Source organism: Cryptomeria japonica, chromosome 10, assembly GCF_030272615.1.
Source record: "Cryptomeria japonica chromosome 10, Sugi_1.0, whole genome shotgun sequence".
NCBI lineage: Eukaryota > Viridiplantae > Streptophyta > Pinopsida > Cupressales > Cupressaceae > Cryptomeria > Cryptomeria japonica.
In genome coordinates, this window is record NC_081414.1 from 342,640,700 (window position 1) to 342,712,788 (window position 72,089).

The 72,089-nt window shown below is 34.1% G+C and overlaps 1 pseudogene; it reads left to right on the plus strand.

Annotated features, from left to right (window-relative positions):
• The first annotated feature begins 11,388 nt into the window (after window positions 1-11,388).
• LOC131071486 (NAD(P)H-quinone oxidoreductase chain 4, chloroplastic-like) lies at window positions 11,389-52,121 on the plus strand (annotated as a pseudogene).
• Window positions 52,122-72,089: the final 19,968 nt, after the last annotated feature.

The following is a 72,089-nucleotide window of genomic DNA, read 5'->3' on the forward strand; positions in this document are numbered from 1 at the left end:
ATGATCTAGGGAGATTTGGTCAGCCCAAAAGGGATGAAATACTGAAGAACAAGATCAAACATGTAAAACCAATAGGTCGGCCTCTGCCAAAGAGAATCCTTTGGAAAATCCAAAGGATGAAGTGTGGATCAAAGGGAAGGTCGGCCACATTCCAAGGAACATTGGAATCAATGCGTTGAGGCTCCACAAGGTATATAAGGGTCCACAAGATTTGCCAATGCAAATAGGTCCAAGTTATTCCGATGCCAATAAACTATCTCGGAATCTAAAATCAATAACTTGTCAAAAAATGATCCAAATTATCTGCAGTTTAGGAAAAAGGAAGATGATCATGTCCTCAAGAAAAATCCAACTCCGTAAGATCTGGTGAGCGAATGCAATAAAAATACAGAAAGAAATGTTGAAACTACAAAACAAAAACAAACTAGAAAGGAAATGTTTTTGGTTGATGCAAGATTGCCAAGAACCAGGGATGCTCCTACATCAATATTCAAGGTCTTCATGGATAAGTGATCAAAATATTAAATATGGAAGATACATATGGATAGTGGGGGATATGTTGGTACCAATATTTTAAGTATTAAATTATACTAATTATTACATACATATTTAATATTGGGTTGCCTACACCTCTCTATAAAACATGATGTCATTAAAGGTAATAACAAATCACTAATGGATATGTCAAATTATATTCTTCTATCATAGTTTATGACTCCATTCATTTGGGTTGGAGTAGTCAATTATAGAAACTATATTCACAACTACACTCCACACAAGATAGTTTAGAATATCCCTCTAAGTGAGACTTTGTCCAATATCAGGCTTGATATTGCCTTCTTTAGTATACGTGGTAATGAGATTTGGGCATGCATACTAGTTGGTTGACACAAGAAAATAGAGAAGAAGAAATAACAATTAATTTTTATTGTCTATTGTGAGGATGTGAAGGCTTGTCAATTATCAAATCAAACCACTATATATTTCTACTTTCATACAAATGTCCAATTTGATGGTTCTTTCACATAGGTGGATCCTCCATACACTTTTTATTCCTTACTACCTACTTTTCCTCCTTCATGAAATGAAGATACATTTATACTTGAGGATACATTAAATGATGGTTCTATTCTTCCACCACCAAAACCATCTTCTCATATAAACACATTTTTCATAGATGTGCTCATAGTACTATTGAGGAGGTTAGATCTTTAGTTGGAAATCCTTTGAGTTCTTGTCATGTGTGATAAAAAAATTCCCACTTTATTATATTTATCTTATAAATGTATCTCTAAAAACTAAATTTTACCTTTCCAAGGAACCCCCTTAAGGCTTACATAATAAAACTTGTTTATTTCATAAAATAAATACACATTTTTTAGAAGATATTTGTTTGAAGAAATAAATCTTGACTTAGGTGGAACTGGACATCGGCCTGTCTCATAACCCTCATAATGGTGTACCTCTAAGATAAATTGTCAATTTCATAGACAAGGTCATCACCTTGAATTCTTGAACCACAGACACTGAATTATTTGACCAAAATCCATACTAAGATTTGCATACATAAGACTCTATCAAGTTGTCTTTGGACCCTCATAAAGGCATAATTCTTAATCATAATTTTGTGAACTCTCTAGGAAACAATCCATATTGAGTTTAACACCAAATCCCTTACCTATTCTTGGAAAAAATATTTCACAACATATGTAACCTTAAAATCCATTAGTAATAAACTAGGAAAGGAAAAAGAATGCAAAAGATACTTCTCATGCAAAGAACCATCTCAAAGTGAGAAGCTAGCATTAGATGATGGAAATTATCCATCCTTTAGTGCCACCAACCTCCAAAGGTGAAGGATCATAATACAAATACATTATTAGGACCAAAAGAGAATAATTAACAAAAGCATCATCCTTAGGTGAATACTCATCCTCAAGGAAAACTAAGTTACCTTCATTTGATTGATCTTTGATTTTTCCTTTAAGAAGATCACTGGCTCGAATTGTACAAGACCAAGTTGCATGTGACTCTTTTTATTATAGTAAAAGAATGCATTTTATCTCTTATTTGTCCCTAATATTTTATTATTGCTTTGTAAATATAATACATTCTCCTTGACTAAGAATTAACTTCTATATCTTCTATATCTTCTAATACTTGTCCCTAATATTTTTCCATCTTATCCACCAAGGTGCTCATTGTAGTAGCAGAATTGTGAAAAATTGTGCTACTACAATGAGCACCTTGGTGGATAAACTAGAAAAAACCCAACAGGGGACCCTGTTTATCGACTTGGAAGCTGACAAAGACAAAAGCTAGAAAGAGGATTTTGGCCCCTCGAAGAGGACTAGAGCCAACCTGAAGAGAAAAGAAAAGTTTGTGCCTAAGGAGAAGAAGAAGGTGACTCAGGACATAAATAGCCTTGAAGTTGAGCTTGGTGATACCTTAAAGTCCTTAGGTTAGATTTATCTATCTAGTGTTGGATTTTTGCTGACTTTTAGCTCATTGTTGCTCTCCTTTTTTGTCTGTTATGTAGCTTTCCTTTCTTAGTGAACTTTGAATATTTTATGTAGCTTGTTAACTCTGTGGTTTCAGGTCCCTATAAAACCTATTTTTCCCTAATCAAAAACTTCTATATATTCTTCATCTATTCTCTTTTCTTCTATTAAAAGGGTTGAAATCATATCTTCTAAGTTTTAACAAGTTATTTGACTAAGTATAAATATAATATATTATTGTACTTTGAAGGAAATTTTCTTAACACTATAACTCTAGTATCACTGTCATCTACTAGAGCCTTGACTTATTCTAGTTTCCTAATGAGATACATCTAATTACTTATGTGATTTGACATTATTATTTGATCTTCTATTATGAATTTAATAATTGAAGTTTTAAGGCAAACTATTCATTAAGTGCCTTTGCTCCAAACAATTTCTTTAGATCATCCCAAATTTTTATTGATGATTTGTCTAAATCTCTATGATGTAATTCGGAGTCAGATGGAGCAAGACCAATGATAGTCATAGCTTTTATCCTCTCTTCTATTCCAATCTAATAAACTATTTTGATCTATGGGTTATTTTACTTTTTCACTTGGTAGTCCCCATAATTTTTATTCATTAACTGTATTTGAATTTTCTTTCTCCAAGTATTAAAATTGAGTCCAAAAAATTTCCTAATAGAATATCTATTTAAAAAGTACAAACTAATACCCACCTTATCACTCCAAAAAAAACAAAAAAAAATGAAATTATTTTTATTTATAACATATGAAAAATCTCCAATAGCTCCACATTATAGTGTCTTTCACATATGATTTCATTTTATACTTGATTAAATATTCCAAATGATACTTTTCAAAATGAAAGTAAAATAATATTTTAGGAAAAATAAACACAAGTCCTTTTGAATTTTGTTGCCTACAATAAAAATGTTCTATGCCCTTAGAATGAAATTGCACATAGATCTTCATATGGATCTGTTGGAGTAAAAGGTATTAGTTTACTTGATTAATTAAATCATATTGATTTAATAATTAAGTCACCTTTTCTTTATTTCACTTAAGGTAAATTTAGGACGATAAACTTAGGAATATTAATATTTAATTCATTATTAATTATTAATTGTTTTTTAGGGTTTATGTTTTTAGGTTTTGATATCTTTTTATAAGAATTGATCCCTTTGTAATTTCCTTACAATTTGATTATTATTATTGCATATTCTTGCTCTAGTTTTATAAAGAAATATTTGTGTTTTGTGTGAATCTTCCATTGTTGTGACATGTTATTTGCATACAGGTGTTCATTGGGTTCTATGAGGTTGTATTTCTCAACTTTAACATGGTATCAAAGCTTCAGACCTGAGGCTTTTTTGTTCGTTTGATTAGGAGATTCTACCTCTAGCAGATCTTCTATGGAATTTGGGTTGATTTAGACCTCACTATTGAATTCAACATGTGCAAAATAGTCAGGCTTGACCTTTTGTTTGTCAATTTTGATTCATGGGGCTAGATCTGTGAGGGTTTGAAGATTCAACTTTTTTTGTGATCCAGGGGGCACCTATTTTTTGGAGCAATTTGGACCCAATTCCATGAATTTTGATACATAATTCGACTACTTTAGGCATCGTTGACCTCTAAGGTAAATTTTTTTGTTTGTACAATCGTACAGTAAACGTGGACACACTTCAGAAAAAAAATTGGTATTTTTTTTATTTAGTCCTTCTGGTTTATTTTCCTAAAAAAAAAAAAATTTTTTTTATTACAAAACATGCAATTAAACAAACTTTATTTTTAAAGTTCATTTTATATACCCCAAAAAGGGGAGTGGTCAGCGGCCCTTGCAAGTCCGGATGGACTACAGGTTTGCATGGATTGCAGGTTGTACGACTTGTTGCATGGCTGGCTTTTCTTCCCAGGTCCCCCCCTCCGCTGACCCAACGTCGATGGTCCATTATTGGCCCCCACCAGCCACTTTCTGGTGCCGCTGTTATTTTCAAGCCACTGCCAGGGTATTTTTTCTGGCTCCTCGCCCTTGCCAAAAAAATTTCCAGTCGCCGCCTAGTTTTTTCTGGTGCAAATGTTTTTTCAGCCAGAGAGATATGTTTTTCTTTAGGTAGATGTAAATATTCTCAAAATATTATGTTGAAGTTAGCATGACATCATGCTGACGTCAATAGTATGGTTGACCTTACATGCCCCCTGTGACCCTCTTTGCTATCTAAAAGAGAGTTTTTTTTTCTTTTGGCCATAATTTCGGCATACGATATCATTTTTGGCAAACAAGATATTGTTGGAAAGGTGGTTTTGTCTACTTTCCAGATATGTTTGTCTCATTACCTATTTTTTCTACTAGTGCATTCTACAACCATTTGAAGTCAGAGGTGTTGTTTTCAGTCCCAAGCTCATAACGTTTTGCCACTTTTTTTTGTTTTCACGATTCCAACAGTATTGGGATGGTGTTTCAAATCTCTTCAAATCCATCCATATACCTTTTTCCCAAATTTTACTCTAAGTACATTTTATATAATTTTTTATGTTTTCACACTCTGGTGAATTACTTGGACATATGACATTGTGGAAAGTTCTCGTTTACATAGAATGACTTGTTTTTAGTTGTTCTTCATGTATTTCCAATCTTGTCTTTTTTGTTGACATTTTGAGCTTTCATTATAAGCACTTATGATTCTATAAACTCACTGAGATAAAGTGCCTTTGTACTGCACATGTATTATGGGATCTTGAACATCATTTTTGTGCCTTATTGTACTCGTACTATGATATAAAGTTCCATAGGGGTTTGATGTTTACCTTTGTTTTCCTTTATATATTTCTCATGTTTGTGTGCCTTGGTTTTCACACCCTTTGTATTTTCTTATTTTTTCATGTTTGCACGGTTAGATGTTCTTGGTTCTTCTTCATGCACTACATTATGGATTTTAGATTCAATGTACTTGTCATACCTCTCCCTTGTCAGCATTATGGAGGGGTTTCTCTTGTTGGTGCTAATGCTTCCTTGGTTCCACATTGGAGTGAGCTATGTATTCAGTATTTGTTCCTATGTACTAGGCATATGCAACAATTGGTTACCCATGCATTTTGGTGAGATGGAATACTTATCATATGGATACTCTTGCATTCCTATTTTCTGGAGGCGACCTTACATTTTTCATTTGATCAGTTCTTCAAATTGTTGGTAGTCATGCCATTTGTATCTTCGGATTTGAGATGTTTTGCATGTGTTTGTCATCTGATTTGGATTCGAGTAGTGTCATTGAGGGAACACATGAAAATTCATGTCTTCTTGATCATGATCATCTTTTATTTTAGAGGAGGTTCTTATTTTAGCATCTTAGCAGTCATTCTATGACAAAGTTTGTAGCTTCTTCATGCTTTAGTGATTCTTCATGCTCGTCTCTTGTTCCTATCTTTTGGAACATTCTTGTTTGGAGGCTTCTTAGTCCTTCACTTGAGCTTTCATCTCTTGTTAGAGAGAAGTTTTGTTCCCATATGGTTTTCTCCTTTTTCTCCATTTTACAGAGATTTCATTGTACTTGGGTACCATATCCATCCTTGTTGTCGAGACCCATTTTAGCTTTCTAGCATCTAGTCCTTAGTTTTTTTAGCTTCTCCCTAACTTCATCTTAAGGGGGGATGTTAGAGTAAAAGGTATTAGTTTACTTAATTAATTTTAATCATATTATTTAATAATTAAGTCATCTTTTCTCTATTTCACTTAAGCTAAATTTAGGAAGCTAAACATAGGAATATTAATAATTAATTAATTATTAATTCCTTTCTAGGGCTTATGTTTTTAGGTTTTGATCTCCTTTTATAAGGATTGATCCCTTTCTAATTCCCTTACAATCTAATTATTATTATTGCATATTCTTTCTCTAGTTTTTCAAAGCAATCTTTGTGTTTTGTAAGAATTCCATTGTTGTGATAGGTTATTTGCATATAGGTGTTCATTGGGCTTTGTGAGGTTGTATTTCACAACTTTAATAGGATCTTCACTACCAATATACTCATCCCCACACAAACAAAATCATGAAATTAGGGGTTTCTCTCATGAGATAGGATTATAAAATCTAATTTTAAATTATGTTACCTTGACAAAAGAAGAAATGTGTTAAATAGTAACTTTGTAAATTTAACTTCAACTGAAATTATTGATAATTAAAATGTCGCATAGAAGTGATTACCAATTTTTTTTAAACAAAGATTGTGTGAAAGGTGAATTGAGCCAAGCTAATCAATGACTTACAATAGGAGATGGAAAAATGCCTCAAAAGAACACCCAAATAAATCTTTAAGGCTATACACACAAATAAATAGAAATTTTTATTACACTATTGGTTAATTTATGACACATCAAGAAGTAGTGGAGCCTATCCCAAAAATAAAATACCTTCAAGATATATTATAACTAGCGCTTGCACCAAATGGAGGTGCAAGGGTAATGTTGATAGTAATATATGCTAAAAGGTTTGGAGTTTTAAGTATTGTATAAGATATTTGTACAATGCAAGATGTGAATCACTCTGTTCTTCAAGTTGGGTATGATAAATACATTTGCCTCTAGAGCTTGTATTGTCTTTTCTAATCTTGATGTCATTTGTTTGAGGATACCATTGCATGGTATCTACAAAGATATGAATAACTATAAGTTTTATGTTCTTGTTGGCATTGAGTTGTCATTGATGTCAACCGGTATAAAAGGGCTATCAGTATAGGAGATGTATGGCCAACATTGTCATGCATGCATAGAGGATGAGATATCTTCGATATCACCTTGTGTTGTAGTAAATCGGTAAGGTAAGGGAGAGAATGTCATTTGGTAGAATGACCTTTGGAGTCATCAGTATATAGGTCAATGTTTGACTTGTGTGGAAGAGATGTACAGGTTACTGGTATGCTGTGTGAATGCAGAACAACAGGACTACCACCAGATAAAGATACACTCACCATGTGAAGAGATGACTAACAATGAATGTGCCCACAATAGATCACATGTGCATGTTTGAAGATATGATGCACAAATAGGGAAGCCACGTGAGTACATTGCAGGATGCATATGACAAGGATTCACTACCACCAGTAAGTGGAGTTTATCTCCTATTATGCAAAGTATGCATCTTAGTTCTATGAGATAAGGAAGATGAGGTAAAGGCAGGTGTTTCAAGGATCACACTAGATCTACTAGTAAATCAAGATGTGCCTTAAGTGCATGAAATCAAGGATATGCACTAGACCGACATAGAAGGCATGATAAGCCACCGAGATAGAGAAGGAAGAATAAAGAAGTGATGGGTTTGTGATCTTGACAAACTGGATGAGATTATGTTTGGTCTGATGATGAAGAAGGTAAAGTGGAGTAGTTGCAGATAGAGAGCACAACTAGTATGCAAATGCCTGAGATGGAAACTGCTGAAGGTTGATGACATGGTGTCATCAAGGTGCCTATCGATAAGTGTGAGAATCGGTAAGAGAGAAAAGAGGCTAAGTGATGTGCTCCTACCTGATGAGAATGAGCATGCTATGGATAGGTATGTCTGGCGACCGGCTATGGTATTCCACCGGTAGATCAACAAAGTGCAAACACAATGGTTAATTGGTAAAGTGTGAGATATCGGCAGGATTAGAGAACCGATAGAAAAGAAGAACTGGTTGAGTGTTTGGTCGGTGATCCTGTCTGAATCGACATAGAGGTCCAAGCTAAGGTGGATGTTGATAAAGGTGCCATGTGGAGTCAAGGTGGCAGACATGCATATAGCGATAGATGGAGTGTACATCGACCAAGTTGTTATAGAGTTAGTCGACATTAATTATAGACCACATAAATCATGGGAGGTGTTGAAGAGTTGTGCGGCTCAAGGAAGGTTGAATAGACATGATCAATGGGAAGCATCAATCGATGTAGAGTGTCTAGGTACAAAATGAGGTTGCTGATGAAATCTATAGAACCATTTATGGTGATTGATCTTGTGTCTCACCAACTGACTGTCCGTGTTTTCTAAGTTTAGCAAATGTGCCCTAGAAGGAAGAAGATATGGTAGGTAATGCTTGATTGCTTGCAGGATGCCTATCTTTGTGCAGAATGAGATCAGATCAGATCTGATTTGCCTCACGATCAGTGGAAGAAACCCTAATGGGGCCAAGTTGAAACTCATGTCTTGGCGGGAAAGTCTAAATACAAATATGGGGGCCAAAGACAGATTATATGATGCCTCTGAGAGAGATGTTACCAAGTGATGCAAAAGGTTCAATAGAGAAGTAGATGAAGTGTGATATCTATAGAGGATCATAGAGATCGAGTAGTAGGGAGACAAATAGTAATAGGTTTTGGTGAAGGTTTAACCGGTGAGGTTAAAGCAACCGTCAAGTTGTTGAATAAGAGAGTGTTGTTGAATGCCAGAAGGAATCAGTCAAGTAATCAATGAGTAATAGAAGAGAGACTGAGTGTGAAAGAGACTAGGGTTGAAGAGTTCAACCAGCAACATTGAGGTAACTAGTGGTGACCAAACTAACAGTGAAGAGTTGTAGAAGAGTGCAGAGTAGACAAGCAAAGAATAGACAAAATCCAGTATCAATGGAGAGATGCAAAGCAGTTGAGGAGAAGAGACAACCAAGAGAGAGAACTAATAGAGAGAGAATCAACAAATAAGGAGAAGAGGCTTAACCGATAAGATTGTAGTAGGAGATATTATTGCATCAATGAGAGGGTGAGGTGATAACTAAATGATGAAAAGTGAGTACCAAACTGGTACTGAGAGGGGGGGTGAATCGGTACAAGCACAAAAACTTTTTTTGAACCAGTTTGATTGTAGACTGTAAACTACTGGCAATCCCTAACATCTGTCCAAACCAAACTACTATCGGTTAAACACAGTGCAACTGTGAAAGACATGAAGCAGTCAATCTTCTTAACTTTTCATATGACCTACTCCCTCGTTTCCACTTTATCCTTATGCATAAACAGATAATCTATCATCTGAGATATAATAACTTGCTAGATCAACATGATTCACTACTTGACAAAAAACAACAAAGCATCACATGAAAAGGACATCACACATGACACACATATTTTTCATGTGGAAACCCAACTGGGAAAAACCATGATGGGGATGAATACACACAAGTTGTTTTGAACTCATTAGAAGTCTGCTCTATTAGAAGCCTAGTTCGGTTAAAAACTATTACAACAGGTTTTGTTAGGAACCAATCCTGTTAGGGATCACCCAGTTAAGGGATGGCTAGAATACCCAGTTAAGGGTTAAACCCTATTAGAGGTTACCTTGTTAAAGGATTTTATGAACTCAATGGCTTTGAGTCACCCTGTTAAAGGATTTATGGCAAGTTGGTTAAAGCTACCCTATTGAGGGATTTTCCAACTATTGAAGTGATTAGAGATCAACACGAATTACAATGATCTAGTAATAGCACTCAATTCCAATGTAGATCTGCTTTAGTTCCTTCCTTGTGCATACACACTATGCAGGTATCAATCCTCTCAACTGGTCTGGCAAGAATCACGTATCTCTACACATAGATACACACAACATTTGCCAACAACCGCAGCATGAAACATCACATCGACCTTATAGGAAATAGATAAGTCGATAGCATAAACCCTAAACCCTAAACACTTACATTGAGAAATTTAGTCGGTTGAATCCTGACCATTGAACACTATGCATTTGAATACAATGGTCTTGAATAGATCTCAAGACATTCTCCATTGTTTGTTCTTCGCCGCTCCTTGGAGGTGATAACCCATCACACATTCTCCACCATCTATAGAGACTTCACACATTCCTGAGGTAGATAGGATCAATCTCCTTCATGCAAGATCCTTCACGTGCATGAGGCTGACGTGGCAACACAATCTGATCTCTATTACAATGCCAACTCATCACATAATGCCATCGGTTGAAACACACAGGCTTGAAACACTTCAACCGAAAACCCTAAAGATGAGACTACCAACTGGTAGTTATATCATATAAACCCTAGATACAAAACATTCATTATATCGGTTTTCATTCCAACATACCAGTTTTGGTTCACAATGTCATACCTGTTCACTTTGTCAGTTGCATACCTTCAATAATCCTATTCACTCTTCATCATGTTATCGGTTCACTCTTTAGCATATTACCGGTTCTCTTTCAGCATATTGACATCAATGACAACATAATATCATCATGTCAACATATTCTACACATATGCCAATAGTGAGGTAGAGAACTGATAGTGAGCTGGACAAGAGATCTAGCAGAGAGATTTGCAGAAGTGTTACAAAATCCATTTGTAACAAGGTTATTAATTTGTTGATAATTATGTTTTGTATTCACTGAGTTGTAGCTTGGTGTAGGGGTTGTTGCTCCTTGGGTTGGTGCCCTAAATCAGGGTCGGTGCCCTAAAATCAGTGCTTGGTGCTCCTTGGGTTGGTTCCCTAAACATTGTAATCAAAGATTCATTGTGATGCTGGATTGGAATAGTAGTCTCTAGTAGCATTTCTCAGCGAGGTTTTTCCCATCTTGGGTTTTCTTCATATATGTTGGTGTTATGTGATGTTCCTTTATGTGTCAATGCATTTGTGATTAGTCTCCCCATTAATTAGTAAGTCTGCATTGAGTTAGATCTGATAACTGGTATAAACACACATGATAGTTAAAGGGAAAAGATTGAGAATCACTCATTCACCTCCCCTCTCAGTGGTGCATTGTGTCTAACAATTGGTATCAGAGCGTAGGTTTCCAGTAAGATGAGCTTTCTCTAGCTCGGGTAGATTCTGGCTTAAGGACACAATAGTTTGTTTAGTGTCAATCCCTTCTCTATTTCTTGATGGTTCAAACTATTCCATTTGGAGTTGTAGAATGGAAGTCTACCTGTCTTCCCTAGGGTTTGATATGTGGATGTCTTTTGTAAATGGCTTCCCTAGTAAAGTTAGTCCTCCCACCGGTCTTGAAGTAGAAAGAAGACCTAAGTGCAATGTTGAAGCCATGAAGGCTATATTCAGTGGACTTACCGGTGATGTTTCCTCACAGGTGGATAAGTGTAGATCTACAAAAAGTCTATGGGATAGACTGAATAAGCTTTATGGAAATGAGCCATGTACTGTTGAATCAGATTGTGGAAGCATGAAGAACAACAAAGTAGACACATGTGGAGGTGTTTGTAGCAGATCAGTCAGTTGTTGTAGTTATGATGAAGAGGAAACTTATCTCTTTATGGCACAACAGACAGAAAGTGAAGTGCACACATCAAAATGTGACAAGGCAGATAGATCCCGTCGGCAAGATGTGTTGGGCAGTAATGAAGAAGATGAAGCTGAAATTGATCTAGAAGGTGAGTTGCTAAGTGACCTTGGTGAACTGAAATCTGTTAGAAATGAATTTAAGAGTTGCAAAAAAATAGTTCGTAAAGAATGTAATCAGTTGAGAACATGCCTTGAAGAGTCCAACAAAAATTTTTGCATGTTGACAACTCAACTTGAAGATGCCAAAGGAATGACTGATAAATTGAAATCAATCCTTGATGCTGATGAAAGATGATGTGAGGAGCTATAGCTAGAAGTGGAGACAAAAGACAAAGAGTGTCAAAAGTTGAAAGAGGAAATGGAGAATCTAAGGAAAGACCTTGAGAAGTGCAAAAATGAACTCAAGGTAAGAAACTGCTATGATGGTAGCACTGAAGCCTTGGACAAAATCTTGAGTCAACAAAAACATTCCAAGGATACCGGAGGATTAGGATATGTTGTCAGTGAATGTTATACAAGCAAGGAGACCTCCCACAAAGATATTCAATTTGTCTTCTCAAATGGAAATGGCCTTCACGGTTAGAAATTCTCCAAGAAAGAAGATTGATCTGACTACAATCGGTGAGGACATGAAGAAGAAGACTAGTATCGCAAGGATGAATAATGCAGATCCAAAAGGAAAAGGGAAGTTGAGAGAAGAAAACTTCACTAGAAGCAAGAACATGAGAAGACAACAAAGAAGACCTCCTATCGGTAGAGGACAAAGAAATGCTACCACCCACATGTCAAGACAAGTGTGGGAGAAGAAGAGATCAGATGGAGGAAATGCAAAGAATGGTCAACCCAAGATTCATCCTCAAAGAAGGAGAAATGGAGATGCCAGACTGGTAAGATCTTCCCATGCATGGCAAAATAAGTTTGTAAGTTATAAACCTTCCTTCTCCAGTTATTTCTTTGCATGTAATGGTCATGGCCATAAGGCAGAAGAATGTAGAAAGGGATCTAGAAGGAATAATCTAGGGTCTCACAATTATCATGCAAATGAGAAAAATGTATCAAGGAGCAGATACATGCATACCCCCTCTCCCAGTTATGCAAATAATGTTTGTTATAACTACAATGGAATTGGCCATAGAAGTTATAAATTCAGGAAGAAGAACTTGCAGTCATATGAAAGCTTGTGTAGTAACTATGCTCAACATAGAAATGGACATAGAGCATATGAGAGACAAAATGTTGCATGGAACAAAAGTAGAAGAGGTTTTGTTCCTACAAGATCAAGTGGTCCACAAGTTCCGGTAGCAAGATACAACAACATGACTAGAAGAGGATGGTCAAACCGGTATTCTAAAAGGTTCCCCAATCATGAAGTTGGGATGGATGTTGTTTGCTACTATAGCACTACATCTGGTTGTGATACAATCCAGAAATGAAAGGACCCATTAGCAGAAGAAGGTAAGACCTACTCCCAAGTCTGAAAAATGTGAAGAAGAATGAGACCAAGTAGGTATGGTGGAAGAAGCAAGAGGATGCAACCATGGACTGACATTGTGCATTCAATGCATAGGTGGGATCTCCTAAGGCTTAAAGGAGATGTAGGACCTTAGGGGGAGTATTGTACTGAACTTATCATTCACCCCCCAAGTGAAGAAGGACACGTGGAAGAACAAGATGCTACTAGTATGAAGAATGGAAATGAGAAGATAAGTGTGTGTACTGGCGGCCTTCATTGCACACCTATAGATCAGAGTTAGATCACTATTGTATGTGTCTACAGATGGAGATTAAAAATTGGAATCAGATGCAAAGTGACACATAATGTCAGGAGCTACAGCAAGGTGCTCAGGTAGTGATGATGGACTGGTACAAGGTACATGTATGAGCAAGATGTTACCAGTATGAATTCTAATAGGTACTTGTGGGTTATGTAAGACAATGAGGTTGAAGATCATTGCATTACCCCAGTAGCATGGAATGTGGTGTTTATGTCTCAGGTGGTATTGGAAATGACCTGAAAGACATATGTTGGCTCGGTTGTTGATCATGCAGGCATGCATGTTTTTGGACTAACATGATTTACTCTTGGCATGATGATGATATTGTATGGCATTGTGTACATCCAGGATCATGTCATAGGTTGTGGTGGATATAATGGATCTGAAAGATCATTAAATGATCACAATTGTATATCTCAACCGGTATATGGAGTTGAGTGGCTCCCTAGTTTTGGACATGAGGGAGTTGACATCCATGTTTTCTAACTAGTATCTGACTTGTTGAATACAGAGGGTGTGGAAGTGTCTATGGTTGTACTAGTATGTTTGTGTCTTTGGAGGTATCATGGGTTGTGAAATATTTCAATGTCTATCCAACTGAAATCACAATTGAATCACTGGAAGTGTTGTTTGCAAAAAGGGAGAGTTAACTACACAAAAGAACATACAGTTGGTATCAGAGAAGATACAATTGGTATCAGTGTTAGCTTCAACACTTGGTATCATCATCTTGGGGTTAGAATAAATTTTGCATATCAAAGGGGAGATGATGTAGTCTGGCCGACAACTAAGAAGTATTCACTAACACATCCCTCTGCAATTGAGTGCTTTAGCAATTAGTATCATATTTGCATACTCAATTGGTGTCAGTTGGTGGTTGAGTTCTCCATCTCAATTGGTGTAATAAGTGGTATCAAAAGAGGAGATGCATCTGATAAAGATAAAGGGGGAGAAAGATATTTGTCAGTTCCCGACAGATACAAAGGAGGAATGAAACCCTGATAGTGCCCTTTGCCATTGTTGTCAAAGGAGGAGAAATATTTTCTAGTATATTGTATACTACATGTGTGGCAATCCATGGATTATACAAAGGGGAAGAGTTGGATCACACAAAGTAGGAGAGGGATTATGTAGTATGTCGGATACTACATGTGTTGACATCAATTCCAAAGGGGGAGATTGTTAGCATTGAGTTGTCATTGATGTCAACTGGTATAGAAGGGCTACTGGTATAGGAGATGTATGGGCAACACCATCATGGATGCATAAAGGATGAGATATCTTTGATATCTCCGTGTGTTGCAGTGCACCAGTAAGGTAAGGGAGAGAATGTCATTCAGTAGAATGACTTTTGGTGTCACTAGTATACAAGTTAGTGTTTGACTTGGTTAGAAGAGATGTGCAGGTTACCGGTATGTTGTGTGAATGCAGGAACACTAGGACTACCACTAGATAAAGATGCAGTTAGCATGTGAAGAGATGACTGACAATGAATGTGCCCAAAATGGATCACATGTGCATGTTTGAAGATATGTTTCACAAACAGAGAAGCCACATGAGTACATTGTAGGATGCAGATGACAAGGATTCACTACCATTAGTAAGTGGAGCTTATCTCCTATTATGAAAAGTATGCATCTTAGTTATGTGAGATAAGGAAGATGAGGTAAAGGTTGGTGTTTGAAGGATCACATCGGATCTACTGGTAAATCAAGGGATGCCTCAAGTGCATAAAATCAGGGATGTGCACTGGACGGACATAGAATGCATGATAAGCCATAGAGACAGAAAAAGAAGAGTAAAGAAGTGGTGGGTTTGTCATCTTTACAAATCGGCTGAGATGATGTCCGGTATGATGATTTAGAAGGTAAAGTGGAGTAGCTGTAGATAGAGAGCACAACCAGTATGCAGATGCCTCAAATTGAAACTTCTAAAGGTTGATGACATGGTGTCATCAAGGTGCCTATCAATAAGTGTGAGAACTGGTAAGAGAGAAAAGAGGCTAAGTGATGTGCTCCTTCCTAATGAGAATTAGCATGCTATGGATAGGCATGTCTAGCAACTGATTAAGATGTTCCATCGGTAGATCGACAAAGTGTAGGCATGATGGTTAACCAGTAAAGTGTGAGATACCAATAGGGTTAGAGAACCGACAGAAAAGAAGGACCAGTTGAGTGTTTGGTTAGTGATCCTCTCTAAAATACCACAAAGGTCCAAGCTAAGGTGGATGTCGACAAAGGTGTCATGTGGAGTCAAGGTGGCGGACATGCGTGCAATGATAGATGGAGTGTACACTAATGAAGTTGTTGCAGAGTTGGTCGACATTAATTGTAGACCCCGTAAATCATGAGAGGCATTGCAAAGGTGTGCGACTCGAGGAAGGTCGAGCAGAGGTGATTGATGGGATGCATCGATTGATGCAAAGTGTCAAGGTAAAAAATGAGGTTGGTGATGAAATCTACAAAACCATTTATGGTGATTGATCTTGTGTCTTGCCGACTGACTATCTATGTTTACTAAGTTTAGCAAATGTGCCTTGGAAGGAAGAATATATGTTATGTAATGCCTGATTGCTTGTAGGGTGCCTATCTTTGTGCAGAATGAGATCAGATTGGATCCAATTTGTCTCTCAATCAGTGGAAGAAACCCTATTGGTGCCAAGTTAAAATTCACGTCTTGGCAGGAAAGTTTAAATATGAATATGCGGGCCAAAAATAGATTATATGATGCCTTAGAGAGAGATGCTACCAAGTGATGCAAAAGGCCGAATAGAGAAGTAGATGAAGTGTGGTATCTATAGAGGATCATAGAGATCAAGCAACAGGGAGACAACCTGTAATAGGTTTTGGCGAAGGTTTAACTGGTGAGGTTAAAGCAACCGACAAGCTACTAAATGAGAGAGTGTTGCTGGATGTGAGAAGGAATCAGTCACGTAATCAATGAGTATCAGAAGAGAGAGTGAGTGTGAGAGAGACTAGGGTTGAAGATTTCAACCAACAATATTGATGTAACCTATGGTGACCAAATCGACAATGAAGAGTTGCAGAAGAGTGTCGAGTAGACAAGCAAAGAACTGGCAAAAGATAGTATCAGTGGAGAGCAGCAAAGCAGTTGAGGAGAAGAGGCAACCAACAGAGAGAATGCAAGAGAAGGAGACGATGTTGAACCGATAAGATTGTAGCAGGAGATAAGGTTGCGACAGTGAGAGGGTGAGGTAGAGAACCGATAGTGAACTGTACAAGAGATCCAATAGAGAGATTTGCAAAAGTGTTACAAAATCCATTTATAACAAAGTTATTAATTTGTAAATGATTATGTTTTGTATTCACTGAGTTGTAGCTCAGTGCAAGGGTTGTAGCTCCTTGGGTTGGTGCTCCTTGGGTTGGTGCTCCTTGGATTGGTGCCCTAAAAATTGTAATCAGAGATTCATTGTGAGGCTGGATTGGAGTAGTAGTCTCTAGCAGCATTTCTCACCAAGGTTTTTCCCATCTTGGGTTTTCCTCGTATATGTTGGTGTTATGTGATGTCCCTTTATGTGTGAATGCATTTGTGATTAGTCTCCCCACTAACTGGTAAGTTTGTATTGAGTTAGATCTAATAACCGGTATACACACATAGGATAGCTAAAGGGAAAAGATTCAGAACCACTGATTCACCCCCCCTCTCAGTGGTGCATTGTGTCTAATAGTTCTTGTAGATGAGTTTTCTTTGCAAGTAGAAATATGCTTGAATAAGAAAAAAATAGGTAGTTTAAGATAGAATATAGATGTGCATAAATAAAGTTTGTGCATACGTTTTTCCCTTAGAGAGAGAGAGTTTGTTGTAATCAAGCTTCTTCTCTCTTCCTTATAAGTGTATATTAGTTGTTTGCATTTTAGAGCACTTGAGGATAAGTTTTTTCTTTCTCTTTCGTAGCTTGGCATGTATAAATACTAATATTCTTTCTTGGGCCATTTTTTTTTTGGTATCCCTTGGTCTACTTGTGCCTTTACCTATATTTTGTACTCTAGTTAGACATTTAATTTTATTTTTTTTAACTTTAGCCTCTACGTCCTTATGCTCATTCTCATTTTCATGCTTAGTTACCCATTATTCTATGTTACATTACTTATCACTTTGAAATTTAATTTTTCCTTGATTGTGTCCTATTTTGTTATACACCCTTATGATTTTATTTTACTATAATGATTTATTTATAATGTCATGATAACATATCTATCTTTTTACACCTAAATTTATGACATTTCTCCTACTTAGGTTGCATGTTTATGAACCACATGCTTTATCTTAATGAATTTTCATGAACTAATATTGCCATACTACACTCCTAGAGTTACATTATCTCATTCTATATCTCATTCTATATTTAAGTCTTCATTGTTACATATTTACATTATTTTTGTCATGCTTACTTCTAGATATTTGGTACCCATTTGAAACATATTCTTAGTCTACAGTCCTATGTACCTATGTGAGAATTCTAACCATTAAAAGATACTTTATTTTCCTATTGTAAGAAAACCATATACCTTTTATGATTATCTACAACCATATGCTTTGAATTGTTCCTTATTATATTCCTTATTTTCTTGTTACATAAATTAGCATGACACTTATTACTTTTCATGTTATACTTACATGCTAATGAGCTTATATTTACATTTCATGTGCTTTCACCTCTCCCCTCTAATTCCTTACATCTTTTGGATACGATTCATCATAGGGGGCATATCCTACCATTGCATCCAGATGAACAACTGTCCATAAGGAATATAAGTGCCAGTTGGAAGGAAGGGTATAGATCAGGATCAGAAGAGGATCAGGCTAGCATGTTATATACAGATTAGCAACTGCGCTTCTTCGCAGCATTAAGAAAGGAGAAGATCCCTAGACAGCTAAAGTAATTGATTGCATGGAGTGAGGGTTCCATAATAGCATCTTACACAAGCTAATCCAATTTTAAGACAAGCTCTTATTTGATGCTACATCTGGCGCTACACCAATTGTGCAGTATAGAATTGAAATTCCTGTATTTTTGTTTGGACCATTTTGTAGCTTTGGCTGTGATTATATTTTCTTGGTCTTCCATCAGTTTTCTAGCGAGAATGTTGTAGACCTAGAACACCACTGCGGCATCTCCGCTATAAATGTCACATTCCCTATAAAACTGACAAAAGGAGTGCATGTCTTGGTAGCTGATGAAGCTGCAATAGTCAAAATAGTCAAAATAGATTATGAGCATGACTTAATAGATTATGTAATTAATTAAGTGAAGTTTTAATAATTAATCATTAATTAAATGAATATTGATGCATATTAGGTGAAAATATTTATTAATTAATGTAATAACTTGTAGATATTGTGAATCTAATTTATTAGTTTAATGAATGATATTAACTCATTTTAATTAATTAATAAGAATTATTTACTTACATGATTATAAAAGATAATAAATGATAAATAACTTAATAATAATGTATGTCAATATCTAATATCCCCACAAAAATGTTATCTAGTAAACTTAGTATTGAAAAATACTAAATTAGATTTTGCAAGATCCTAATACAATTTTTAATAAACTAGTGAAATCAGACTTTGAGGATTATAATAAAAAATAAATTGAAATGTCTTCCATTAAATAAAATATGATTTTTTATTGAAATAAAAAACACAAACATGTGATTTTTATATGGAAATAATTAGCTACAATGAAATTAAAATTGTTGTAAGATATCATCGAATAGAACATCCATTGACAACTTTCTTTCAATAATATGAAACATATGATGATAGAAATAAATCCATTTGCCATGACCCTAACCTACCTAGACAAGCAACCATATAGCTCAAAAACTCCCAACTAAAGCAAACTTCTAGAGTTATACAAACATACAACTTGATTTAGCATAAGGGCTTCTATATCATAATTGCCCATTATCAGATGATACATTTCTTGTTGCCAAAATTCCTTAAATTATGCAAGTAGGGAGAACACTAACAAAGGTTGAGGAGTTTGGTATAATTATTTTTTGAGGGGTAAACACTTTTGACTCAGAGCTATAGACTAGTGAGGTCACAAATGGGAGCTTCATGCCCAATATGTAGATTCATCAATCACACCCCAATGGGGTTTGAACTTTGGTGGAAAGAACAACACTACAACTTAACCATCACACCATGCCAATACCATCAATTGAGAAAACATTTCCTAGTAGCATTTGTTTGAAAATTTGCTTAGAATCAATTTTTTCATTAGGCATCTTCTAGTTCTTGCATTATACCAACAATTGGCATAACATTTGGTAGTCACATTTGTTTGAAGATTTTCTTCCTTTAATCAATTTTTTTAGTAGGTATCTTCTAATTCTTGCATTCCATGAGATAGCATGATACATTATATTAATAAATTTTCTCACCTAGTCCGAGTTATCACATTTTTCATATACATATCTATGGAAATTACAACTACTACATTTTTCATATTCCTTTAGTAGGAGAGAGATTTGAGGAGTCAAACAAGTAAGTCAACTACTTGATATGGCTCACAAAATTCATAGTTCACTGGAGATTGCAGACAATTATAATTATGAATCATCCACTTGCATACAAGAATAACAAATTAGTTGATGAGGAAAGATTTTTGGGGAAGATGGAAGAGATCATAACCTCCTTTTGGTAGGAGAATGAGTTGAAAAAATATATTTCTTGCAAGTCAGGTTGTTACATGTTTCACCTACATTGGGTTAGTATATTTTATCATCTCATTCTTAGTCAAGTAGATAAAAATATCTCACAAATTGAGTTGACTCTTGCTAGGGTCTCAACTACAAAGAATAAAGAGGAGTAAGAATGATTTGGAATTCAAGAGGAAAGAGAGAAGGGAAATCAAAATGTGGAGGAAGAAGATGAAGAAAAGAAAGAGGATTAAGGCTCTAAAATTGTGAGGAATTTTTATGTTGTCTGAGGATGCCATCAAATGCAAGAAGTTTTAAATGGAGGACAATTGGAATAGGTATGAATTCATATCATGTTGTTCATTGGTTTTGAAAGATCTTTGTCATTTTTTTATATGAATCCCACAATTGTTGCATTGATGGAGATATTGTTATCTTATTTGCATTTTTATTTCTTACATGCAATTTTCTAATTTTAATATCTATTATTTATAACCTATGTCTTCATATAGCCTCCAAATAAGTGTCTAAGCCTACTATTGTTTTTCCTCAAGTTGCTTTATTCCAATTTTTCTTTTTTTATGTTCTATAATTTTTACGTCTTGATGTCTTCTAGATGTGATGAGAAGGTCAATTTTGTGCTAAAATACTCTCACATACCCATGAACTAAAATTTTTATAAAAAAAATTATAATTAAAATATATCAAATCAAGTTAAACAAACCTACAAATTCTTGATTGGATTAAGATAATAATGGTTCTTTTATGTTGATTTCACCTAAATGTGTGCTGTAAATATATAATAAAATTAATAAAATTAATGATAAATAATTAGAAAATTATTATTTCAATCAATTAAACCTCACATTAAGTGTCATGTAGAGACCTGCTTGTAACAAATGTGTCTTCTCATTCAACTAACATAACAGCTAAATTCTTTGGATGATAAGATTGATAGAGTATATATGGGTAATTGATTGGTTAGAAAATCATGAATGGTTAGCAAATCATGAATAAGATGTTTAATTTATAATTTTATAAGAAAAAAACAATGAATGGTTGAGAATCACTTTTAGATTACAAATCCATTCTAAGATTGGTAGAGTTGATGGGGTGAGGTGTAGACATGAGAGGGTTTAAAATTGTTTTAGTTAACAACTCTATGAAGTCTGTTTGGGAATGGGAGAATTGGCCAACACCTACCCACTTCTCAAAAATGTCCAATATTGCATTAAAATCATGTACAAGAACATGAATTTTTAAATCTTCTTAATTTGTTTTTATTTTCAAACCATAGTAATATTTTTTTGGCCTAGTCTAGATGGTCCATATATGTTAAAAATGAAGAAATAGATCACAACAAAAGCTTCATACATTAGAAAACTATCAATTAGGGCCTGTATTGAGAAGATTGATTGAGACTTTCAAAGGTTTCCAACATTATGGCAAGGCTTCTAGAGGTGCTATTTGATTTCATAAAGTGTCTAGATCCTCCTTTGCAATGTTTGAAGAAAATATCAACTTTAATTTTGTTTAGCATTATCTCTTATAAGATTACAGAGTTAATAAATTCATTGTTTAAATGACGCTTGATCATGCACCTTTTGTTAGGGGCATTAATGCCCCTATAATTAGATATAAGGAACCCAAGGGAGGTGATTCCTCCCTTAAATCTTGAAAAGATAGGTTTTGATGGATCCTTTTTATCATATTTAAAAGTCTCTTCTTCCCTTCTTCTCTCTATTAGTTTTTTTCCCTCCTAAATTCCTTCTGTCTCGTACCATTATTCATGAGCTTAAACGTAGATTGATTGAACTATATTAGACCTACCATGTTAATTTCATGTATTGTATCACTTTGTTCTTAATCTAAACTGCCACAACCTAAATTATTGCTTGTTTCACCCTTTTGTTTATATGGGATCAATGCTAATGTTGAGACTTGATTCATTCCTCTCTCTCTCTCTCTCTCTCTCTCTCTCTCTCTCTCTCTCTCTCTCTATATATATATATATATATATATATATATATATAGATAGATAGATAGATAGATATTTTTCATTTTTATTATCATTGATTTATTCTAGACCAAAAAGAAGATATGGTTATAGGAGTCTGTTCATCACACATATGCTTCAAATAGTATTGTAACCATCAATGTAAAACAGAAACCTACATGATCTATTATAACCAGATATGGACAAGTAAATCCCTTATTAATTTCAAATTAATTGAAGGTCTTTCACAAAGAAATGTATCGTTTAAAAGGGAGGAGACTGCTCACTAATTCCATATTTATGTCATAATATGAATCGTAAACTAATAATAGAATTCACTTGGAACTTGAGCAAAGAGTAACTATTTAGTTTGAATAGAGAGGAAAAAATAATTTTTGTCATAATGATACATAATCACTTTCCATTTCGGTATAGTTACTTGAGCCGGATGAGAGGAAACTTTCATGTCCACTTCTGAAGGGGGGGGAATAGATTAGAAAAACCTATCCAAATGTTTGTATTACTAGGCCCACAGCCAAAAAGCCAACTTTATTCCAATTTTAGGGTTTACGTCCATCTAAGTATGAATCATGGGTAGAAAAGATTGCTCATTATCTCTCTTGGTATTCTATGCTAGTTCAAGAGCGAGAAATTGCCACTAGAGGAAAAGCTATCAGAGAACAATTAGTTGGTCTAGATTTGCAAATGATTATAGATCATTCATATATATAATGGAAGCAAATAGATGAGATAATATCTATATTATTTTTGGAGCCAGAGAATCAATTTAGTAATAGAAAAATATATGCTCAATTTAAGGAGCAAAAACTTTAAAAACTTCGAAAAAGAAAGGATCTTTTGGTTAGATGGATGAGATTTGCTAAATATTTTCTTCGAACAAATGTAGAACCACAATGAATGGTTCTATGCCTATTACCAGTTCTTCCTCCTAACCTGAGGCCAATGTTTCAATTAAATGAAGGTGAAGTGATTACTTCGGATCTCAATGAACTTTATCAAACGATTATCCATCGAAATAATAATGTTTTACAATTCATAGAAACCACTAGTGTATTTCTAATACTGGATTTATTGCCTGATCAAAAGAAATTAGACCAACAAGTCATAGATGCAATTCTTGATAACGGTAAGGCTTACAACCGGTGAGAGATAGTCACGATAGACCTTATGAATCATTCTCAGATTTCATCCAAGGTAAAGAAGGAAGATTCTATGAAAATTTACTTGGAAAATGCCAAGTCGATTATTCAGGTCATTCTATTATTGTGGTAGGTCCCCTTCTCTCATTGTATCAATGTGGATTGCCCTGAGAATTTGCAATAGATCTTTTCCAAGCATTTTTAATTCATGATCTAGTTGAATGACATATTGCTCCCAATATAAGAGCTGCTAAATTTTTAATTCGAGATACAGGACCTATTATATGGAACATACTTAAATAAATTTGTTGGCATGATGATGATTTTTGTATCTGATGACTTTATGTGTTGTCATTGATGGCACACATATGTTTTGATTGTCATAGTCATCTTTATATACCAGTTAGGTCTAACCAGTATTACTATTAAGTCTTTGTATTTTAAAACAGTATCATATGTATAGAGTAAGTCTAATCGGTATGAAGGTGTCTAAACCGGTATATGTAGACAATTGGTATATGCAATTAAGACAATCGGTTTTGGTCAATTCCATTGTTACCAGTTTCAAGATGCAGTAGAGAGAGACAAGAAGGCACATGGAGACAATCTGTCTATGAGTTTGAAGCGGTCAACACTCAACCAATATCGGTGTTCTAACCAGTTTCCCAGATTGTGTGATGAGATATCACTGATTGTGATGTGTTACAACCCACCGACATTTTTGGCAGTGATTTGTGATGTGTTAAGGAAGTTTGTCTAGATTCACTGAACCTAGGAAATTGTGTTGAGGTTCAGGAGCTGACATGAAATCTAATGTCTATAAAAAGATATTGTGATGAGTTATTTTCATATAGGAGATGCAATTTATGTTATGAGTTAGATTTGATGTGATTTATTGAAGGAGTTGTAGAGTATGTCAGTGATGCAGTATTGACTGAATAGAAAAGGATCTAAACAAGCAGAATGTGCTATTCCTAGATCATGCCATGTGTTGTTTCTAATCACTACAATAGTTTAAATCCCCTAACCAGGTAAGCTCTAACAAGTTTCATTGTAGAAATCCTCTAACAAGGTGATTCATTAACTTGGATCTAAATCCTATACTGAGGTTGCCTTTAACCAGGTATAGCTCCTAAGACGGCTTGGGATCTTTAACAAGATCTACTCCTAACAGAGCATTTATAGACCTTAATCGGTCAGTTACCTATTTCTGCAAATAGTTAATTTGTGAATTCCATCTCATTGTGGTTTTCCCCAATTGGGTTTTCCATGTATAAATACTTGTGCTATGGTGAATGTTTTACTTATTGCGAATGCTTTTATAACACTTTGGATTTCATGCAAAGTCATAAGTAAATTGGTTAAATGTTTTACCGGTCTGGGATTAAAGTGTTATTGTTTTTGCTATTACTGATTCACCCCCCCTCTCAGTGCTTTATAATTTTATCAATTGGTATCAAAGCTTAACTTCCTTGAGGCTTAATCTCTTGGAAGGAAACCCTAAAGCCATTATGGGGGATAGGAGTTATAGAGAGATGGCTATAGAACTTGCTAAGACTAGGGATGGGCTAGAAACCCTGAGAGGCAGATTCAAAGCTTCACAAGTAAAGAAGAAAGATTTGAATGAGTAATTATTGGAGATCTCTGACAAAAACGCTTCAGATGAGGCCAACATTGATGCACTGGTTGAAGAAGTGGAGAGACTGAATGACAAAAAACTTAACCTAAGGAGAGAACTTGAAGCTCTTACAATTCGTATGAGTCAAGAACTTGAAGCAAGGAGGACAGCTGAAGACATGGTCAAAGAGAAAGATTATGAGATCTCGAAGATCAAGCAAGAGAATGCAGCTTTGCATGAACATTGACATGAGGAGAAACAAGAGAAAGATGCATTACAGTCAGGTCTTGAGATGGCAATGTCTCTTAGAGAGACTCTTATGAACCATAATGAAGACTTTACCAAAGAACTTATTGAGGCCAATGAGAAGCTTGACAAATTAAACAAGAGCTCCTTTATGGTGGATGAATAGATCTAATCTCAGAGGATGAAAGGTCACACATCTGGGTTAGGATTCAATACATTTGAGAAAGGTGAGTCTTCTAAAACTAAGGATACTTCATCAAAAGACAAACTGATATCTAAAGGAATGAAATCAGGTAAGAAGAAATTTAAACCAGTTTGTTTTAACTATCACAAACTAGGACATACTGCAAATGTGTGTAGAAGCAGATCTAATGAGAACACGGGCTATAATTCTAACTAGATATGTGTCTAGAAGATTTGAAGGTTATTGTTATACATGCAACATGTATGGGCATAGATCAGTTGAATGCAGATATGGAGAAAACAATCCGACACCTCACATGAATCCAAGACCTATTGGTGACTAGAGAAGGAATATCAATGACCGGAGGAACACAAATTGGCAAAGACCGTATTTTAACCAGTCTAGTCCTTATGAGATGAAAAAGAGGGTCAATGTGACTTGCTCAATTTGCAACAACTTTGGACATGTGGCTATGAACTACAGAAGAAGAACTAGAAGAGGTAATGTAGGACCTTGGAGAGAATCAGATATGGCCTGCTATCATTATCATAAATCAAGACACATTGCTAAGTTTTGCAGAACTAAGAAGAACCAACTGGCAAATCACTCTGAAGATCGGAAAGGAAAGAAGACCGTAGATGTTGAAGAAACCAAAGAAGAGATGAATAGGATTTGGAAGAAGAAAAGTGAGGACAAGCCATCAAAAGAATCAAATCCTTCACCTAGTGTGGAGAATGCTACACCGGTAAACTGAGCTTTTCAACAAGCCTAAGGGGAGCATATTGGTAAATTCATTTCTGGACCCCTTGAAGAGAGTATGGTATTTCAATAAATTCTAGAAGAAGATGAGCATGAGACTAAGGTTATTTGATGAAGTGGTGAAACACTTTGAAAAAGACATCTATTTCACTGTGACCATTGATTTCTGTCTTATGGAGACTGTTGAACTGAGAGAAGAAGAAATGCAGTAATGAGCTATGAAGTCAGTTATGACTTACTGATCTGTTATGCCAACAACCTCTTGGTGTCACCTAAGGACACTAAAAAGAAAATATTGGTCACTTATCAAGAAAGGATTGTATCGGCACAACCCGATAGTGTGAAGGAGAAAAAGAAGAAAGAATATCAAGGAGCTTTTGTGTCTACCGGTACAAGAATAATAAGGAGTATTCAAACCAAGAAGGAACCAGAACCTAAGGTATATGCAAAGAAGTCATCTGTCATGAGGAAAAGAGGCAGACATCTCATCCTTCAAGAGGAATCCAAGGAAACTAAACCTGAAGAAGAATCAAAGAAGATGAAGGTAACTGGTAAGAAATATAAACCAGTAGGAGAAATTCCCAAAAAAAGTATTACTATTGATGTTGCATCTTTCAAGAAAGAGAGTCATTTTGAGAAGACTTTGAAAACATTAAGGAGAAAGCAATTAGATAATGTAAAAGAACATTTTGATTCCTTTGATGAAGGTCAAAAACAAGAAGTGGTACAAGAGGTAATCAATTACTTCTGTCAATATAACCCATTACCACAAGATATTCAAAAGAATATTTCTAATTCTTTATATTTAATTCTTGAAAATAAATGGAAGTTGATTATAGATTAGGACCAATAGATTATTGATAGAATTTTTGTTGAATATTTTCCTGAGTTGTCTCATGAAGAATTATTAGCAATGCTTGCTAAATATAAAGGACAATTTCATTCTAAAACAAGGAGACTGAGACTATTGGATAGTAAGATTCAGACAGTTGAAGATGATGCTCATCAAATTGCACAAGATATTTAGAAGATGAATGAGAAATTGAAGGACTATCATAATAAACCTAATCAGACTGAGACTAGAGCTCCACCAGAGCTAGATAATGAAGAAGTAATTACACTAGATGTAGTCTATCTTGTCAAGAATAAGGATGACACAAGTTCTCCACTAGTTATATTCTTTGTGGATGAAACTGAATAAATTCATGATACTATTGATACAACTGATAACGACATTTATTTGGTTAAGGAAATAGAACATGAACCGAATATTGTTGAGAAACAAATAGCAGAGGAAGCACTGGCTACTAAACAAAGTGTGGACATGCAACCACAACCAGTAAAGGATTACAATGTTGAAACTCAACTACCACCGGTCACTACAACAACACTGCAAGAACAGGTAGAGAAAGAGAAAATAGAAAAGAAGGCAAAAGAGAAAAAGGATGAAGAGGAGAAAGTAAAGGAGAAGAAGAAAACTAATGATGATGATGATGACCCAATCACCATAAAAGGCCCTATAGATATGGACAATTTGAGTGCATCTGAGCTGATGGAGATTGCTACTATTATGCAATCCAGAGCAAAAAAGAAGAGGTTGAAAGAGAAAAGAAAAGAAGCAGAGACTATTTAGACTGTTGTTGGCATTTTGTCAAGTCTCCTACCAGAGACTGATATTGGTAATTTATCTACCCCTATTGCTAAGCTTGGATAGTTAGTTGTTGATGCTTATTAACAACTAAAATCACTTGAAGAGGCAGCTCATGCCTTACCAGAAAAAGATTATAGGAAGAAAAGGGGAGAGCAATTAATTTTAAAAATTGATAAAGGCAAGATTGCTTTAACAGTGAACAGAGATCTATTAAAAACTGGTATAGAAACTGGAGGTAAAATTTCTGCTACTATATCTAAAGTATCACTATTTTGTTCTGATTTGAAGAAAAAGAGAGAAGATACAGAGAAGTAAATCACTAATACATTTGTTCTATAATTCCGACGGAGGTTTTCGATGGAGAAAGTATATTGTGACCAAATTTGATTTTTTTTAAGAAATGCACGAATTAGTCAAAATTCTGATGATAATTTCACATTTGGTTTCGACAGAGAAGACATTAGCAATGAAATTTGTTTGTTTTTTCAAAAAGGTGCCCACGTTCATCACAATTGTGATGACAACGGGCATTATACTTAAAAAAAAAAAGAGGGCAAGTCATTTGTGACATTTGGAATCTCGTGCAGGCTTCCGTGTCGAGCTCAACCCCTGGCAAGATCAAACGACACACTCACCATTCAAGGTAGAATCTTCACCTTCATTTCGGATTTGCATAATATGAGGAATTTCTAAATCTTCACCTTCATTCATTGAATCTTTAGATTTACATAATATTTGCATAATTTATGGAATTGCTTGGGTAGAATCTTCACCATTAGAGGTAGTTGAATCTTATCTTCATTCATTGATTTGTATATATAAGGAATTTCCTGGATCCCACCCATTGCTTGAGCTATCCACTGCATTTCACAACTACCCATGCTTTGCCATTCCTAGGTCATCGAAAGTCTTTTAATGTTGCCCCCATGCCTCGATTGTCGATGTTCAGTCTTCCCCTTTCACCACCATGAATTATATATGCCTCAAAGGGAAATCGACCTCCATTTCTCTTTTCTCTCTCTCCCACCCTACCCCTACCATGGCACTAGGATGTATACATAGCAAAGAACGAGCTTACCAGTTCTAGGGAGGTATCTAGCAGAGGAAGAAGATATGCCTTAGTCTAAGAGCATACTATACCACAATTATACTATGCTCTCAGACTTAGGCATATCTGTGTTTCCTTGCACATTTACAAATGTGCATGAGAGTCATCTTGAACTAGTTCTAGGGAGGTATCTAACTGAGGAAGCTTCATAACATTACAGTTTGTGTTAATATGTTCCAAACATATATGTAAATAAAAAATTGACAAATATACCCCAATTTTGAAATGCTTTAATGTTTCTAGAATACGTTAATGTATTCTTTCATCATGGAAAAACATAATGTAGTTGATCATAACTGATGTAACAAAGTTGTATCTTTGAATGCCTTGTTCCTTGATTATAGATCTATGCTGAATTGATTTGAATTGCTTGATTGAAAAATTGGTAGATGTGGGTTGGAGTTTATAGGGGTTTGAAATGAGAAATAGTCTTGTATCTATATCCAGCTTGCACCTTTTCAAATTGAACTTTTGGAAAAGTCCAAATTTGGAGAGAAAATTCCTACTATTTGCGAAGCCAACATTCATCTTTCAAATTTTAGGTCCAATTTCCATGAATAAGGGTTCCCAAGACTCTAGTCTTAGAAAATTGAGCCATGAGGAACATCTTGAATAAGGGAATGAACCAAATTTATGGAAACATTTTGAAACCTAAGTACAATTAGGCATAAATAAGGCACAACCACTAAAGTGAGTCCAAACCGAATGTATATTTATAAAGAGATACAACTTATGATGCAATATTTAGCCCCCTCTTAGCAAGAGTAAGCAATTGTGCTCATGTACTCTTGGGAAAATATGGAGAAACCAAATATTCTGAAACCAAGATATTGAAGAGTCAAGATGACTACAAGTTTGGAAAGGTGGTATCTCCCAAGACTTATGATATTGTCAATCTACAATATTGAGATAAAAGGGAAGTACAAAGTGAGCAATATCAGTAACATTGGTAACACACATGGAGCATGCAAAATACAAAGTTATGACATTTAGAACTAGTAAGATTCATATATTCTCACTAGGAACCATATCAAAAAGACAAGGCATAGATCTAGGACTAGTAATATCCTTATATAGTTACTAGGAGTCATGTCAGAGACTACTTAGTCATAGATCACATTCTAACAACAAATAGAAGGTCATATCTTGGTAACCTAACTAGTCCATGGGTAGTAGCTCAAAATGTTATCAAAGCTAGGTTAGGTTAGGAGCCCCAAGAACCTATAATGTGTCTTGTAATGGGTGTTGAAAATAATCTACACTCAAGCCAACAATGGAATGGTAAGAAAGGGGGCAGTAGCTAAATGGTAGAGAAATTTATTAACAAATAGAATGCCTTAAGTTGGATTCCTAGCTATTTTATGAGTATTAGCTTAACATTTTCATGCGTAAATAACATCTATTCCCACCTCTACCATAGATCCAACTTCCACCATTTCTCCTTCCACAACCTCTAGTCACCTTCATGTACCAAAGCCACTAGTGCCACACCTTTAGTACTTACATCCTTCACTTATCATCCACCATACAACCTATTTATCAAATTTATTTCTTCTAGATGTAAAAGTCATATGCACAAGATGGAATGGCAATTGGTAGATTTAAAAGCTATATTCCACAACCTTTGCTAAAATCCTTTCTGCCAATGCTAAAATGTGAGGTTTGTAACATGATGCAACATCCATCAAAGCATAATAGAGATGAGATTTCTAACAAGATGGAAGATCAAACAATGTAGGAAAGCATAGATTAAAAATAAATACAAGATTGTAGTTTATAGGGTTAACTTCATTTTGTCTTTTTGTGGCATTGAATTTTATAGTGTTTTAAAGAAGATGTCATAGTTTTTATAAAAAATGTCAAAACCATGCCTAGTGCTTACCGAGAGGAGTATATAATGTATAGCTTGGTCTCTCATGCATATAAATTCACCCAAATGTGTGGGAAGACATTTTTTCATGTTATGTATCATATTATGTTGTGTGCAGGGATCCAAATTAGATTTGGTACGTGTTTGGGCATGAGGACAATCTGATATCTCTACGTATTAGATAGTAAAAGGCAGTAAGAGTGAAGAATTTGGTGGGAAGACCAATTGATTGTTATTTTGAATTGGTTGATGACAGAGAGAGGGGTGAGGTGACCCTATGTAGCCTTCAGAAGGGTTTGTAGATCAAAACCAAATGAAATAGATTAAATTTCTATGACTATCCTAAGGGTATTAATTGTCACAGTCATAGTTTTACTAATGATATTGTTTTTGTTTTGATAGAGTTGTGTTTGTAAACCCAAGTGTGGATATGTAATGGAGTCATGAGATGTCTTAAGACTACATCAATACTTAACAACAACATAGTGTGTAGGCACCTAAACTATGAAAGGACTACACATTGGAAGGCGCGTGTGATGATGCCATGAAAGGTCTGATATCACTATGTATCAGACTGAGAAAACCAGTGAAAGACAAAAATAAATGCATTGAGAAGGAAAAATGTTGAATTACCTAATGTTTGTTGTTGAAGTGATGTGTGGGGACCCTGCCAAGTCAAATGCCTTGTTGTAGTTTCAAAGGGTGGAAAAAGAATAAGCATTTTATTTACCATCCTGATAGACCATCCATCATAACAATGATTACCAATGATGTGTGCATTGCAAACAAAGTTCTAGAGGAAGGCTCTTTCTATTGTAATACCAAGTGAGTGTTCATAGACCTTGTGTAGGGTCCTCCAAGCCTAGAGTAAGGAGTTCGAAGCCTAGATACATTGATTTGGCCTTGTGGCCATTAATGAGTGTTGACTGAATAGGAGAAGTCTTGAGACTGACAATTTTGGAAGTGTGGAATTGTTGAGAGCCAACACTTATGTGTGAACCCCATCTTCACATATTATGATTAGTTGCCATGATACTTGATCATATCCTCATGGTGTTGGCTCAATTCATATTAGTGTGTTTTGTTGAAGAAACATGATGTGAGAAGTTTGATGCAGAGACAAGGGTAGAAATTAGTATTTCATATTAGGACATCAACCACATTGATTAGGCAAGTCAGATAAGGTCTCTCCAATGTTTAGGATATACAAGGGCAACATTAGTCATGTAAGTATGCATGAGCATGGGAATGGATAGTTGCTTTCCTTTTAGACTGATTTGGACAGTATTGAGAGGATCCTATAAGGAATGACTATCACCATACTCTTGATGACTTCACAACATTGATGATGAATTCACATTAGACACTCATGCATTACCCCAATTAGACATTAGTCAACTTAAGATATGATACAAGGATTACATACCACAAAGCCATTAGATATGTTTTGAGATGAAAAGAAGAGTTAAATGGTTTTGGTTCAATGACGATAATTTCTATGTTCAAGTAATTTAATTTGTTATATTATACTAAAATGCGATTTCATAACTAACATTTCAACTTCTATATAACTAGTTCTATAGCCAAATTTTGTTGCCTATGAAGAAAGACCAAGTCAGACAATATCAGCAAATAACAAAATAAGGAGACAATTGCTAGACTGTGGTCTAACTTGAAAAGAAAAGGTGATGGAAAATGTCATTTTCCCTGCAAAATTTGTAAGGGGTTAAAGACTAGAAGACTTCTAATCAAAATAGCTAAGAAACAATGTAGGCTGCATGGTCACATTGAAGGTGAACATGATTATCATCCATTGGTAATTTTTTCATTATATCATTTTAACAATTTATATACATAATAAATCACTTGATGATGAGATCATGATCATGGTTTATTTATGTTTATCAATTTTATATAGGTCGAGCACCGCAAAGCACATGATATGGATCAACACAACCCAGAGAATATGGTTTTCGAAGTGGACGAACATGGAGGTGTGAATATCGAAGTTGAAGATAATGATCCCATGGAAGATGATGATCATGAGCTACAAAACACAATTGAAGATGATGGTACAAATACATTGATCCATGACACATTTAGTACTCGTGTAGCTGATCATGATGATGAAGATGACCTTGATGTTGTTCATGATGTCCCTCTACTTGAGAAGGAATTTGAGGCCCTTTACGAAGGCTTGCAAACAACTCTTCTCTCCACTATATTGTTGTTGGTGAACTTGAAGGTTATGAATGGTTTATCCAACATTACAATCTCACGTATGTTAAGGTATGTCATATATGTCATAATAAATGGTGAATCATGTTGTACCATTAATATTCTTTATATTAAAAAATTATAATTTTTTTTGTTGTAGATTGATAGGTGATTTTTTGTTACCACCATCAAATATTCTACCTCGCTCATACCAAGAATTATCTACCATTATGAAAGATATTGGAATGGAGTATCAAGCAATAGATGCTTGTCCCAATGATCATATTATATATCACAAACAACATGAATTTTGAATTGAATGCCTTGAATGTCATATCAGTAGATATCGTACATATCAAATAACAAAAAGGGTTCCTCTCAAGGTTCTTCGCTATATTCCCATTATTCCACGTATGCAATGATTATTCAAGTGCACTAGCTTGGCACAATTTATGGATTACCATGCATGCAATAGAAATTGAGATGAGATTATTCAAATGACTGCGAATGGTTCAACATTTGTGGGCATAGAGGAAAAGTGGCCACACTTTAAAGAAGAACCTGATAATCTCAGGCTTTCATTGGCAGTGGATGGTGTCAATCCATTTGGAGAGATGAGATCTGTTTACTCAGTGTGGCCTATTTTTGTTATCAACAATAAAATTCCTTAATGTATGTCAATAAAGAGGGAGCACATAATGTTGGCAATGATTGTTCCAGGTATTTTATCATTTAAATATAGTCGTCTACATTTAATTATAAATATTGCAATAAAATGGTCATAATAATTATGTAATGTTTTTGTTCATTTGATTAGTTAAGTACCAAGTTAAAGATATGAATGTATATATCGAGCATCTTATCAATGGGTTGTTGGAGTTATGGAATGGTGTCACTATGTATGATGTCTCTAGACCAATAGGACATAGACAATTTCAATTCCATGCGATGCTTCTATGGAAAATACATGATTCCCCAAGGCTAACATGACATTTTTGTGGTATGTTATAGTGTTTAAGTTGTTCATGAACATTATAGTTCAAAAAATTATCACATTTAATCCAATTATACATTATCTTGTAGGTCTTCAAACAAAGGGAAAATTTGCATGTCCAGTTTGTGGTCCAAAGATGAAATCTTGTCATTCACAAAGTTTAGGAAAGTAGGTGTTTGATGAGTATAGGCACTTTCTCCACAAAAATCATAAGTATCGAAATACTAAAAAACATATTTTCAATGGGAAAGAAGAGAATACATCAAAGCCATGAAGAATGACACTTCACCTGTGGAAGTTGGAATATAATATAATTAATTGTCAAGGTAATGTCATTCCATCTAATGGTTTATGTCATTAAACATCTTTTCTATTTTGTTTTGTTTACCAATGATGTGATTGATGATCATGAAGGTCGTGAAGGCATAAATGACCACCTTCCTAAGGGAATAAAAATTTATCCCCGACAATTTAGTAGGTTTCCCTACTACGAGCAGTTACAAATTGTGCATTTGTTTGATACTATGCATATTGGAAAGAATATAACAAAGACATTATGGAAAATATTGGATGGAAGGTGTGACAAAGAAAAAATTGTCAAAATATGTAGTGACATTCAGGATTCCAATCATGCAATGATAAATGTCATTCAATCAAATAGCCATGGAGACCAGATTAATATAAGTGAGCTTCCTTGGTTATTAATGGACCAACAAAGCAATGCTATAAAAGAAGTCATATGAAAAATTCTATTTCCCACGGGATTTGTTGTGAACATAAACAATCTCATATCAAAGAAAAGTGAATTTGGGCCAGGGATGAAAACGCATGATTGGCATACCTTCATTAAGGTAATTCATGTTCTTGTGTTTTTACTATGTATTTAAGTACTACGCGTATGTGTACTTTTCACTGTATTATGTTAGAAAAAAATGAAAAGATAATTTTAAAATTGTTGCAGTACGTTCTACCTTTATCTCTCCCAGATGACTTCAACAATAATGTCAAGCAAGTCATATATGATCTTGGAAAATACACAAGGTAAGTAGTGATATTTGTTCAATTCGTTGTATAGATATTATATTTGTGATTTGTTTTACTTGTTATGTAATATATATTTTTGAGTCTTGAATATCCTATAGGTGGTTGTCATGTAAAGAAATCCATAAAGAAGATATAAAATATTGGAAGAGAAAAATTCCTCATATAATGTGTGAAATGCAAAAGTGTCTACCTCCAGCTTTTTTCAATGCACAAGAACACTACCTCATACACCAAGTTGAGGAGATTGAATTGTGTGGACCTGTACACACTAGGTCAATGTGGATGGTTGAGAGGCACTTGAAATTTTTGAAGGTTTTGGTTCAACAAAGAGCACATCCTGAGTATTCTATGGTGGAGGGATATATGGTATACCAGACTATGGTGTACATTTCTGAATATCTTCTTAAGTTTGCAGCAAAGATCCACATGGATCACATTTGGGATCGCAACCCTATAAAGAAATTTGAAGGGGAGTACTTGATGGGGAAAGGTAGATTGAGGAAAGTGAGAGGTAATTATAAGATGTTATTGTAGTTAATTAATTCTTAATCTTAAAAATAAATCGATTGTAAGACATCTATTTATTTTTTGTACAGTTGGTCGAGAGTGGGATGCACTACATTTGTATATTGCAAACAATCTTGATTGGATGACAGTATGGATTAAACATTGTCAACATTCTAGACACATATTAACATGGGAAGGTGTGGCTTCATTGGTTAAAGAAGCTCATCATAATGGAGATTCCAATGTTATGCAAAGGGAAATTGATTTAGCATATGGTTTAAGAGATAAATAGGTACGTATAAATTTATTAATCACCCATATGTTTATCAACTCACAATGCAATAAATTTTACATGTTTGACATATCATAGGTCGAACACCACAACGCTATGTGTTGCAATGGTCATAAATTTCACATAAAAAAGTTGGATGACACGAAGAAAACTTGTGATTCTAGCATCACTGCAGTCTTTGAGGTGACAAATATTTCATCAAGAAATGACATACATCCTCAACAGTCTCAAATTGATACTATGGCATTTTGGATGATATACTTGAGTGTGACTTTAATTCCTTCAAATTAGTTTTGTTCGTCGTCAAATGGTACAGGCTACGATTGAATAAAAATGATCCTAATAGAACTATTATTGAACATGCCAATGGTTTTACAACGGTTAATACAAGGTCATTTGAACTAGTTGGGGATGAGCCCTATGTTCTTCCAAGCCAATGTGAGAAAGTATTTTACTCAAAGGTTCCACATAAACCTGGGTTGGTCATTTGTTGTTAGACATGATCCAAGAGGAAGGCCAATAAAGTATAATGTGATGGAAGAAGGAGATACCAAAGAAGTAGAAGATGAAGTCGATGATGATCATGATCGATAGTTTCTCGATGATGATGATGATGAAGAAGAAGAAGAAGAAGATGATGATGATGATGATGATGATGATGCTGATGCTGATGTTGATGTTGATGCTGATGCTGATGCTGATGGCGAAGATGATGATGGTGGTGGTGGTGGTGATGATGATGATGATGATGATGATGATGATGATGATGATGATGATGATGATGATGATGATGATGATGATGGCGATGATGATCATGATATTCATGATGATGAATGAAATGTATGAGGTATGTGATTAGTATATTATCTATTTAATATTGATTTCTTGATAGAATTTTTTTTACATAATTAATTCATTATGTTTTAAATTCTAATGCCATTACATAATTAATTCATGATGCACCTTTTAATATGGAGATGGAGATAGGGAGAGTGACTATTTATGTGACATTTTTTAAACTTTGTGTTTATTTATGGAATTTGGATTGTTTATTAGCTATGGGATGGATGTTGATTTAAAATACATATGTGATGGATTACATGTTTATGATGATACATGTGACATTTTTAAAACTTTGTGTTTATTTATAGAATGTGGATTGTTTGTTACCTATGTGATGGATGGTGATTTATGATACATATGTGATGGATTACATGTTTATGATGACATATATGTAATGCTAATTATGATGCCTAATTACATATATGATGATACATCATGTGATGCTTATGATGCTTAAGATACATATGCATTTATTATTTATCAACTTACAAATGTAGTAATGCTTATGATGCTCAATTGATGGTGTTGATTTCATGTATAGTCCCTGTGTGATGTTGTCACCCTTGGTGGGAACAGGTCGTTGACTATAGACATCGTCAACATTTTAGTTGAGGATCCTGCATAGTCTTCATAAAGTAAAGGTAAGGAATTAAAAAATTTACAATGATTTTGATGACAACATCTTTTTATTATTTAATACCCTTTTTGTCTACAAAGTTCATGTTGTTCATGTTGTGTACTATGTAATTTTTAGCTAACATAAGATAATTGAATTACATGTGCAAGAACTGAACCCCTTTGACGAGGATCCTACATAGTCTCATGGATGGACAGGTATAACTAGTCAATACACCCTATAGAAACAGTTTATTTTTTTTAAATTACTTGGAAAACAAACTTCCTCAGTTTTTCAAGCCTCGACATTAGCAGCAAATCTACTACAATTATCAACACTTGAGGCCCCAGTTGAAGTTATTCAAATTTTAATCCCAAAATCAACTTTAGGGCTGACTTCTTCATCAACATTACCCTCATTTGAAAAATTTCTCTCTCATTACCAATTAACTCTCTCATTTAATGGAGTGCAAGTACCCCCCAAATAGGTATTTGTCAGATTTGTCTTTGCCGAGTGAGGGAAATGCAGGAATAGAAAATGAAAGTGAGACATGTAGTAGGTCTACAATAGGGAGATCAACAAGAGGTCAAAAGATTAGAAGAAAATTCAATAAACACATGAAATTTTTCCTTGCTCAAGGGGGGTCATGTTCTTATGATGATGAGACCAAAGGCGACATTGAGGTTCCACTGAGGTACAAACATCTACAGAAACAATGGGTGCCCAAGGAACTTCCTCCAATAAACACCGATTTTTGTGTTAACGATAGGATATATCGCATAGAACCTTCGTCGTTACATGGTTTCGGCTTATCTTCCATGGACAACATAAAGGTTTGTTACAACAAAGTTATTGCATTGATGGAGTTTGTTGGACCTTGTTACAATTACAATAATTGGATGCAGATTGTTCAATATAAAAAAAGTATGCGTAGGTATGTACTATCAACAAATTATATACAACAAAAAGATAATGATCAAAGTAAATGAGTGGCTATATACATTGATGGTTGGCCAAAAGCAACAGGGAATATTTCAAGTTTAATAAATAGTACGTGACCTGGGTCAACTAATAAACAACCCAATTGCATATTTGAGGTGCGTGACGGAAATCATATATTCATATGTGCAATAAAATCAATAAGTGTAGGCGAAGAGCTTCTAATCAATTACAGTTTGAATCGTATAGATACAAACAAAGTTAATATCATGGGGGTGGTATGTACTATATACCATTTAAATTAACCAACCTCCAATTAATCAATCCAATATACCTTTTTATTATGAAGTTTTTTTGCTAAGTCTATTGGTTCAATTTCGCTAATGTTTTTTATATTTTTTCTTTGTCATAGGGTGACATGGATCCATCACATATCACAGACAGGGATGTAGGTCGCGAAACTTCTACCTAGTAGGTAAACCTCATTGTAATTGTACAAATTAGATAGAAACAAATTGTTACATTAATATGTTCTTTTTTTTAATGATTTAGATTCTTGACATAGACGGATGTTCGGGGAAAGGGAAAGGGAGCTGCAGTACCTAAGAACCTCTCTAGGGGCATGGACTCAATAGGATTAAGCAATGATGACCCTAAAAATTCCACACACCCTATGGAATTCATAAAAAAGCCTCTTAGAAAAATTACTAAAGAGATTATTGCTTTGGCAGTCGTGCATCCTACGACTGATGAGATACGAGAGAGGGTGCAAGTAAGCAGTAATGAAATCTTTAATTATAACAAAAGTTCAATAATGGTTTATATTTTATTCACTTTTATGTCATTAACTAAAATATGTACATGTTGTTTTCATAGCAATTTATCTACCCTTATGAAATTCATTGCCATGATCAGGGTGTTATAGGTACTTTAGGTGATGACAATTTTCTTATACTATCGCTTGCTTGGCTTATCACTTTGAGTACCCAAAACACATCATACTTGATACTATCAATCTTCAAAATAAAGGTTCATCCTTGTTTACGATTCTTGCACTTTTCATATATTTAATATATTATTCTTCAGGTGCTATCAATGTTCCTATGCAAATGTCACCACCACCTCATCAGAGGTTAGCCCCACTTGTATTGCCAACTGCAATGTTGGCAACACGTAGCATGCAGACATCCTCTACTGAACGTCATATTGGCCCACCCACTATTGGTAGATCCCTCTTTTTCTCTATCTTCTGTTATGTGTTTATCTCCCTTCAAGTGTTCTTTCTTGGGGGCATTTCATAGTGGATTCATTTTTTGCTAGAGGAGATGCACATGAGGATGTGCCAGAGGTGACTACTGTTGATAACATACCATCATTTCCTGGATCTTCTCGTATTGCTAGTATGGGAACGTTGCAGGCCACATTGGTGGTGAGCGACAAAGAAACGATTCCCTTAAAGATACAAAAGGTTCCAAGTACTTTAAAATTATTATTATATATAGTATAATTGTAATTTACTTTATGATCACTCATTTTGGACTAATGATCCCATGAATTTTTTGCAGGAAATTATATTTTCTATAAACATCTTAGTGACATTGCATTGCAGATATTTGGGCCCACCATATGTAAAAGGTGGTACATCATATGTGAACTGACCCTAATCCACTATTTTGATTTCATATCATTGCTAGAATAGTTTTCCTTTGATCCATTTCTTAAACTGTAATAAATGTAGCTTCAGTTCATTTTTGAATCTAATAGGTTTGTTTTTTCTTTAAAAGGTGGAATGACCAAGAAAAAAGGTTAAAAGATGAATTGACAAACCAAATGGTTGAGTGGTTTGGAAATGACACCTTTGACAAAACCAAGCTTCTTGAAAAAGCTGGCACATATCTAAAGTATGTGAGGGACCAATACAGGACCTATTTAGAAAGGAACCTAAAGTACGAGCATCCCCCCATGATTCTAGAGAGGGAGTGGAAGGACCTGATTTTGGATGCCAAGGAGAGAATTGAAAGGGAAAAAGGAAATACACCACCAAAAGCTAGAAGAAGGTATGAGATACTATTAATAATGTAATTATGTACTAAATAATTACTCTTTATATTTATATAATCTAGCATATTTTAAACTTTTTATAGACTGAGTGACACATCAAAGGCAACCAAGGCAAGACAAGAAAAAAATGGGCAACACAAACTCGGCTCTGGTGGTTATATGAAACTTGTTGCACGAATTGCAAGTATCTCATGTAAACAAAATATTGCATCAAAATATTAGTAAATTGCAAACGATTTTTTTTAATCAAACAATGCAAGCAAAATTCACGATACCAAGCAAAAATGCAGGGCTCTGAATTCAATAGAGTGCCGATAGAAGATGACAAGAGAATTGCCTACCAGTAAGGCTATTTAGCCATGGCTGATCGGCTACGATAATTGAGTGGGAATACACAATATTTGAGTGCATCCGTCACACGGGTAAATATGCTAAATGGAAATTATTTCAAATTGAATACTTTACCAATAATCTAATTGATGTTGAGTTCCAACATAAAGTGACTATATTTGTTTTAAATAAGAAAGAAATGATAACAATGTGCGTGACATTGGAATGCAGCCTACTAATCGTGAAACACCACCTACATATGAAGGTCCGGATGTGCATCTCAGTAGTGGAGGTATTCATTTGCTATTCAAATTTATTTATGTAGTTATTAATACAATTAAACATCTTAATTTGTAATTAGAGTAGTAATTAATGTAACTTTTTTTGTTAATATTTTAGAGCACGTAGTCAGTGGTGACCAAGTGGAGCATGATCTGGGTACACAACATCAGGAACGTGATGTTCCCCACTCAGGTAAAGAGGACCACTGTTATTCCTTTAAACAAATATAATTGCAATTGGTGTTCAGCATTAATGTAACCTTTAGTATTTCAACTCCAGATGATCTAGAGGGTGTTCAGCATGTTGAGGTTGGGGCTAGACAAAATGATGTGGCCCCATCGGGTAAAGAGCACAACAATTATGTTCTCTAAATTAATGAAATACTTGTAACAATAATAAAAAATGTTTTGAATTTAACCCATTTCTTTGTTATTGCAGAGGACCCCCCTTCGCTTTAGTGTCCTCGTCCTTAGTATAGGACTAGGCATACATCGAGATCACGAGCAGAGGGTAGAACAACTGTAGAGGGGGAAAATGATGAAGAAACTGATGTTCCACTTAGTCTTTTCATAGCTTCAAAGAAAAAAAAAAAAAAAAAATGATCGTAATCTACCTTATTTGATAATGATTGATTTTAATGTGTTAGTGAATGTAATTATGTGCTAATTAATGGTTATGGATGATATGTGTTAATTAATATTGATGAATCTTGCGTGTTAATTAATGTCAATCAATGTTATGTGTTAATGAACGTTATGTGATATTAAAGAATGAATGTTATATTTTTTTAATGGTAGAATGAATGAATGAATGTTATAAGATGTTAACGGGGAATTTAGAGTGATGTTAGGGGGGGGAGGGGCCAAATGAGCTTCCACCTTCACACGGTTGGCCCTGTTAAGTAGAGAATATTAAACTATTCTTGAAACCAAGTGAAGCTCAACAAGATAACACACGTTTCAATATTTCATTATGTTGCATAGTTCTGATTAATAAGAAAAATAGGTTTTCAGGACCCGAAACCTTTAACATAGGAGATTAAAAAAGATCATCATAGAGTATCCAAAACATATAAAAATAGCTTACAAAATGACTGGAAATAAAGCCAGTAAATAGAAAGGACAACAAAATATAGAATCAACAAAACAATAGAAACCAAGAAAACACTATACACTTATAGAGTCCTGAGGAGGTCCTCCGCCTTAATCACCAGCTGGTCATAGTTGGCCGCAACAACTTTGAGTTAATCTAGGTCCTTATTTGGCTTCTTCTCCTTCTTTTTACCTCTAGTTCTTGTTATGGGTCCTTGAACATCTCTTGTGCCTTCAGTGTTAGGTTCAATTTTTAGGGTGTCCTTCTCCTCATCCAATTTACTAATGAGGGTTTTGGTATTGCCAACAAAGACCTTCAGAATGTTTAAGCTTTGCTCTACGATACTTTTGAGACATTCCTCAATTTTGCTGAATTTACTAACAGTTTCTGACATTGTTTGATCCATAGCATTAGCATTTACTTTCCTCTCAATCAGGTCTTTCTCAATTTGCTCAAATCTGGGGTTGAAGGAGTCTCTTATATTTTCAGCTTTAGCAATAGTTTTGGTCAAATCCTCCATATAACCTGCCATAGTCTTCCCTTCACCAGTGTTGATAGTTTCCAGAATCTGGATTCTATGGCTAAGCTTCTTCAACCCCAGATTAATCTTGCACAGTTAATCTTATTGAATAATGTTTATTGAATCTTAATTGCAGGGTCCAACAGAGCCAACACAAACAACAACACCACAAGTTGTTGGGTATAATGAACTCCCATATTGTCTTGTATGTACACTAACAATAGGAGTTGCTTCTAGTGTTCATATTCATGGCGGGACTACAAAAGTTATGAATATGCCTCATCCTTGTAAGTTTTTTTATTACTTGCCATTTTCTTTAGCATTTTGTTACTTCATGAATGAGATGTTTTTAGATGTCTATTCCATGAATACCTCTTTATTGTATGCTTCATGATCTCGCTTCTGATTCAACTCTTTATATGTCCTAAAATTGTATTAGCCTAATAGCTTCTACTCTTGTTGATAGTTTGGTGGCTCTGAACAATGGCCCCTTCGAAGAAGCGTGATCTTGTAATTTTGGCCTTCCATGATGTGAAAAAAGAGGTTATGTTATGAATAATGGTCTAGATGATTTAGTTATTTCTTATTATGTTGAGTATGAGTAAATCTGGGCTTCCTTGGCTATAGTCACTATTTTGTACTAACTATTGTCATTTAGTGTGATTTGAGCATGGACTTCAAGTAATCATGAGGGTGGAAACAATATTCAAGTGTTAGGGGGTATGCGGCCTTGACCAAGGGATGAAAGTATCGAGAAAGTACAAGTGATTCATGTGTAGATCAATATATCATTCACCTATTAATTCCTAGCAACATTCTCAAATAAACAAGCAAAGAGGTATGTTGAGTGCATATATACATTTTATGTTGCCATGATATACGTAAGATATCAAACATGTAACTTAGATTGATTTGCAATTTCATTCATAAATATTAGATCTTCCTTGTGGATTTTTGAATGCATAATGTCTCATTGATTTCAATATCTTTATTGCAAGTACTCTTTTCAGCATGAAACTCCACTCATTGAGGTCTCTTACTAAATGCAAGTCAGTTATCCTATCAATGATGATATGTTTTTCATGTATTTTATGGGGAAATCTTATTAATAGCTATGGTTGGGTTGTTAATTGTTTTGTGAAAATATATACAAGTATATTGGGACATTAGAGTTATAAACACCATAAATTGTGTTTGAGATCATTGTCCTAATTGTAACAGTCAACCACCATTGGCCCAAGGCCACACCAACACCATTGTGACACCAAGGTTTGTGCATACTGGTGTAAGGGCTACTCTTAGGACATTTCATTACCATTACATATACACATCTAGTGGGGTTCGCAAACACAACTTGTTTGAGTAGGCAGTATCACTGGTAAACTTGTGATTGTCACAATTGGTACCCTTAGGACAGTCATTAATATTTGGTCTATGGCACCTTTTTATGGATTCTAAATACTTCTAAGGGGTGTGCAGAGGTCCCACATATCTCTTCCAACATTCCATCCAAGGCACTTCACTCTCACCTATCTTATATTCCACTTTCTCTATGTTTCTATCCCATATGTCTGATACATACTGTTAACATTGCTTTGATAACTCCAAATTCATATCTAAGCTCATCCTAAGGTAACATGTTCATAGTCAATCAATAAGCTTTCTCTATGTGATTTCAAGTAAGATATTGATCTATATAGTTAATTTTGTGATTGATTTGAGGGATACATTCATTGTCAAACCTTAAGAAAATTTTGTTCCATATCCTAGATTTATTTTGTTTTAATTCTTAGTGAGTAATTTTCAACAGTAATAAAGTGGTATATATCCTTATATTTCAATGACAAAAGATTAGTTATTTGAATAAATACATATAAACATAAAACATATTTTTCAAATCTTATCTATTACAATTAAATATATATAACGATGCCATATTATACATATCTCCATTTATATAATTAACAATAAAGACTTCTTTACAGTATTATATATTCATTATAGCTGATAATCCTTACCAAAAAAAATAAAGATAAGAGTTTATATGTTGAACCGTTCTTAAATAGATATGGTTGCAAATTGCTTTGATATATTATGTATAATAGATTGCTATAATTGAATTTTTGTGCTATACTCTTGGATCCAATACTCATGATTTTGGATTTTAGATAGCATGCCTCGCTAGATTACTTTGGACTATAGGTGTAGATTCATTGTGGTTTATGCTAAAATAATTCAAACAATTGTACATAGTTTATGGGTAAATTCACTTAAGAAACTCATGTCTCATCTCAATTATGTTCAATTACATTGTCAATTTGAAGATATGGTCAACTTTGAGGTAGAAACTCAAATTCCTCCTTTGTTTTTCAATTGAATTGATTTTAGTTTGTTGCAAATGAATTGTTGAGTGAATTAAAGTATTCTTCCAATTTAAATCTCTCCATTTGGATGATTATATGATTTGTATGAATGAAATTTTGAAATTATGAGTATATATGAGGTTATGTTGTTCAATTCTATTTGGGATGTTGAAATGACAAATTGAGGGAGTATTGTATTGTTCAGTTGATTAGAATCAAAAGGCTAATCTTGCATTTTCATTTTATGCACTTTGAAATTTTAGGGTTTTTGAGGTCCATCAGTTAAGGGTGTTTGTCTTGGTCCCATAGACTATTTAGTCTCATGGATGTCATTAAAATATTTCATTCATTCATTCAGCAATGGTAATTGGCCTCATGATTGGTTTTTGGTCTAAACTTGGGAATTATTGAAAAGTGGTATTTGATGATTTTGAGATGATATTCTATTATGGAATCATGATAACATATATGTGAATTTTGATAAGGGATTAATTGGGATCCGTTCTCTTGGTGTTGTGCTCAATTGAGTATGTCTTGCTTATGTATGAAAATGGCATTTTGCAATTGAGACAGATGTATTTGAGATATCTTGCATTTAGATATGGCATGAGCTTAGTCCTAGAGTGAGACTAGGGAGTGGCTCCCACTCGTGTCCCTCGTCTGAAAGTGGTATGCTTGGCATTCATGTTTGGGGAGTTTTGTAATCAATTGATAACATAACAATAGACTTGGGTTAAAACAAATAACAAGAAAATTGGTTCCTTGAGCATGCCTTGGGGGCTATCACAACACCAAGGGTGTTTTGGGAAGGCATACTCACACATGGAGTGTTGGGACTTGTGCAAAGAGGCATGCCCACTCACACAAGGATTATGTGATCATTGTTCTCGTTCACATGAGAGAATGCTTGGTTCCATATGGTCCATCCCCAAGTAGCACATACGATGAAAGGCATGCTTGCACATGGAGCGTTGGAACTTGTGCAAAGAGACATACCCACTCATGCAACATAGAGATTATGTGATTGTCATTCTCATCCATATGAGAGAATACTTGGTTCCATATGGTGCGTCCCCATGAGTACATACAATGAAAGGAAAGCCCGCACATAGAGCATTGGGACTTGTGCGAAAAGACATACGATGACACTTCCTCCACTGCACTCTAGAATCTAATGCCTTGTGTAGTTTTAAAGTAGTGACCCTATGTGGATTCATGACTTGGTATCATCCTTCTCTATTGATGTTGCATTGTATTGTTCCATTACTTGTGTCATGTATGCATCGTGTATGGCATGTAAGAGCCTATCATCCCCCTTGTATACTTTGATTGGCTATTTGGAACTATCTCCACAAGCACGATGGGGTGGACCTAAGGGTTCCACGTGGTTAGGTGGCATTGCAAACCACCGTTAGGGACCGACAGACTCAATTCGTGATCACCTTGGAGAGAACTTCCACCTCCCTCAACACATGTTCTTTCTCTTTCATATATTATTGCAAGTTGCAATTCAAATGTATATTGAAATAAGCATTGTAATCATTGATGATATGTATATTAAACACTCCAAGTGAAGATTGATGTAATTGAACATAATTGATATGGTTTATGCTAGCTTCACTTAAGTATATTATGGGCCCATAACCCATAGGTCCCAAGATCAATTTCATAACTAGAAAATAAGATATCTAAATGAGTTGAAATTTTTTAGGAGTAAACATGTGGGCATGTTGAACTATACAGGGGGAGAGATGACCTTTAAAATTTTATTTTTTAATACCAAAATTTAAATTCAAATACCCTAGTTACTTAAACAAAAGAAAGGTTGGAACTATTTTATATCAAGTGTTTTGTGGGTGGTCATAATGCATTTATGTTTTCTTTTAAGATGCTAGTAACATTATTTTTAGTACTATCTTTACCTATTGTACTTTTCTATTGGACTCAATCAACCCAATAACCTTGTACATGTGATTTATTTTATTAAAGAGGATATTCATGTAGTCTGGAATGCATGATTATTGTCTTTGAATATATGTTGAATATATAATAACAAGTGAATACTTAGTATGAGATATATATACACTATCTTTACCTATTGTACTTTGCTATTGGACTCGACCAACCCAATAACCTTGTACATGTGATTTATTTTATTAAAGAGGATATTCATGTAGTCCGAAATGAATGATTATCGTCTTTGAATATATGTTGAATATATAATAATGAGTGACTAATTAGTATGAGATATATACATGTCATTGAATAGGTATATGTCATGTATTGACATAGGATGACACTTTATATGAGATTATCAATTTGGGATATACTTATAAGAAATATGTGTATATATATAGTAGATAAGTTTTGGTATCTCCCAAGAAAAACTAACTTAGACAAGGTAGATAAATTCATTTCATCTCCTTGATTGGCTTTAAAGGCTCTTGTATTTGGGTTAGTTAATTCCCTATCAGCACCATTTTTAATAGGTTTACCAGTACTCAGTGGTTCAGACAGTCCTCTTAGGAGTTGGACCATCTCAACCATGGTGCACCTGATCATATTAGCTTGAAACCAGTGTGCCTCATATTTGCTTCAAACCTATGCCCCTTATTGGTAGCTGATGGGGATAGAATATCATTCATTGTACATATCAATGAGGTGTGCTTTACATCTAGATAATAATAATTTTAAAAAAATAAAAAAAATGTTTGTTGGAATTACGACGGAGACTAAGCTTTCCACCAACAATGGAATCATCGAACCAACAACGTTCTCGTTAGTGCAAAGTTTTCAGAATCTGTCAAAATTCTGACTCAAACTATACAAACATCCGATGAGGATGTTGTATGTTCGATGACACTTCCTTGTCAGATGGTCATCGATGCATATTAATGGACCGACAACAAAACCATTGAAAAACAACATTCCCATTGGTTCAAAGTTTCAGACTTCCATTGATATTCCAACACAATCTAAATAAACATCCGATGAGGATGCTGTATGTTCGACGACTTTTTGGACCAGAAGAGCGATCATGCTTGCCATTGGTAGAGTCCATGGGGTCGTCATACTTCCTACGGTTAGAGGCATCATCAACAAGTCCGACGATGAGTTTTCGATGACTACTTTTTTGGGCAGTCCAACAAAAAGTAGTCACAATTCCAACAATCGACCGTCAAAAATTAGCCCCAAATGTACTAGTGACTTGAGAGGATAAGTGATGCATATATACTAGTACAAGATTCCGCTTTAAATTTTGGTAAATAGGTTGATACCTTACCACACATGTTAGAAGTTTATGATTTTGAATAGGTGAAATGGATAAGATCCTTGAAAGAGCTGAAGAATCAGCTAATTCCAAAAGTTACAATCCTACATAGGGCATACATGGATTCTGAAGCAACTTTGGCAACCCCGGAGATGATCATTGTTGATGCTATGAAAGAATTTTTTGCACAAATTTTGACACATGTTGAGATCACTGAGACGTTGTTAGAAACATGGGATAATGACCTTGAATAGTTGAAGATTCTATATATGCAGTTTTTGATGACAAATTTTGATGTAATGTATGTATTTTACTTTTCTATTTGGCATTGTTGTCAAAGGGGGAGTATAAATATGTATGTGATATCAAAAATTTATATGTACTATTAAGGGGGATTCTGTACATTTTTGTAAGCACACTTAGTTGACAAAATTTTCCTAAGAGTTGCCATCAATGCCAAAGGGGGAGATTGTTGGCATGATGATGATTTTTGTATCTGATGACTTTATGTGTTGTCATTGATGGCACACATATATTTTGATTGTCATAGTCATCTTTGTATACTAGTTAGGTATAATCAGTACTACTATTAAGTCTTTGTATTGTAAACTGGTATCATATGTATAGAGTAAGTCTAAGCAGTATGAAGGTGTCTAAACCAGTATATGTAGACAACTAGTATATGCAGTTAAGACAATCAGTTTTGGTAAATTCCACTTTTACCAGTTTCGAGATGTAGCAAAGAGAGACAAGGAGGCGCATGGAGATAATTGGTCTGTGAGTTTGAAGCGGTCAACACTCAACCGATATCGGTGTTCTAACCAGTTTTCCAGATTGTGTGATGAGTTATCACCAGTCATGATGTGTTACCACCAACTGACTTTTTTGGTGGTGATTTGTGATGTGTTAAGGAAGTTTGTCCAAATTCACTGAACCTAGGAAATTATATTGAGGTTCTAGAGCCGACATGAAATCTAATGTCTATTAAAAGACATTGTGATGAGTTATTTTCATATAGGAGATGCAAGTTATGTTATGAGTTAGAGTTGATGCGATTTGTTGAAGGAGTTGCAGATTATGTCGGTGATGCAGCAATGAGTGAACATAAAAGGATCTAAACAAGCAGAATGTACTATTCCTAGATCATGCCACCTATTTTTTTCTAATCACTACAACAGTTTAAATCCCCTAACTGGGTAAGCTCTAACAAGCTTCATTGTAGAAATCCTCTAACAAGGTGATTCATTAACTTGGATCTAAATCCTCCATTGACATTACCTTTAACCAGGTATAGCTCCTAATAGGGCTTCGGATCTTTAACAGGAATCACTCCTAACAAAACATTTGTAGACCTTAACCGGTTAGTTACCTATTTCTATAGATAGTTAACTTATGAGTTCCATCTCACCATGGTTTTTCCCAGTTGGGTTTTCCACATATAAATATTTGTGTTATGGTGAATGTTTTACTTGTTGTGAATGCTTTTATAACACTTTGGATTGCATGCAAAGTCATAAGTAATCTAGTTAAATGTTTTTACTGGTCTGGGATTAAAGTGTTATTGTTTTTGCTATCACTGATTCAACCCCCCCTCTCAGTGCTTTATAAGTTTATCAAGATTATGCAAAAATGTCCCATATTGTTAAACTGATAACCCACCTTACATAGATTAGGAATACAAGCATTTATACCTATTTTAATAAACGAATGTGCCATTCAATTACACCCATTGGTTTGTGTAGGATTTAATGTGGACTTTGACAAAGATCAGATGGTTGTCCACGCACCTTTATCTATGGAATCTCAAGTAGAAGCTTTTTTACTTATGTTTTCTCATTTTCTTCTTTTGATAATGGAAAATTAGAAACTTGTTATAACTTTTGTTTGTATCTGAAGAGGTTAAGGTATGAGGAGTTTCTTTATTATGCTCGAACATGCGCCTATTTTAGGTGCTTATTTATTCTCTATCAGTACTTATGGACTAGTAACAAGTTGAAACATGGTTAAAGAACTTATGTGTCTTGAGATAATACTCAATTCGGTTAATTTAAACCTACTAACATTATCATTTTTTTTATATTAGGAAAGTAAAGGGGATATCTTCTCGATCTTTGTTATAGCTATTGCTGCTACTGAAGCAGCTATTAGATTAGCTATTGTTCTGGAAATATATCGTAATAGAAAATCAACTTGTATTGATCAATTTAATTTGTCAAAATGGTAATAGAGATCTCCTTCCATACAAGGAATTTGTATACCTATTTCTATTCAAATAGATACTAGACCTATCTCTTTAAAAATAGATCTAGATCTCTATTTTATCTTTATTTTATAGAGATTTATTATAAGTATTACAATCAATCAAGAGCATAATTCATATTGAACTCATTATCCAAATGACCTATATAACATGATTAGTCCAGATTCGGTCAAGTCTGTCTCTTTTATAAAACAGATAGCTAGAATCTGAATCTATTCATTTTATCACCGATAATACAATTATTGATTTTCTTGATATTCATAATAAATAATCATTGGGCATATATTAAAAAAATTATTCAATTAAAAACTTTTTATGTAATAATGGAGTCCTTAGATTCAATGGCACATTCAGTCAAAATTTATGATACATGCATTGGTTGTACCTAGTGTGTATGAGCATGTCCCATAGATGTATTAAAAATCATACCTTGGGAAGGATGTAAAGCTAAGAAAATTATTTTTTCTCCAAGAACAGAAGATGGTGTAGGTTGTAAGAGGTGTGAATCAGCTTGTCCAGCAAATTTATGGCATGAAACAATGCTCAGTATGGGTCTAGCTTACTGGTCCATGAAAAAAGAAAGATAGTTAGATTCATCCCATACATTTTTTTCATTCTCCTTTTCCTCTTTCACCGATCAAAACCCATACTTGACCCAAAATTGAAAGCATGGGTTTTGATATCGAAAGTCTCTTTTCTCTTCATTGTGAGTAATTTACGTTGGTTAACAATATTAGTTATTTTGCCCATATCTATGGAGCTATTAATCCCATTATTTTCCCATAAAGGAAATAAAATGATTTGATAGTATATTCTAGGTATTTTCTTATTATATCTTCTTTTAATGACCTATCTATTTCATTATCATTATCATTTTGATAATTCATTAATCCAATTGGAAGAGGATTATAACTAGATAAATCTTATCCATTTTCATTGGAAATTGGGAATTGATGGATTTTCCATTGGACTTCTTTTATTAACAGGATTTGTAACTACTTTATCTTCTTTAACTGCTTGGGCAGTTACTCGAAATCCACGATTATTGTATTTCTTGATGTTGGCAATGTATAGTGGCCAATTGGGGTTATTTGCTTCTCGAGATATTCTACTTTTCTTTCTCATGTGAGAGTTGGAACTAATTCATGCTTACCAACTTTTATCCATGTGAGGGGGGGGGGGGGGAAATACGTCTATATTCGGCCACAAAATTTGTTTTGTATACTATCACTGGTTCCATTTTTATCTTAATGGGAGCTTTAAGTATGGGTCTCTATGGATCTCATGGACCAACCTTTGATTTGGAATTATTAGCTAAATAGATTATCCCATCACAATTGAAATACTATTATATTTAGGGTTTTTGATTGCTTATGCAATAAAACTACCAATCTTCCCTTTACATACCTAGTTACTAGATACTCATGGGGAAGCACATTATAGTACATGTATGCTTTTGGCTGGAGTTCTATTGAAAATAGGGGGATATGGGTTGATTTGGATAAATATGGAATTTATACCTCATGCTCATTCTCTTTTTTCACCATGGTTGATAATAATAGGAGTAGTGAAAATTATCTATGCAGCTCTAACTTCTATGAGTCAACATAGTTTGAAAAGAAGGATAGCCTAATCATCAATATCTCATATAGGTTTTGTAATTATAGGAGATAGATAGATAGATAGATAGATAGATAGGTGTGAATGCATTTTGGGATGTGGAGATTGATCTTTGACTATCTCAAAAAATTTAATCCTTTTCCTCATCTTTTCAATGTCCTTTTTTAGGGCCCACTACTTTTGTGATATCAATGGGGGTAGTCACATGAGGATTCTTGATGGTATCAAATTTTGCATCTTAGGAAAAGAAATTTAGGGCTTTCAATCTCAAATTCTTGAGTCCATACTTTATAGTTTGATACCTACTTTATTAATTTAGAAATTTCCTTGTTTAATTAACAATTTTAATTTTATATTAAATTAGGTGTACACACTAAAAATTGGTATGGAGAATTGAATTAATTAAATACAAAAATATGTAATTAATGACCTTTATTCCTCTACTATAAATTTTTTTTTAATAATTTATTTATATGGTTCATTAATCCCTATTCTTTCCACTTTAATCATTTTCTTCCATTTTCCCAATTAAATATGCAAATTAATTAGTTTGTGTATTTAAAATTCCCTTTCATTAAATTTGAATTTAAAATTCAAATTTGAGCACATGGATCCTACTCCTAACCACCTAGCATAATAACATGTTAACCTAACCCACCCAATCCAACTAAGGGTTTAAAAAATCCTATTTCGTCCAACCTCTTATCCTAACCAACTTTTGAGTGTCTACCCTCTCTTAGAAACACATGGCAGTTATGCCTCATGTCTCTTATCTCCATGCCACTTGCCCCTTTGTTGGTATATGGTTGGAGATTCTTTGCCACTTGTCTCCTTAGGATTGACAAGTGTCCATCTCCTCAACCTCTTTCCAACTTCTTCGATCTCGATCGTCGATTTCTCCAGACTGAATTTGCACCATTGATTTTTTCCACCTCACCTCTAGTCATGAAAATCTTATAAATACCCCCTCTTTTGGATATGGGAGGACCCCTTAGCATCTTATCATTATTATTATTCTATCAGCATTTTCAATCATTTGTAGCAATCATAGCGTAGTTATCATAGCATCATAGAGTAGCATAGCATCATTTAATAGCTTTCATTGTAGCTTAATTATAATATAGAGTTAGCATAGATATTGCATTAGCTTTTTGCATCATAATTGCATAACATTTCCCATATCTTGAGTTATCACTTTGTTGAAATCATGCATCTGAGAGCCATCAATTGAACCGACAAAGTCCTCAAGACTAGGGAGCGATGAGATGACATTGGGGAGTATTTTGATTGTTTTCTTTTGTTTTCCTCAATACAATGTTTCATTGAGTATGTATGATTTATATGCTTAGTAATGGATTAAAAGCAATATTTTTGCACACATTAGGTTTTCTCTATTTTGTAAATTGACCTCCAATGGCTATTTATTTTTTCACCAATCTTCACTAAACATTGTCCTAATGAATATTTGATGCTAAGCTGTAGAGATAAATCCATACTAGGTCACTTGTTTAAATAATATGTAGAGGATTGAAGTTTGGCATCCATTTCTATAAATATAGATGAGAGTTTTTGTTAGCTTAGGAATCACCTTTATCATGGATTATCTCTCTTCTTTTGTTTCAAACCTTTGGGAAGAAATTTTATTGTATTTCATGTCTTCCAATGTTTATTGGTCCAATTCTACAATTTTAGCCTAAAAAACCTTCTTCCAATAAAATTGTTGATAATTTTCATTCTCTTGATCTCTTTTGAATCACCGCATACAATTGTAGCTACAGTAATAATGGTTTCTTCTTTTCTAGCATCCGTCACTCTCTCATTCTACCTTTCGAGTCTATCTTAGTGTCTCACTCTAACCTACTCATTGTCAGTTCTTTAACCCTAATAAACATTGATTAACTCTTGATTCTGAGGCTTGAGACATCTTTTGGATTAAAAGTGATAAGTTTGATCACATGGTCCAACTTTGACAAAATTTACATATCACTTAGATATATTATGATCAAATGTTACATCATCATTTGCATGTTGATAAACAATACCATCTACCTTACTGTAGACATTTAAAATTGGTCAATGCTTGCAACATCATATTTTAACATGTGTGCATGACCTTACTTTAGGGTTTTCGCATCTTATTAACATCTCTTCTATGTCGCGCACTTGATATTTATCATTTGTTGACATCTTGTCATTCTTCTACACTTCTTCCTCCTTCGATTGCATTTCTCACATTTTCAATTAGGTCTTGTCAATATCATTTTTTGAATTGCATTCATCGATCGTGATCCACTTATCATTGGACACTGTCAATCCTAATTGGTGTTGAATTAGGGTTTTGTCCTCAATATTTATTGTTATCAATCATTTTGGATCCCATGTCAATTGTCAATTATCGATCTTTTATCAATTTGTGACATATTTATTATTGGTCTTTTATCATTTGACCTTTATCAATTTAAACTTTTATCAATCTTTGATTTATTTATCATCTATCTCAATCAATCATCATTTCTTGTGAATTTAGAATCGATTATCCATTGATCCTTATCAATCGACGTCTATCAATTTTTGTTCAATTTATCATTGATCTTTGTCTGTCAACATTGGTTCCTCATAAATCATCAAATATTTATCATTTAATCATGGTCGAGCTTATATCAATTGTTTCAATCATGTCATGACCTAATTGACATCCTTTCATTTCTAATTTTTCTTCTAGGCTTTTATGATTTAATCATCTAATCCTATTAACTTTTCCCTCTAGGTTAAATACATTTATTTATCCTAAGTCCTTCATGTCATAATTAAATACCTTATTTAATTGGATAATTTATCATTTGTGAGTTAATTTTTAAATGAGAATTATTAATTAATGTCAACTAATTCCTATTTCCTAATTTTCTAATTTTCCCATTTCCACCTAATTTTTGAATTTCATTTCCCCTTAATTATCTTCTTCTAGTTTCTCCTATTTTTATGCTTCATTTTGTCATAAGTTGGAAGCATGATTTTCTCAATTTGTCATATGTTTTTGCATAGAAACTTGTCTTATCTCTTGACATAGCAAGTTGTCATATCACTTTGCATGGGAATTTGTCGTAAATGTGACATAGAAATGCGTCATATTTCGTCATAACCCTTCCTTTTTTGAATCAATGTGTCAATTTTGAATGAAGTTGCTTCTTTCATCTCCTTTCATGATAATATGGTCCTTTCACCAATTTGCCTATAAATTGGCTGCATTTCTTTATCATTTCAACTACACTTTGGGTAACTTTATGCTATGATTTTCATCTCTCATTGTCAATTTTCTTTTCTCTCGCATTTGCACTTGTAGGTGAGATCCACATCAAATTTGAAAGTGAAAGAAGAACAATGGAATCACATGGAGGAGATTCTACACTTTGGTTTGCATTTTGTTTTTAGAATCTTGTCTTCATGCTTCTATTGATTGAATTAGGATTTCATTTTCATAGCATTTTATGTTTTGTAGTTGCATAATCTAATACTTTGATGCTTTCCCCTATTTTCCTAGTTACATTTACATCTAAAAAATAATCAACTCAATTAATAAATTCATTTATATACAATATTATGTATAGTTTGAATAATTCAATATTTTTATCTTCAAAATGATATGCATTCAAATCATAATTAAATATAGATTGGTTAGAAATAAATCATTATAATTTATGTGACCTTTCTTTCCTACAAACGAATAAATAAATTTAATGATTTAAACAAAAAAATTATATATTTACAACACCATAATTTGAAAGAAGAATATATTAGATATTGATACATTGATGCATATAACTAAGCTCATGAGCAATGCCAAAAGTGATATGAAATTGCATCATCCATTATACCAGTGTTTATGATCCTAAACCACTATGTAGATAGTCAAATAAGATCCCATTGGTTGTGAACTCATATACCAATAGATTTGAAGTCAAAATCTTCACTTGAAATGCAACAAAGAAGCTTTAATATATTAGTGTGCTAAATAAGTTCTAATGGGTCACTTTTTCTCTTAAAATTTCCCTTATTCTTATATTTTAGATCTTCTTTACCACTATCACTTCTAAAATTTCCAAATGACCTTGTAAGCTTGTGTAGTACCTATAGATTCAATAACATCATGCTTTGACAAGTTGTGGACAATGTTCAATTCATCCAACTCCACCAAATGGAAAGATCTTTTTTTAAGAAATATGGAGGGTGAGGATCGTAAAGTTATTTTTTGAAGGGTTAGAATTTCTAAGATTGAATTGGTGGTAAAGATTTAATTAAAATGCTTCACAAATATTTGTGAAGTATATAATTATGTGCATGCAAAAGTATTTTTTGAGATTCATGTGCGATATTGAAGCTTGGGTGAGATTCATCTTGATTAATTGTGATTTAGATTGTGAATATGATCAATTAGTTTAAATAACTAATTTTAGTCAATTAATATTTGAGCCAAAAAAATTGAATCAAATTAATAGATCATATTTAATTATTTTTGAGAAATAGAATGATGAATGTAAATGTTCATTTATTTATTTAACATTGGAAATTAGAAGATGATTAATTAATTAAATATATTATATTGATTTATTTACTTAATGCTAAAGGAAAAGTTAAATTAATTAATTAAATAAATAGAATTCATTCAACAAACTCATGAAGTGGTGGTGTGGTTGAAATTAATGACAACAAAATGTTGAGAGATGATTCTAGGTGTCTCCAAGTAGTAGCTACTAACTAATCTATATACAAACTAAACCAACTAACTTGTGAACTAGAAGTAAAAGTAGATTAAAATAATAAAACAGTTATTCTTAGTTGTTGTATTCCTTTTTTTATAGTAGATTCACAAACACTTAAATTTCTCATAATAAAAATTTGAACTTTTCTTTAATTCTCACTATCTTCACAATAATTTCTTTTTAAAAAGTCACTTATCATTTTTCAACATAAATAAGCTACAAAATTATTCTGAATTAATTAAACATTAAATATTTAATAGATAAATGTTTTTTTTAGGTGTGGAATTTGTTGGATTATGAAAACAAGGAAAAACAAGAAAAATAGGAAAACAAACAAATCTCTTATTTTAGGAAAAAATACTATTTTACCTTTGAATGGAAATCCCCAAATCTCTTTGAAGGAATAAATCAGTTTTATTCTTTGGTGAGTGATTTTTGGCTTTTATCTTCAAGATTGTTAAAAATCTCTTTTATCTTGAAGGCATATTAGCTGAAGAGTTGTAAGAGCAATTTGATATTGTAGTAGCTATAGATTGCAGATGTAATTGTTTTTGCTCTAAGAAATAAAATTACCAATACTTGCCCCGTGGATGTTTCCTTGGCATATTGTCAAGGTTTTACCACATACATCCATGTCTTTGCAATTGTTCTCTTATTATGTTATTTTTATTATTACTTCTTTGCGTCTAATTTTTGTTGTAGATTTAATGTTTCTAGGTTAATACTTCTCCATTTATAATAGGTAGTATCAGAGCATTTTTTTTGTAGTGGATGTGTTAGGATTTGGTGTTGATTTCATTGCATCAAATGGAGAAGGTTTTGAATGCAAGGTTCGAGGTGGAGAAATTTAATGGAAAAAATAATTTTGAGCTTTGGAAACTTAAGACATGAGATTTGTTAGTGTAGCAAGGATTGCACAAGGCATTGGCTGGAAAATAAATCAAATCTATAGATATGTTTGATGAGGACTAGGAAGATCTAGATATCAGAGCTCTAAGCACAATATAGTTGTGTTTGGCAGACAAGTTTCTCTTTAATATTCTTGGAAAAAATATAGTAGCTGATTTATGGAGTAGAATGGAGAGTCTTTACATGACAAAATCCTTGACAAACCGAATCTACTTGAAGAGGCAACTGTATAGTTTTCAAATGAAGGAAGTTACCAAAATTGTCGATCATTTAAATTCTTTCAATACTCTTATTCATCAATTGGGTAGTATGGATGTAAAAATTGAAGATGAAGACAAAGAAGTCACTCTATTATGTTCTTTGCCTAAATCTTGGAATCATTGAGTCACCTCTATTAGCTTTAGTACAACTGACTCTCTTGAATTTGATTCTCTTGTGGGAGCTTTGTTGTCTGAAGAGGTACAAAGGAAGTCTAATGTAGAAACCTCCACATTGGAAGCAATGGTGACTATAATTCTATCCATAGAAAAGGAGAGGGTTTGAGAGGTAAATCCAAATCCAAGCCAAGAGGTAAAAAGGGTATGAAATGTTGGTATTGCAATAAGTTAGGACATCTCAAAAAAGATTGTTGGAAAATGAAAGAGGAGGATGATGGATCCAAAAAGGAAGAAAAATATGTTGAGACTAGTTCAGGTATGGTTGGTGAAGTGTTATCTATTTATAATATCTTATAGCATCAAGATGAATGGATTTTGGATTCTGGTGTTTCTGATCACATGTCCACATAGGAGTTGGTTTTCCTCTCACCAACCTATTGATGGAGGTGTTGTTCTTATGGGAAACAAATCTTCTTGTAAGACTATTGGGATTGGGAGTATTAGAATCAAGATGTTTGATGGTTTTGTAAAGACATTAACAGATGTAAGACATGTACTAGAACTAAAAAAAAATTGATTTCCCTGGGTGTTTTGGATTCTAGTGGTTATAAATTCTCTTGTCAAGGTGGAGTACTTAAAGTGTCCAAGGACATTTTAGTTGTCATGAAGGCTACAAAAGTTGGAAACCTTTACAGGCTAGAAGGGAGTACTAAGGTAAATGAGGCAATGACGATATCTAAGGAAGAAGATGAATCTACTTGTTTATGGCATCAATGATTGGGTCATATGAGTGAGAAAGGGCTAAAGGTATTGGTAAATCATAAGTTACTTCCAAGTTTAAAATATTTGGATTTGAATTTTTGTAAGCATTGTGTGTTTGGGAAATAATGTAGATAGAAATTTAAATCAGGTAGTCATACAAGTAAAGGTGTTCTAGACTATGTTCATTTAGATGTTTGGGGTCCATTCTCTATAATTTATTTTGGAGGAGCATCATATTATGTGATATTTATAGATGACTACTCCATAAAAGTATGGGTGTATTTTATTAAAAGCAAAGTTGATGTATTTAGTGTATTCAAGTAGTTTAGAGTTTTGGTTGAAAAGAGTACTAGAAGATCAATCAAGTGTTTAAGAACAAACAATGAAGGTGAGTTCACATCTTTGGAGTTTGAAAATTATTGCAAGGAAGTTGGGATCTTAAGGCATAAAACCATGATTTACACTCAACAAAATAGTATTGTTGAACGAATGAACAAGACTCTTCTAGAGAGAGCAAGGTGCATACTTAGTAATGCCAATATGGAGCAAGAATTTTGGGTAGAAGTAGTGAATACAACATGCTATCTTGTAAATCGGTCACCATCAGTTATAATAGATTGTAAGATTCCTAAAGAGGTATGGACAGGTAATTCATGTGATTATTCAAATCTAATATTTTTATGATTCTTATTCTCTTGTTTCTAAGGATCGACATTCTAAATTAAACCCTACATCCAATAAATACTCCTTTATTGGTTATGGTTATGGTGTTAAGGGATATAGATTGTGGGATCCAATGGCTCACAAAATCACCATTAGCAAAGATGTAGTATTTGATGAATCTTCTCTAACAAAATCACTTTGTAGAAAATGTTTTAGAATAGGAACAAGTACCACAATATAAACAAGTTCAGTTGGAGACTCAACCATCTACAAAAGAGATGGAGCGGGAAAAACCTTCTAAAGAAGAAGGTGCAGATTTAGAAGACATGCAAGAAAGTGTGGAGACACCACAACCATCTCTAAGGAGATCTACATGAGTTAGAAATCCTCCTAAAAGGTATGATGATTTTGTTTCATCAGTTTCTTTGATTTCTAATGATAAAGAACCAAGTTGTTATCAGGAAGGAGTGAATGGCATTGAAAATGCTAAATGGAAAATAGGAAGGAAAGAAGAAATGGATGCCTTGGAGAAGAATAAGACATGGGAATTGGTAGAACTTCCAAAGGGTAGGAAAGTTGTTGGTTGCAAGTGGGTCTACAAACTAAAGAAGGGTGTTGATGATAAATTCAAAAGGTACAAGGCAAGACTGGTAGCAAAAGGATATTCTCAGAAAGAAGGTATTGATTTTCATGAGGTATTTTCACCAGTTGTCAAGCTTGTTTCTATTCAGATTGTATTAGCATTTGTTGCGTTACTTGACCTTGAATTAGAGCAACTAGATGTTAAAACAACATTTTTTACATGGAGATTTGGATGAGGAGATATATATGGAACAACCAGAAGGGTTTGTTCAAGATTGCAACAAAAAATTTGTTTGCAAAATCAAGAAGTCATTATATGGCCTGAAGCAGTCACCCAGGAAATGGTGGGTAAAACCACAAAACTGTGTCACATTTTAGGCCAACTTATCAACACAAGTGAATTTAGTAATTCTAACTAAAAATTAATTTTAGTCAAAGATATGGTCTATAAAGATTCATTATAGCTATCTTATATATGGGCCACAACTTTTCCAATTGGAATTGTCTACTAAATGTATATTTTATATCACTTTGGGTCTAATTGCCAAAAAATATTTTTTATGAGAAACTTGATGTTTCAACAACTCCTACTCTTATAAATAATATTTTTTTCGAAATGTAAAAATACCCTTTTATAAATCTATAAGTGAATTTTCTAAGATATATATCTTTTAATATTTTAATTATATTTTATTTTTATTGAAAGTAGGTCATCAAGACTAAAATATAAGGTTGATTATCTTGTAAAGAAAAAATACTAAAATCTATTTAAATTTTTTTGAAAAAAATAAAAGCACTAGAAAAAAGAGTCTATGTCAAGATGATATAATTCTTTGCTATTTTGGATAAACAATTACGAAAAAAGGTGACGTCAAATGGAAAGCATTATATCTTAGTAAACACAACTTTTCAAATTTATTGAAAAAATTATATACATAAAAAATAGTTAAAATTTGTATTTTTGCACTAAGTTTCAAATTATCAATATACACAAAAAAATGAAGAGAAAAAGGTAAAATTTACTATATAAAGTGTGACACCTCATGTAACTTCAATTTCATCTATTTATCAGCAACTAAATTATAGTGTTTACTATATAAGAAAGTAAATTAAAATTATTTTTTTAATTTTTTAAAAAATTACCAACATAAAATGCACAAAAAAAATATACATTTTATTAGTTTATGTCATTTCAAAACTCAAAACATATATTTCACTTTCTATTGAATCAACATTGGCCATTTCCTTTTTAAAAGTGTGACACAACTTTGTGCTTTTACCCTGGTACAAGAAGTTTGATTCCTTCATGGTGAGCCAATTTTTTACAAGAAGTGAGTATGATCATTGTGTTTACTTTAGAAGTTTTAAAAATGGTTTATTCACTATCTTGGTATTATATGTTGATTATATGCTTGTAGCAAACAAGAGAATGATTGAAATTAATAAGTTAAAGGCTTAGTTGGCTAGGACATTTGATCTTAAGGATCTAGGAGCAACAAAAAAAAAATTGAGCATAGAAATACATAGAGGTAGGGATCATGGTAAGTTTTGGTTATCACAAAAGAAATATGTGGAGAAGATCTTAATAAGGTTTGGTATGAAAAATGTGAAACTAGTAAATATCCCTTTAGCTTACCAATTTAAGCTTTCTTCAAGTTTATGTCCAAGCAATAAGGAAGAAAAGGATTATATGTCTCATGTACTGTATGATAGTGCACTAGGAAGTTTAATGTATGCGATGGCATGTACAAGACCATATATTTCACATGCAGTTGGTGTTGTCAGTATGTACATAGTAAATCTAGGAAAAGAGCATTGGGCAGTAGTGAAATGTGTGCTTCTATATCTTAAAGGTGTTGGGAAAATGGTGTGTCAACTTTTCATTTACATAAGGTTACTATTTATAGTAAGTTTTAATGTGAGCACAAAATGCCCTGCAAACTTCTCCCCAAAGCTTCTAGTTGGCTAGATGAGCATTTCAGTAAAGTTACATCACAAGATCACAGCTAGTTTTGAAGATATTAAATTTTCTATTTTGGATGGGTCTAATGAAAGATTTAAATTTAAATTTGAGGACTTTGGAGGCCCCAAAACTCCTTGAAAAGTGGTCATAAATGGTGTAGCTTTTTACGAGGCAATAGAGAACTTTGCAAGCTTTTCGACGCTTCAAATGATTCGTCAATAGGACACACGGTTCTCAAGTGATCATAAAAGAGAGGAACACATCATAGGGAATCTTAAAGGGAGATAAGGTCAGCTACACCTTATTGGGTGGTTTTAGCCCATGGTTTTTTAATACCACTTGATGGTTTCTTGTATTGTATCTCCTATATATGAGGTGCGTGAGATAAAGGTTCATTGTAAGATTCTTATGGCTATTGAGTTACCTCTGAATCTTTGATTAGTGGTACTCCTACAAAGAGCTTGCTCTGCAAGTATATTGTAATCTATGTTGATTGCTCAATAATATATTGAGCGACTTTTGAAGTGTGGTGTTTTTCTCCCGAAAGGATTTTCCCCACATAAATCATTGTGTTATGGTTTGAATGTTATTATATCTATTTCTGTTTTTCAGTAACTATTGTGATGATCTGTAAAAGTTTTGCATTACCCTCCTCTTAAGGTTAGTGTAGGAAGTTGTTCTGCTACTTGACTTCCTTACAAGTGGTATCACCTTTGGTTTCAGTTGTGGGTTGTTGGGTTTTCAAATCCAAATTTGAGTGGGAGCTTGTGTAGAAGAAAATTTTTGATCTTGTTACAGGAATTTTCAGATGACAAGCTCATTAGTGAAAATAAAGGTGGAGAAATTTAATGGAATGAATTTTGAGATGTGGAAGTTGAAGATGGAAGATCTGCTAATAGATCAAGATCTATGGGATGTTGTTGATGCAAATGTCCAAAGGCCCTCAGATCCTACTGCAGTAGCTTAGTATGATGTTATGGACCTAAAAGCCAAGGGTATAATCAGATTGTGCCTGGTAGACTCTGTTTTGATCAATGTCCAAGAAGAAAAAACTGCAAAGAAGTTATGGACTAAGCTTGGTGAAATGTATCAATAGAAATATTTATTAAATCGGATTTTCTTGAGGAAGAAATTGTATTCCTTGAAGATGGAAGAGGATGGATGAATTGTAGACCACATGGAAGCATTCAATATGTTTGTTGTTCAATTAGTATATGTTGGTGTTAAGATGAACGAAGAGGAGAAATGCTAAATCTTTCTTTGTTCTTTGCCTGATTTGTGGGATTCTCTTGTTATGGATATCGATAGTACTTATGTTGTTCTAAAGTCTGAATATGTGGTGGCTACTCTCTAGGTGAAGAGATGTAGAGGAAGGTATCCCTAAGTTCAAACAAAGCCCTAACTATTCATGGAAGATCTAAGGAGAAAGGTAAGAAGAATGAGTAGGGCAATAAGTCCAAATCAAGAGGGAGATCGAAATCTCCTGGAAAGTCAAAAGTGATTTGTTGGAATTATGTCAAACCATGACACATCTATAAGGACTGCAAAGAAGAAAATAAGAAGAAAAAGAAGAAGATTGATTATGATTTTGAATCTAAAAAGGAAGATGGTGATGCATTTATTGCATCTTTGGTGACTCATGTAGGTAATGATGCCTGGTTAATTGAATCAAGTGCATCTTTTCATATGAATGCCAATAGAGATTGGTTTTCTAAATATAAAGAATTTAATGGAGGTAAGGTGTACCTGGGTGATGATTCACATTTAGACATCTTTGGTCGAGGTAAAGTTAGAATTAGGTTTTTTGATGGTAGAATAAAAAGGATTAATAGTGTGCTACATATCCCTGGTTTAAAACAAAATATGTTATCTATGAGAAAACTGATAGATGTGGGTGTGTAGGTAGTATTTTTTTAAGAAGGATGTAAGATGATTAACGGTGCTATGGTAATTGCTAGAGGTGTCAAGTTTGGCACTTTGTATAAGCTAGATGCATACATTGTTGAGTGTAATAGAAGTTTTGTAAAAAGTAAATCTATAGAAGATTTGAGGGTTTTGTTGGAATCCAAGAACACTAAGAGGGGGGGGGGGTGAATTAGTGTTCTATCAGAATGATCAATTTTAACCTGGTTAAAACATGCATTCACCAACTGGTATACCAGTACATATAGAATTTAAAGAAGTAAAGCAATCAATAAGCCAATCACACAAATGAATACCATAACATAGAGAATTATATGTGGAAAACGTCAAAGAGGAAAAACCATGGTGAGATTTGTGACCCACAATACCAATCCATTGGCCATATGAAAAGATATTATAAAATATGGGCGCCTGCACTTGTAGGAAGGCTTACAGTCTACAGCACACTGCTCATCACAAAAGGAGTCTCACTCACTACATACAAATCCAGACTACAATCCAGAGAAATGATTGTGATGCTCTACAAAAAGGGATGGTGAAGGATATTGTCAAGACAAACACAAAACAATAAGCAACAAACAAGTGTTAGTGTTAGAAATCACAAATCAAACACTATCCTAAGCAAGCATATCAAGAGAGACAAAACACATAAAATAGAAAGCTTGATAAATCTAAGAAATGCAACAAGGCATCTCAAAATGCTCTCCACCATGCTTGTAGCTACTCCTCCCTTGTTCCTCTCCTCTCCAAGTTCCCAAATGAGTGTAGCTCTCAGTAGCTTTTTGCACTATTCTGGATGTCTTATGGAGGTTCAAGATTGTAAAATGGATGATTATGAGAATGCAAATGTGAACAAGCTAAGACAAGATATTATCTAATTATCTAATGTTAATTTTAGCCCAAAAAGACAAATGTAGATGATTATGCTAAATGCTCTCTATCACTATAAATTAGATGCATACAAGATTTCAGGATCTAGATTATGAAGAAATGAGCTCTATTTATAGGTAAAATGGAGAAATGGAGGGTTGAGATTAAGTATTCTCATCAAGGGTCAGGATTGAGGGGTTTATGATCCATGTGAGGGCTTTCAATCCAGTCCCAGGATGACAAATGTTAACAAGAGATGGGTGGAGAGGAGAGGGAATAAGCATTAAATGTTTGACATGACTTGAGGGTTAACTTGGGAGGTAAGGTTAATGTTGAGTTGAAAGAATAAAGCCATTATCCAATAAATAATGTCTTTATCCAATAGATAAACTCTTGTGCAAGAGCTAGTGAGGATAACCATGGTCAAAGAAATAAATGCTTGAAGAGACCCATAGGTTAAATGAGGGTTGAGTTAGAGGTAAAGTCTCTAACCATGGGGGCAAGTGGATTTAACCATAAATGGTTATGTAAGAGCCATTAATGGTCATGTAAGAGCCATTAGTGGTTTGGAAGACCTTAGAGATTAGCTTGTTGAACACATAAAGCATTAAATGCTTTTCAAAGACTTTGGAGGCTTTGAGAAGTGACTCCAAGTTGCTTAGGAATGTGACAATATTTATGGGATGGATTAGGCTAATTAGGAATGGTTTAGAAGAGCCTAGAAGGGGATTTTAGGAATTGCAAGTGGGTCTGGTGGGTGAGGGAAAATAGGATTTAAATTAAAATTAAATTAATTTATTTAAATTATGATTGCAACTTGCATTTGTAGGAGAATGCAAGTGGGGGGGACTTTAATGATTTAAATAAATGTTTTATTATTTATTTAAAAGAGGAAAGGGGTTGAAATTAAATAAATAGGATTTATTCATTTAATTGATTGTGAATTTTAATAAATTAATTTGAAATAAATTGAATAATTTATTTAATTAATAGGAGAATGGTTGAAAAAGAATTAATTAAATGTTAATTTAAGTAACTATTGGCTAGTGGGTTTATTAATCAAATAAATAGTAAATATTCATTTTATTAAGTGGACAAATTTATGTGACTACATTTGCCCCTCTTTGAGACAGTGCAGTTTATCGCATCGTTTCAAAGAAATAAAAATAGGTGTGAAGAAATATGCCCCATGAATATTAATTTAATGGGTGGTATGCCCTCTTGAGAGATAGGCTGAAATTTTTTGAAAATCAGGTGATCTCTCGAAAAAGAACAAGAATTGGTGGGGAGGTAGAAGAGAAGAAAATAGCAATAATGGTGAAAGAATGGAAGAAATCGGGAGTAAAATGGAGAAATGGCAAGCCAGTGAGTACCATTAGGTCATGCAGGAGAATCGGTGCAAATGCAGTGTTTGTGCTTTTGATTAATGCTATTAAATTGATCAAAATTGGTTCGACAATCTGGTGCAATCAATTTAATTGCCCCGATTGAGTCAAAGCATGACAGTTGATGTTAGTTGCTCACTTGGACATGATAAAGTCTAAGTAAGTGAATCAAAGTGACCTGTTGTGACTTAGACACTTGATGTAATTGTCCGATGAAGTCAACGTATACGAAGCAAAATACTCGTTGAGACTTGAGATAGTTGATGTAATTGTCTGTTGTGATTGTGTTTGATTAGTTGATCAATTGATAGTGTTTGCATTGTAGGTTGTTTGTGGTGGATCATAGCAGCCCCGTTGAGACTAGGTCATTATGAGAAATATCTGTTGTAGTCTAGGTTTGCCATAATCAATTACTTGTTGAGACCCAAAGATACTTGATCAAAGTATTTGTTGATAGTCTAGGTGTGTGTGAGTCGATGTGCCTGTGTAGATATAGTAGCTGACTTGATTGGGTTGATGGGAACCAATGAAGGGATTATGATGAGGACCTAGATGGGGAGGGTGAGGGGGGAATTCAATGTTTAGATGGAAGATATGGAGGACCTATGACTCATTCCTATGCAAGAGGAGAAAAATAGAGTATGCATTGTCATTAACTATGTATGAATGGTATGCAACTATTATGAATGTATGGATGGATGGAATGCAACGGAATGCAATATATACAGATGAGATGGAATGATGATACATAATGCTTTATTTTTCATCATTGAGCATGGTAGTATCAATCTTGGATGAGGTAGTAGGAACCAAGTTTGGAGCATTGTACCTATAAGAAAGAAGCATAGATAAAAGAATATGGACCCTCCATTCCAGTTCATGTGCAGATAGTCAAGGTATACGTTGTAGTCAGTAAGCCATAGTGATCTACGACTAGATTTTTGCATATGATCACGTAGCTTAGTGAACTTCCCACATAGACACCATTAGTGCATTCCCCAGAACTTCATTGGAATAATTCGCACATGAAAAACAAGATAATACTTAGGAACCATCCCATCTACTCTAATAACTTGTGGATATCTCAGAGTAGCGTAGGAACCTGATATAAATGAATAAATAACTTATCAAACCAACCAAGTACTTGATAGCTTAAACAAAATTTTCTTGTCAAAGAAAATGTTATTATGTCTTTGTTTTGGTAGGGAAGGATGCATCCTTGTTAAGACAGTTGTGTGTCGATGTTGATTGTTTGGTTGATTTGAAAAGTGATCATTGTTTGAGTATCTCAAAATGTTTGTTTGATGTTTGTTGCGATGCCATGTTTTTGATTGACTTTTTATGTTTTATGATGTTTTTGGATTTTGCAAGTGTTTTTTATTGTTTTTTATTTTGCATGATAGTTTTGAATGAAGAACTCAATGGATCACAAGTAATGTAGAATCCACTTTCATCAATAGGTTAAGGGCATTGCCCCCAGTTTAGATATTACAATGAAAAGCAGGATGTGAGACGCATGAAGTACTAACCCTGATTGCAGATCAATAACAAGCCATGGTTTGACTGATGGATGAATGGATGCAATGAATGTGATTGCAACAAGTTTGAAAGACAATGGAGCCATAACCTTTATGAGTGGCACCTGTTTGCCAGGTTTTCATGATCGCACTTACCTAAGGTGCCACCAGAGTGTTTGTTCACTATTTGGATGCATGATTTTTCTTTTACTATTTTGGTTTTTTTGTATTTTCTTCAGGACATTATTTGAGTGTTTTTCATGTTCTTTTTGATATGTATTGGAGCCTGATGGTCTGTACAGCTTATGTATGAAACCGTTTGAGATGCATGTTGTTGATCGGATCCACTAGCGGGTCTCCTTCTAAAGTAGCTAACTAAGATGCACCCCAGACCCAAATACAATAGTGATAACATATGGACCCAACCAGCTTGATTCAAACTTTCCCTGATGTTCTCTATTTGGTTGTGTGTGAGCTTGAATTTCATCCTTAGAATATTGCCTGTAATAAGTTAGTTTCACAAAATACAATGGAAATGCATACAGGAAATCCAAAATCCACCAATGAAACTACATGAAATACATACTAAAATAAATCATTATTTTACCTTCATGGCTTATGTCTCATTGTGTCCTAACTCCACTGTTCCTGGTTGCAGATGGTGTGCTCTCAGACAATGCACTGTTGGCTTCCAAGATGGCATATGAAGAATGGACTGATAACTTGTAGTTAACTGATAGTATGATAGGCAAAGCTACATGATTATGCTAAATGATACTATATGATAATATTGCTAAAATGATATTTTCTATTTGCTAATTGCTTCAAAAACTCACGGATGCATATGATTAGCTTGCAAAATGCACTTGAAGTCTCTTGAAGTCTCACTCTCTCTCAACTAAAGCTCTTGATTTTATAGACTTTGAGAGGATAAGATGATGTGGCTTAGATCAACAGTCTTGATCAGATCTACATATTTGAATGGTTGTGAGCAAAGGTGAGGGTTGAGAGAAAGGGGGGAGGAGAAGACAAGTGTCACTCATCTCACCTTGACTAGGTTACTGACTGAGAGAATCTAGGGATGGTTGGAGGAAATTTAGGCATGGTAGGACAAGTGGACTCAAGTCCTTCCCAAGATGTAGGAGGTGTTGGAGAGAATATAGGAAATGGTTATGAAATGTGTGTACGTACACAATTTTCATTAATTTTGGAAGTTGAAGATAAATCATGAATTAATATTTAAGAAATATTAATTGCCTTAGCCACATGTTGGATGAGTTGGCAAAGGGAAAATGAAGTGGAGATGGAGGGTGAGTTGGATAAGGGAGATTAAATAATTTAGGAATTATTTAATATTTTAGACTATAGGATAGGAGAATAATTATTAAATATTAGATATTTAATTAATTTGGAAGAATAGGATAATGAATTAATTAATAAAATATTAATTAATAGAAAGACATGAAAATGAATTAAATAAATTAATCTTTTCAAATTAACTATTTAATAGACGAATAATTATTAAATAAATATAAAATATTTATTTAATTGCTCATAGCCAATTTTTTGGTGTATACATTTTGCCCCTCTTTGAAATGATGTCAAGACAACATTGTTTCAAAGATTAAATCAAGTCTCGATAATGCCTTATAGAAATTGAAAATCCAGATTGTGTGCCCCCTTAGGAGATTGATCATGAAATTGTCAAAAAATTTAGTATGAATGATTAATCTCATGATTAATGTGATAAGAAATTTAGTCAATTCAATTCATTTGTTAAAAAACAAATTAAATTGCCCCATTTTTAAAATTAATTACTCTTGAAATAGTAAATATAAAATTAACCAAGGCTAATTTTAACTTCATTGTTATCCTTGTCAGCTTTTGGAGAGAATATTCTTACTGAGGTGGCCAAAATGGTGATTCCCATGGAGAACCATCGATTCGAGCGAGTTCAGCGATATTAGCGGTCAGCCAAGTATGGGTATCCAGTATGTATCTTATCCTGAGCTTTGTTTTCAAGTTTTCGTTCAAAATTTCATGTTTTAGGTGCTCTTTTTTGAATTTTTGAAAATTTTGATTTTTTCATTTTTTAGATTAGCGCATTTGCAATTTTGGTTAGCGCATATGCTTGATTTAGCGCTTTTGTTTTGTATGTTAGCGCAAATGCATAGATGGTTAGCGCTTTTGTATGTTTTAGCACTTTTGTTTGATTTGTTAGTGCAAATGCATGAAATGGTAGTGCTTTTGCATAGAATAGCGCATATACATCATTGTTTAGTGCATATGCTTGATAGGATAGTGCTTTTGCTTATAATAGCACATATGCATCATTGTTTAGCACATATGCTTGATAGGATAGCGCTTTTGTTCAAAGTTGCTATTTTTTGATAAGTGCGAAGGTCTAAAATCACTTTTGATGATTAGATTTATCATGTGTAATACGCATTGTGGATGAAATAGAGTCTTGATTGCTTGATGGCATGATTGATAGATAGTTTTGATTGATTTGATCGAGTAGCTTTGAGTAGCTTGATTAACAAAGTAGTTCTGATTAGCTTGAGTGATAAATTGGATGATTGAGTAGCTTTGATTAGCTTGATTGATAGATTTGATGATTGAATAGCTTTGTTTAGCTTGATTGATAGATAGCTTTGTTTAGCTTGATTGAGTAGATTTGATGATTGAGTAGCTTTGTTTAGCTTGATTCATAGATAGCTTTGTTTAGCTTGATTGAGTAGATTTGATGATTGAGTAGCTTTGTTTAGCTTGATTGATAGATAGCTTTTTTTAGCTTGATTGAGTATATTTGATGATTGAGTAGCTTTGTTTAGCTTGATTGATAGATAGCTCTAAGAAACTGATTTAGTTTCTAATGCAAGAGCTTAGCAGAGTTTTTGATCAAACTCAGTGATTGATAATAAACCATGATTGATAGGTTTAAAATGATTTGATAGCTCAAGTTGTTTCAATTTGATTTGATTGATTGATTTGATTGGTCGATAGCATGATTGATTTGATTCAGTTTGATTTGATTTATTGGTAGATGATTGAGTCAGTTTGATTTGATTGATTGTTTTCTCTGGACAAACATGAGAAACTTGATGTTCTCCAATGTCGGGAGAAATTACTGACCATACATCATTTAGCTCCGAAGTTATCCCAGGTTGAGATTAGACACATAGATGCCTGTGGTTTATGTCATTTATTGTTTATACCAGAGATTACACATAACAGAGGTTTGTTGACTGCATTAGCTGAGAGATGGCATAGTGAGCATAATACTTTCCACCTACCGACGGGTGAGATTAGTGTTACCCTAGAGGATGTCTACAAGATTCTGCATACCCCGGTGACTGGGGAGCTAGTGCAGTATGATTATCAGGATCACGTTGGGACTGAGGCTTGCAGAGTCATTTTTGCTAATGAGAGCATCAGTAGAGGAGAGATCTGATGGGTAGACATGGTGATGTACTATGAGACTTTTCCTATTATTCTTGCTGGTTTGATTGGTGGTTTTATATGTCCTGATAGGCAATCTCAAGGCTTTTCAGTTGGATGGGGTGAGGTGCTACTAAGCATGATGCAACATCAGATGCAATATGCTTGGGGTGTTTGTATGCTAGTACATTTATATCATGATCTACACCAGGTTGTGTATGATGAGAGTGCGAGTTTATCTATAGGATGTACATTATTACAGATCTGGTGCTGGGAGCACATTGCTATTACATGACCTATCCATCATAGAGTTCGTGGAGAGAGGCAGCCATATGTTTATTTTTATGCAGGTGTCCTTACTTAGCCCAAGCTAGATAAGATGGAGTATTGGCGTTGGGTTCTTGATTCTTTGGATAGCATTATTTGGAGACCATATGTTGATTGTGAGCCATGGATGGATGATGCATAGACATTACCATTTATCACGCAAAGTAGATATCTCATTGGTCGTACACCCTTCATTGTTGAGCGACAGTTGATTGGTTGGATTTTGAGACAATTTGGTATCATTTAGCCTATGCCTACTGGTGTGACAATTTATGCTTAACGATATAGAGATAGGCGAGATTGGGGACCATCTTTGTCATTTGAGATTGCTCATGCAGAGTTTGTTACTACTCTGAGAGTGGCTTACGATATGAGATTACAAATTCTTGATCCTGGGGTTACTGCAGAGTATGCTCGATATTTATTAGCTCATCCATTTCCTCAGATTACGGATCTAGCAGATCCTCCTCCTAGCTCAGGAGATGATGATGATGATTGAGATGATCTTGTTAGTAGGAGATGGAGACATAGACAAAATTTTAGAGCTACA